This window comes from Schistocerca serialis, chromosome 7, assembly GCF_023864345.2.
Source record: "Schistocerca serialis cubense isolate TAMUIC-IGC-003099 chromosome 7, iqSchSeri2.2, whole genome shotgun sequence".
NCBI lineage: Eukaryota > Metazoa > Arthropoda > Insecta > Orthoptera > Acrididae > Schistocerca > Schistocerca serialis.
Window position 1 is genome coordinate 346086921 of NC_064644.1, and position 72089 is coordinate 346159009.

A 72089-nucleotide genomic window follows, 5' to 3' on the forward strand; every position below is an offset into this window, starting at 1 on the left:
ATCGCGTTCTTCAATGCACCAGCTCTCTGGTCATGCCTGGATACCATGTCATCTAGGCGAAAATTCACCGCACTACAAACACAGGCTGGTCAGGGACAGCATTATGCTACGGCGAATATTCACCTGAGCTGCCATGAGATATGCGCCAGCAATCGAAGACAGCATGACAACTGTGAACTACGTCAATATTATTGTGGACTTCCTGCATCCCTTCATACTTGATGTCTTCCCACACGGTGACGGCGTCTTCCAGTAGGACAACTGGCCGGGTCAGAAGACCAGTATCGTGTCAGATCGGTTTTGGGAAAATGATAATGACTTCACTTTGATGTCTTAGCCACCAAATTCATCTGATCTGAATCCAATGGAACGTATGTAGGACGCTGTAGGGCACCAGCTCTGCATCCACATAATACCGCTCCGTAATTTACAGAAATTGCGTGACCTTTGCGTGGATCTCTCCAGAAACATAGCAAGAACTTGTTGAATCCATGACACTCATAATCACTGCTATACTGCGTACCAAAAACAAAAGAAGCCTGAGGCATATCCGAATCCATGGTAGACCCAACTGAATATAAATCCCAATGAGAAATTTAAAAACAGGTAATTCCGTTCACACATATTCCCAAATGGAATACAGACCTGAAATTCATTTCATCACTAACCATCTGAATCACATTGCAAAACATACCAGTTTCTTCTGTTCTGGCATATTTCCAAATAGTACGTACAACATACTCTCATTTTCTCTTCCTGTGCAAGGATACACATGTACCGGAACATGTATTCAAATTGTACGAGACCCACTTGTCAATAAGTGTGAGCAGATGTACTGCTGGAGAACTCAAGCTGTTGCAGCGCGTTTTATGTTTGCGATCACATGACGATGTAATGCTGAATGAAGTGCGCAGTTAACGTCTGCAGCAGGTTCCTCTAAAATTACTGATAAATGGCATATCACTCAATCCAGCTCCCTCTTTAGGAATATGATAAGCTCACTTAGCCACGTTTCGGTAAATATATCTCAATAAAAGCAGTCTACAAGAAGCAGTTAATAAACTGTTAAGTAAAGAGTGTTCTGGCGTATCTGTATCCGCGTTCTTTATTTGGGTTTTCAACGGATTTACCAACTCTGTGCCGATTATTTATAACGCTTAGTTCGTTAATCTTACTAATCTTTCTAAATTGATGAATTCTTATGCCTAGATGTCTATTATTTATCGTTTATTTCCCTTCTAGCCAACCAACGATCCACTGACAATTTCAATTCCTCGTCATTTGCTCCTTTCTTTTCCTCCAAATTTTTTCATCTTGGCGGCATATCTCTTTCTTCTTTCTTCAGATCACTTCACACTTGTTCTCTTGCTCTTTCTGCCGTTAGAATCGTTTCAAATTCAACACCTTCCTTCCGAAAATATCTCTTTTGCTACTTCTTCAGGTTTTATGTTGCATATTTATAAGACGAATGGAAAAACTAGTAGAAGCCGACCTCGGGGAAGATCAGTTTGGATTCCGTAGAAATGTTGGAACACGTGAGGCAATACTGACCCTACGACTTATCTTAGAAGCTAGATTAAGGAAGGGCAAACCTACGTTTCTAGCATTTGTAGACTTAGAGAAAGCTCTTGACAATGTTGACTGGAATACACTCTTTCAAATTCTGAAGGTGGCAGGGGTAAAATACAGGGAGAGAAAGGCTATTTACAATTTGTACAGAAACCAGATGGCAGTTATAAGAGTCGAGGGGTATGAAAGGGAAGCAGTGGTTGGGAAGGGAATGAGACAGGGTTGTAGCCTCTCCCCGATGTTAATTAATCTGTATATTGAGCAAGCAGCAAAGGAAACAAAAGAAAAGTTCGGAGTAGGAATTAAAATCCATGGAGAAGAAATAAAAACTTTGAGGTTCGCCGATGACATTGTAATTCAGTCAGAGACAGCAAAGGACTTGGAAGAGCAGTTGAACGGAATGGACAGTGTCTTGAAAGGAGAATATAAGATGAACATCAACAAAAGCAAAACGAGGATAATGGAATGTAGTCGAATTAAGTCGGGTGATGCTGAGGGAATTAGATTAGGAAGTGAGACACTTAAAGTAATAAAGGAGTTTTGCTATTTGGGGAGCAAAATAACTGATGGTGGTCGAAGTAGAGAGGATATAAAATGTAGACTGGCAATGGCAAGGAAACCGTTTCTGAAGAAGAGAAATTTGTTAACATCGAGTATAGATTTAAGTGTCAGGAAGTCATTTCTGAAAGTATTTGTATGGAGTGTTGCCATGTATGGAAGTGAAACATGAACGATAAATAGTTTGGACAAGAAGAGAATAGAAGCTTACGAAATGTGGTGCTACAGAAGAATGCTGAAGATTAGATGGGTAGATCACATAACTAACGAGGAAGTATTGAATAGGATTTGGGAGAAGAGAAGTTTGTGGCACAACTTGACCAGAAGAAGGGTTCGGTTGGTAGGACATGTTCTGAGGCATCAAGGGATCACCAATTTAGTATTGGAGGGCAGCGTGGAGGGTAAAAATCGTAGAGGGAGACCAAGAGATGAATACACTAAGCAGATTCAGAACGATATAGGTTGCAGTAGGTACTGGGAGATGAATAAGCTTGCGCAGGATAGAGTAGCATGGAGAGCTGCATCAAACCAGTCTCAGGACTGAAAACCACAACAACAACAACATTTATAAGTTTTTAAACTTTTCCAGCTTGTTGTAAATTTCTTTCCACAGAGATACACTATCTGATCAAAAAGATTGAGAAAAACCTATGTAATGCGGAACTGATCAGTCGACGTCACGAGAAGCGGATCCACCAGTATAAAAGGAGGAGAAGAGTACCGCATTTACGTAAATCTAATGCGTCATCGAATGTAATGCGCACCCCAATTTTAATAATTAAATTAATAAAAAAAGGAATTTTGCCACATCGCTGGTAGGGTATTTTTGTATTGTTGAAATTTATTTTACAATGCTTACTTTATTACAAACAACAATGAATAAACTATAAAAAACAACAATTATTTATTTTTAAGTTACTCATTACAGTAATATGTGACATTTTCATTGTTAAAAAAGAACGCCTAACTTGATTACCTACATAACATACAAAGAAACATAGTGTAAATTATAGGCGCTACTCATCGCTATTCACTAACGTCATCATTACTGGAATCCTCAGAAGAGTCTAAATCAGCAATAGATTCATTTCCTCCTTCCCCGCCATCCTCGGTGGCGTTCCAGAGCACATCATCTTCACTGCCATCCAGAGTATTTGAAGTACAGCATTTCTTGAATGATTTTACGATCATTGGTGTTTCGATGCGTTTTCATGCAGCCGAAACCTGGTGTGCAATAATGTGGGGCGCAGCACTTTTAATTTTTCCTGTCGGAGTCAGTTCTCGATTTGGTTCCCAAAACCATTTTTCCTTAGTTCCTGAACGTAACCTTTGAAAGATTTATTTACACTAAGGCCTAGGGGTTGTAATATAGTAGTCATTCCTCTAGGAATAATAACAAGGTCACTGGTTAGGCTGTGGATCTTCTTTAATGCGTTGTCAGTGAGATGACCACGAAATGGATCAAGACAAATAATTGAAGATTGCTTGGAAAGCCCACCAGGACGGAGTTCCCACACGTTTCGGGGGCAGTCAAGCATCAAAGTTTCAGTCATCCATCCCTTCTTTTGATTCCGAACAATGACGTCACAGGGAAAAGTTTTTAATTTTATTGTTGTCTTGGGGCTTGTTTCTCGCTTGAAGATTAAAAAAGGGGGAAGTTTGTTCCCATCTGATGTGACTGCCAGCATTACTGTTACGCGCTGTTTTTCACACCGAGATGTTTCGATGGTAACTTCTTTTGTACCCTTCTCGTCAGTGGTGTAATTACCGGTGATATCAAACCAAACTAGAGTTTCACCAGCGTTGCCTATTTGGCTCATCGAAAAATTTTTCTCTTTCCGAAGTGTGATGACATACCGCTGAAATTCTTTAAGTTTCTCCACAAAATCCTGTGGAAGCTTTTGGCATATTGTTGTACGGCGTCGCAGAGATAAGCCCGCTCGTTTCATAAAGCCGTCAACCCATCCCCGGCTGGCCTTAAAGTCTTGCTTCGGTATATTAAGAGCTACAGCCACCTCTTTTGCTTTTTTTTTTTTTTTTTTTTTTTTTTTTGTGGTGTCACTGGTCACAGGTTGACCATTCTTCTTCCTTTCTCGGACGAATTCCAAAACATTTACTTCAGCGTCGGGATGTCTTCCTTTGCGAGGTCCAGTGAATTTCGTTCTAGTAGCGGTAGTTGCCAATAATCCCAATTTCTGTTTCCTCCATAAGCGAACGCTACTCTCAGCTACATTGAACTCTCTTCCTGCCCTTCTGTTACCATATTTTTCAGCACGAAGAATTACGCTATACTTGAAAGTAGCTTCATACGATATTCTTCTCTTCTTGCCTTCCATTTCGTAACTATCTAATGCAAAAACAATGCGAAGTACTATACCAGGCCAACAATGATGAAACGAGGTTGAGAAGTACAACAATGCGCAGTAATGTACGGGACAGTGCCTAAATTTCAACGTGCTAATAATTTCAACGAACTAATAAAAAAAACAAAAAAAGACACCTTCTGTTTGAACCGACGACTAAAGAAAACTTCCTCTCGTGGCAGTAATGGATTTTATTCTGACGCCTGGGAACAGAATTCAGAATTGGAAATGTATACACCCAGCTCTTTTAAATCGATAAACTCTTACCCGAATTACGTCTTGGTTCCTTTAATTCACAGTTACCGTACCTACATCTTTTTACTAGAGTTAATAAATGATTTGCTACTTCAGATCACACAGGGTAAGAAATACCGGTGAACGATTCAAGTTTGTACTCGAATGTAATGCGTCTTCGAATCTTATGCGCACCACAATTCTGAGTACCTCATACGGTAAAAAAAGGGCGCACTACATTCTCGTAAATACGTTATTTTGTTGCCAGCAGACAAGCAGTAATAACACACTGGGTCAGTCAGAAGAGCCGGCCGGTGTGACCGAGCGGTTCTAGGCGCTCCAGTCTGGAACCGCGCGACCGCTACGGTCGCAGGTTAGTATCCTGCCTCGGGCATGGATGTATGTGATATCCTTAGGTTAGTTAGGTTTAAGTAGTTCTAAGTCTAGGGGACTGATGACCTCAGATGTTAAGTCCCATAGTGCTCAGAGCCATTTGAACCATTTGAAGTCAGAAGAGCTCAGTGACATGGAACATGGACTAGTCGTTGGAGGTCACCTGAGTAACAAATCCACCAGGGACATTTCAACCGCTCTAAAGCTGCACAAGTCGACTGTTGGTGATGTGACTGTGAAGTGGAAAGTGGCCGTGCGGTTCTAGGCGCTCCAGTCCGGAACCGCGTGACTACTACGGTCGCAGGTTCGAATCCTGCCTCGGGCATGGATGTGTGTGATGTGCTTAGGTTAGTTAGGTTTAAGTAGTTCTAAGTTCTAGGGGACTGATGACCTCAGATGTTAAGTCCCATAGTGCTCAGAGCCATTTTTTTTTTTTTTTTTTTTTTTTTTTTTTTTTTTTTTTTTTTTTTGTGTGTGTGAAGTGGTAACGTGAAGGAACGACTACAACTAAACAAAGAGCATGCAGACCTCATGTACTGAAGTACAGGAAGCGTCGAGCATTGTGGAGGGTGGCTGTAAAAAATCGCAATAAATCAGAGGAAGGAATCAATTGTGATTTCCAACGTGCTCCCGGGAGTCTAGTTACCACAACTGACTGTGCGTAGGAAGGCACAATAGTCAAGCAGTTCCTTACAAGCCACACATTTCTGAAGTCAGTGCTAAGCGATACCAGAGGTGGTGAAAAGACGAAAGCCACTTGACAGTGAATTTCTGGAAACAATTGATTTAGAGTGACGAATTACGCTATATCCTGTGGACGTCCGATGGAAGGGTTTGGATCTGATCTGGCGAATGCCTGGAGTATGTTACCTGCTGTCATATATAGTGTGAAGAGTGAAATATGGAAGAGGTGGTGCTATGGTATTTGGGTGTTCTCGTAGTTGGGGTGCAGTCCCCTTATTCCGCCTAAGAAGACGCTAAATGCAGAAGGATACGAACACATTTTACAGCGTTGTGTAGTGCGTACATTGCAGGAACATTTCGGAAATGATGATCGTTTGTTTCAACATGACAATGCACCTCGTCTTAAAGTAGCACCTATGAAGCAATCCTTGGTGGACAGTACCATTCCTGAAATACACTGACCTGCCCAGAGTCCCGATCTGCACCCACTGGAACAATCCGCTGGATCACCTTTGGGTCTTTGGGATGAGTAAAACTTTCGACTTCTCTCCAGACTCCAGCGTCCAAAACGACTACTCTCTCTGCTTTCTTCTCTTGAGGAAGAATCATTTGCCATTCCTCTGCAGTCATTCAGACATCTCGTTGAAAGTCTTCCCAGCGAAGTTCAAGCCATCATAAATGCTAAGCCTGAATACACCCCACAAAATGTCCACTAATAGGTGTCTGGGTATTTTTGATCTCGTAGTTTACATTGTAAGAGGTCCATGACTAAGGAATTTATTGCTAGCGCACTCGAGCAGATGTAATTTCGATTGATTGCTCACGCGCTGTCTGCGATATGTAAGATATAAGAGAATATCAGACCAGAAAGCAGTGTTGGCTGCAGTAAGAGCAGTGTCAGTAGCAGTAGGAGTAAGTCGTAGCTAGCAGTCGTGTGTATGGAGTTGGCTGGGCCGGTCGGGGGGAGCGATGGCGGTGCCTGAGCGGTGTAATATAAGGTAAAAGCAGCCGCGCGCATATGTAGTTTGTTACAACCAAATTTGTACTATTGTTATATCAAGTCCCATGTAAATGTTTAAAAAATCTTTTTAATAATAATCCTTTTTATAAAAATTAACTTTTAGGTAATCATACATCTGAATTTAAAGAATTTACTAATTTTTGCAATCCATGGTCATCCCGATTATCGTAAAGAAAATTCAGTTGTTTCTTTTTATACATGACAAATCTAGCGGCCAGCAGTGCACTGGGCTGCGCCAGAAAAATTTCTTATAGGAGCAGATATATACGCGTTATCCGGCGACTTCATTGAGGTAAGAATTTTCAATTTATTCAGAATGTTCTTTCAGGGCCATGACGCAGCACTGCTGACGTCCAAATTTACCAGTTTAGATTCACAGTCCGCTAATTATTGACAGGTTATATATGAGTCACATTTTTTATTAGGAGGTTAGTCACATTGTATTATTGGTAGGTTACGGAATAACAAACTATTCCGAGGTTAGGAAATTAATTTAACTGTTGGGAGGTTACACTGAATGTGAATGCTATACATATTTTTTTTGTTGGGTTGTTACACTACGTCTGTTTTGCAAGACTTTCGTCATTCATCAGAGATAAATGTCCAAAAAAATATTAGGCTTCTTTTCCTTACTGCTTTTTTAATTTTTTTATATATTGTCATATTTCATCACTGCGTCATAATTTCAAAGATTCTCTGCTTTTCTCTCTAATATTTGTAGTTTGCCTAATTTATATTCTGGTTTCACTAGCATGCTATAATGCATTATTTTCGCGTTTCTTACCTTGGAATCTTATTCCTACCAATTACATTTCACAATTTCAGTCGGAGAATGGAAAGTCCATATAAGTATGTATACCTCATGTGGTAGCTCAGAAGAGTACGCCACTGCATCATGCAATGTGTCGTGACGTAGCATTCTAGAGAATCTCAACCTCTGAATTCAGAATGAGTCGGAACATCCTTTAAATCCCTCTAAACTCGAATGTTTATCATTATTATTATTTAATATTATTATTATTATTATTGCCACTGGCATGCTCATTTCGACATTTTACATTTCAACTTTTTGTATATTTCTGATTTTTCGTTAAATTAGTTGTCGAAATATAAAAGCAAGTCCAGTGATCGAGTTTCGTTGACAAACAGTTCCAAAGAAATAGAAAAATTTGAGGAACACTCATATCAATAACAGTACCTTTACGTCGATTTATAAAGAACTAAATAATATATGTCAGTTGCTTGCAGAGACGACCACTATTGAAACTCATAAAGCGGGAAATAAAAGAAAGAATGGATTCTTTTCGAACCTCAGTTCTCTCAGGCAACATTTGGTTTCAGTTTTGTAATGCGTACCCCGCCTCTCGTTTGATATCCACAGATCTGATGGCGATATGACACGGATCTTTTCCCCCGCACCTCTAGACTTTGTGATAAGTGCCTTGCGTAACTAATCGCAAAACAGTTACCATTTGTATGCCGATTAGACATACGTGTAAACAGTTTTGTTTACTTGTAGGCTAGTTTGCAATTCAGTGAACAATGCTGCAATTCTGGGCTTCTGTGTTCTATGTCCGTTGCTCTGCTGCAGTTAGGATCGAATCTGTTGTTAGATCAATTCGTGAAGTCACTCCCCCTCCCAAGGACATTTTATTCACGACTGGGCAAATCGCTGAGAGTTCACGTTTACAGCACGTTCGTTTTCCTAAAAAAAAGGAGGATCAAAGATCGCTAGGGGGCGCTCATGAAAATATCGTGGACTGTTATTATTCCAGTAGGGTATGTTTTATTCATTCACGTGCCGAGACAGATAAATTTGTGTCTCGTTACTAAAGAACACACACATCGTGTGGCACCTTTTCAAACAACTACCGCAGGCATTTTGTAAAATTGTGTTCGCTGAGTTATTGCATCAGATTCAATTTGCATGAGTGGAAATGGAGGTCATCGTGCAGAATGATCAGAGAGTCGGAGATCGAGGGCCGTTGAGATCGGTAAAATGACTGTCAGCCTTTTTTTGTGGTGATCTCACAGGTTGTAATAGTCCCCTTCTTCTTCTTTATTCATTTACGTTTCCCCAGAAGGTGTCCACCCACGAGTGTTGCCGACCAGGAACAGGACTTCGTGCCAGAAATTTTCAGAATGTACGCTGCGTGGCGACAATCGAAAGGCCGTCAGTAAAGTAGACCCACAGAACACCAAAATGGGCAAGTCCCATGTTACGATACGGAAGTAGAGAGCGATAATACCTCTCCTAGCGGCGTGGCAGCTAACTTCGAATACGGAAAAATATGGCACGAGAACAAGCATTTTCGCTTTGCGAAATACGAGTACTAGACGATAATTTTTTCATTTATACATTATGGATGAGCCTAATAACAGAGTGAAAACCTGGAAACGTTTTTGTTACCTTGCAAAGCAATATATTTAAGAAATCTGTACAAAAACCAAGATTAAATTCTCGGAAGTGGAGTTCACAGTACTGTAAAACCTTGTGAATGATATCGTGGTCGCCTTTTGACTGTAAAATCATTAATTTTTAAAATACAATACTGAAATTTCGACCGTGTGGCCGTAATCAAGTGGATATTAAGACCTTCTTGTGTGTATTGCACTCTTGGAATTGAGTTGTAAATATGTTGCTCGCATTCTGCTTAATTTTTGCTCCCATCCGTAATATTGGGCGGAAAAAATGATACCGTATTTGTTTTTGTTTCAAATAAAACAGAATCTGGTTTCGTCGCATGGTATTCTGTGGACTCATGTCTATATGTTACTGCTTACGAAGCCGTGTGAGAAATGCGCGATTTAAATATGTTGTAACTATACTGCATGTGTTCGCTATTTTTGTTCACAGGCGCTTTTGGTGCTCTCGCTTTTAATGGAGGTTGCCAAAATTTTCATGGACTTCCGCTAAAATGTGTTGTTTGTAGTACCTATTGATAACGTGTGAACACATTTGCGTAACTACTGTCTCATTGTTAGCATTTTCAAGGAAGAATGCTCTAGTCACTAAGACTACAAAGAATATTCCACTACATCTACATCCATGGTCTGTAAACCACTGCCGGCCGTTGTGGCCGAGCGGTTCTAGGCACTTCAGTCCGGGACCGCGACTCCTACAGTCGCAGGTTCGAATCCTGCCTCGGGCATGAATGTGTGTGATGTCCTTAGCTTAGTTAGGTTTAAGTAGTTCTAAGTTCTAGGGGACTGATGAACTCAGATATTAAGTCCCTTACTGCTCAGAGCCATTTGAACCATTTTTTGTAAACCACTGTGAAATGCGTGGCACTCAGTGGCAAGAAGCAATACCACGCAAATTCGAATTACATACTCATTCTGTGTCGAGACATAATAAAGTTGAATATCAATTGTGTCAAAAGCTACTAACAAGGAATTCTCCTTTAAAAGCGAGAAAGTATGAAAACCAAAGCAGACAAATGGTAGAATAAAAGCAACGTACTTACAATGCTTTAAATCGAGCAGTCCACACACAAATTCTTAAGCAGTAACAAATACACATAAATTCACAGAACACCATGAGACGAAACGATCTCCTGTTTTATATGAAAGAGAAACAGATATGGGATCCTTTACTCCAACCGATATTATGAATGCGAGCAGAACTCAATCAGAATACGAGCAACATATTCACAATACAATTCAAAGAGTGCAATATAGACGAAAATTCGTAGTCAGAAGGACAAAGTGATGAAACCAGCTTCTGTTAATTACGAAACGAAAACAAACATGGTAGACTAAAAGGCAGAAACGAGATGATGGACTGATAAACTCGCAGCGCTCCAGGTGGCCAAGAAGCGAACCAAGGTCGTCGTGTTCCCGTAAGTTCCTATATGAGCTTCACCCCGTGAGTAGACCTCTATGAAAAACGCGCGTTGCTCCTTCGACCAATGCACTATCGATAAGAGCCACATGGTACACAAATTCCCTGACCCACCCCTTCGAATGAGGCCATCTTCAACCTCTGTCTACCAGTCTTCCGTCCATAGGGTCCCATGAAGCTCAGAAAGTTTCGTTGTCATATCCTGTACGTATCACTGTACTCCTCTTTTGGTGACACTCGCAGGTGTAGCGCTCATTGCCTGTAATAAAAGCCTTTGCATAGGAGCCTAACAATCTGACGAAAGGATTCCGATGTCCTCGTCCCTAAATAATAAAAGGGTGCCATGAATTGCTATTTTATTAGAGACAGCTTCACTTCTTGAAGCATAATGTCCATGATGGTGGTCTCCAAAACTATCCAATCACACCCGCTGTGGCCTCAACCAGACCAAAGCACTGACTGCTCTCTAAGCGGAACGTACCTTTGCAGGATCGGCATACTACCAGCAGTTTCTTCAAACAATATAAATCTCACTGTAATTAGAGCTAGTAAATGGGTCAAATGGCTCTGAGCACTATGGGACCCAACTTCTGAGGTCATTAGTCCCCTAGAACTTAGAACTAGTTAAACCTAACTAACCTAAGAACATCACAAACATCCATGCCCGAGGCAGGATTCGAACCTGCGACCGTAGCGGTCTTGCGGTTCCAGACTGCAGCGCCTTTAACCGCACGCCACTTCGGCCGGCTAGAGCTAGTATTAAGACAGCAAACGGACTAAGAGCTTTATCCCTAAATCCTTGTATGTATCCGTTGCCTTGTAAGCTGTTATGTGTTAATAAACGAGCAATTAACGCCTTATAGTAATCGGATTGCTAGCAGCTTTTTTCACGAGCTCGGCCTGTATTCACGTTACTCTTCCACGCTACAGGGCCATCCGACGCATATATCTTAACTGGTCCTCCTGCGCTCGATATTATTTACGTAATAATATTGTGTGAATGTAGTAGGCAAAAAATATCACAATATTAGTGCTCATTGTTTATGCCCTGGACTGCATTCATGGCGAACAGGTCGATGCTCGGCGATGCCGAACTCGTGTATCTTCGCTGAGCTGCTTGCGTCGCACGACTCAAGCAGAATTTATGCAGAACGCGCGAAACAAGTCCGAAAATATTTCTGCCCGAAAATATTTCTGCGAACGTTTCAATAGACTACAGATTCTGTCATGGCAGCATAGATTCGTAACCCACAACAACAACTAATTACGAGTTAAACAAATGAACTGAACGATCTACAGTGTGTAGTTACTCTTTTCTATGTATTTAGTTACTGTTGCAAACGAAATAAAACAACTATGCTGACTGAAAGCTTGCATAATCTTGAGAGTGTACGGTGACAACTGTTGCAAACAAAACAAACATGTATGCTCACTAGATAACCGACCTTATCTTATTTACCCATTCCAAGAACTGCTATAAGTAAAATAAACATTTCTGCTTATTGTCGTGACACCACAATCTTTAGTTTTCTCTGCTGCTGTTTACAACGAGGTGTCTGGCGTTTCCTGATCATTTATGAACTTCACTTCTGGTGCTTTCAGATATATCTTCCAGCCCGCTTCTTGATCTATCGTCACTTACTTTTCCAGTTCTTGGTGAATATTATGACGTGTTTCACGCAGTGTGACCCTTAAAGGGAACAATACGTTGCACAGTATAGTGAACAAGCATCAGCTTTTTCACAGATATGTAGTCGTTATCAATACATTGTACAAATTGTCGCACCGACCTCAGACGGTCAATATTTTTGCATATCACTCGTTTCTGTGCAATAGATATTGAGTGTGGGAGGCGAGGGACCCTTTACACGTGAGCATGGTCATTCGTTTCCTCTCAGCAGCAACCCACCTCCGGTATCTTAACGAGAAGTCTTGAATGTACATCGGGACTTAATCATATCTGAAATAAAATTATATTATTCCAATCTGGAACAGCCCGCGGGAAAAAACAAACATCTATATCTTTCGTGTGAGTTCTGATTTCCCTTATTTTATTATGATGATAGTATCTCCCTACGTAGGTCGTCGCCAACAAAATATTTTCTAATTCGAACGAGAAAGTTGGTGATTCATATTTTGTGAGAAGATTTCGTCGCAACGAAAAATGCCTTTGTTTTAATGATGTCCGCCCCAAATCCTGTATCATGTCACTGACACTCTCTCCCCTAATTCTCTATGATACAAAACGTGCTGCTCTTCTCTGAACTTTCTCGATATACTCAGTTAATCCTGTCTAGTAAGGGTCCCACATAGGGCAGCAGTACTCCAAAAGAGTCCGCAGCTCGTGGTCTCGCGGTAGCGTTCTCGCTTCCCGAGCTCGCGGTCCCGGGTTCGATTCCCGACGGGGTCAGGGATTTTGCCTGCCTCGAGATGACTGGGTGTTGTTGTGTCGTCTTCATCATCATCATTCATCCCAATTACGGTCGGAGGACCTTTCCTAGTAAGGCGGCGCGGGTCTCCCGCGTCGCTCCCCTACGCTCTGTAAAGAAGTATGGGACTCATCGTGATCTCTCCAAAAGAGGACGGATAAGCGTAATGTAGGCAGTCTCTTTAGTACATCTGTTGCATCTTCTAAGTGTCCTGCTAATAAAATGCAGCCTTTGGTTCGCCTACACCACAACATTTTCTATGTGTTCTTTCCAATTTATGTTGTTCGTAACTATAATTCCTAGGTAATTAGTTGAATTTATAATCTTTAGATTTGACTGATTTATCATGTAACGGAAGTTTAACAGATTCCTTTCAGCTCTAATGCGGATGACCTCACATTTTTCATTATTTACGGTCAACTGCCAGTTTTCGCACCACACACATATCTTTTCTAAATCGTTTTGCAATTTGTTTGATTCTGTGACTTTACTAGACGATAAACGACAGCATCATCTGCAAACAATCTAAAACAGCTGCTCATATTGTCTCCTAAATCGTGTATATAGATAAGAAACAGCAGAGGACCTGTAGCACTATCTTTGGGAACGCCAGAAATCACTTGTGTTTTAATCGATTGCTCTCCGTCAATTGCTACGAACTGTGATCTCTCTGACAGATTCACCAATCCAGTCACATAACTGAGACGATATTCCATAAACACGCAATTTGACTACAAGTTGCTTGTGAGGAGCAGTGTCAAACGCCTTCTGCAAATCTAGAAATACGGAATCGATTTGAAATCTCTTTTCAGTAGCAGTCGTGTGAGTAAAGAGCTAGTCGTGTTTCACAAGAACGATGTTTTCTGCATCCGTGTTTACTCTGTGTCAATAGACCGTCATCTTCGAGGTAATTCATAAAGTTCGAATGCAATATATGTTCCAAAATTCTGCTGCATATCGACGTTAACGATATGGACCTGTAATTTAGCGGATTACTCGTACTGCCTTTCTTGAATATCGGTCTGCCTTTGCAACTATTCAGTCTTTGGGTACGGATCTTTCTTCGAGCGAGCTGTTGTACATGATTGTTAAGTATGAAGCTATTACATGAGCATGACCCGAAAGAAACCTAATCGTTACAGAGTCTGAACGGAAGACTTTCTTTTATTAAGTGTTTTAAGTTTCTTCACTACTCCGAGGATATCTACTTCCAAGTTTCTCATGTTGGCAGCTGCTCTTTATTCGAATTCTGGAATATTTACATCGTCTTCTTTCGTGAAGGAATTTTGGAAGGCTGTGTTTAGTAACTCTGCTTTGGCAGCACTGTCATCGATAGTATTTCCATTGTTACCGCGCAGATAAGGCATTGATTGTGTCTTGCCGCTAGCATACTTGACATGAACCAGAATCTTTTTAGGTTTTCTGTCAGGTTTTCGAGACAAAGTTTCGTTGCGGAAACTATTATAAGCATCTCGCATTGAAGTCCGCCCTAAATTTCGAGCTTCTATAAAAGATTGGCAGCCTTGGAGATATTGCGTTCATTTAAATTTGGCATGCTTTTTTCGTTGTTTTTGCAACAGTGTTCTGACCCATCTTGTGTATCAAGGGGTTCAGATCCATCGTTTGTTAATTTATTTGGCATTAATCTCTCAACTGCTGTCGATACTATACTACTGGCCATTAAAATTGCTACACCACGAAGATGACGTGCTACAGACACGAAATTTAACCGACAGGAAGAAGATACTGTGATATACAAATGATTAGCTTTTCAGAGCATTCACACAAGGTTGGCGCCGGTGGCGACACCTACAACGTGCTGACACGAGGAAAGTTTCCAACCGATTCCTCATACACAAACAACAGTTGACCGGCGTTGCCTGGTGAAACGTTGTTGTGATGCCTCGTGTAAGGAGGAGAAATGCTTACCATCACGTTTCCGACTTTAATAAAAGTCGGATTGTAGCCTACCGCGATTGCGGTTTATCGTATCACGACACTGCTGCTCGTGTTGGTCGAGATCCAATGACTGTTAGCAGAATATGGAATCGGTAGGTTCAGGAGGGTAATACGGAACTCCGTCCTGTATCCCAGCGGCCTCATATCACTAGCAGTCGAGATGACAGGCATCTTATCCGCATGGCTGTAACGGATCGTGCAGCCACGTCTCGATCCCCGAGTCAACAGATAGGGACGTTTGCAAGACAACAACCATCAGCACGAACAGTTCGACAACGTTTGCAGCAGCATGGACTATCAGCTCGGAGACCAAGGCTGCGGTTACCCTTGACGCTGCATCACAGACAGGAGCGCCTGCGATGGTGTACACAACGACAAACCTGGATGCACGAATGGCAAAACGTCATTTTTTCGGATGCATCCGGGTTCTGTTTACGGCATCATGATAGTCGCATCCGTGTTTGGCGACATCGCGGTGAACGCACATTGGAAGCGTGTATTCGTCATCGCCACACTGGCGTATCACCCGGCATGATGGTATGGGGTGCCATTGGTTACACGTCTCGGTCACCTCTTGTTCGCATTAACGGTACTTTGAACAGTGGACGTTACATTTCAGACGTGTTACGACCCGTGGCTCTAGCCTTCATTCGATCCCTGTGAAGCCCTACTTTGCAGTAGGATAATGCACGACCGCATGTTGCAGGACCTGTACGGCCTTTCTGGATACAGAAAATGTTCGACTGCTGCCCTGGCCAGCACATTCTCCAGATCTCTCACCAATTGAAAACGTCTGGTCAATGGTGGCCGAGCAACTGGCTCGTCACAATACGCTAGTCAATACTCTTGATGAACTGTGGTATCGTGTTGAATCCGCATGGGCTGCTGTACCTGTACATGCCATCCAAGCTCTGTTTGACTCAATGCCCAGTCGTATCAAGGCAGTTATTACGGCCAGAGGTATTTGTTCTGGGTACTGATTTCTCAGGATCTATGCATCCAAATTGCGTGAAAATATAATCACATGTCAGTTGTAGTATAATATATTTGTCCAATGAATACCCGTTTATCATCTGCATTTCTTCTTGGTGTAGCAATTTTAATGGTCAGCAGTGTATTTCTTTGAATTCAAGCTACGTCTGGTCTACACTTGCAAGTACATTGTTAATTTGGAAGGCGTGGCAATTGTTTCTCAGGAAGCCGTCACGTGATTTTTATGTTTTTTTTAATAGTTATATTTTTCGTTTATTTTTGGGGATATTTGGAGTTACGATGTTTACGCCCAGATGGCACACGCTGTTCATCAGAGTTCATTCAGCAAGACACTTGAAGCCAAAGACTATGGGCTTTTGTTCGAATCGGGTTTTGGCCAGTCATATCATGAGCAGAAATCACAAGTTGTTCGATATCTACACATACAGGCCACTGATAATCTACGCTGTCCAGCCACATTAATGTGACCAATCGTCAGAAGCCTGACTAACTACCTTTTGCAGCTGTCAGACGTGCAGGAAGGGTGTCAATCAGGTTCTGGAAGGTACCGACGGTGTGTTGGAGCCACGTCGGCTCCAGTGCCGCAACCAACTGCGCGAACAGCCCGATCGAGGTGGTCACACAGATTCTCGACTGCGTTTAAATCGGAGGAGTCTTGTGACTAGGGGCGAACGGTAAACTCATCGTGGTGGTCTTCGAATCACGCACGTTGGCTGCAAATTGCGTGACACGGTGCTTTGTCCTGTTGGTAGGTGCCGTAGCCCCGAGGAAAAACAAACTGCATGTAGTGGTGAAGATGGTCCCCAAGGGTAGATACATACTTGTGTTGATCAAAAGCGCCTTCCAGAATGACGAGGTCACCCACGGAATGCCACGAAAATATTCCCTAGACCATAATGCTCTCTCCTCCGTCATTGATCCTTCCGAAGATTGTTGCAGGATGTTTGCTTTCAGACTTTACACGACGTACACGCCAACGGCCATCTGCCCGATGGAGCATAAAACGCGATTAATCTGAAAAGGACACCAGTCGTTATTCACCGGACGTCCAGTTGTGGAACTGGCGTGCAAATTCTAGCCTTCGTTGCCGATGAGCAGCAGTCAGCATGGGTATATGAAACAGGCGCCTGCTGCGAAGGCCCATACGCAGCAACGTTCGCTGCATAATTGTTGAGGAGGCACTGTTGGTAGCCCCTTGGTTTATCTGGGCAGTCAGTTGCTCAACAGTTGGACACCTCTTACGCGTACACATTGTAAGAGGTCCATGATTAAGGAATTTGTTGCTAGCGCACTCGAGCAGATGTAATTTCGATGGATTGCTCATGCGCCGCCTGCGATATGTAAGGTATAAGAGAATCTCAGACCAGAGAGCAGTGTTGTCAGCAGTAGGAAATGTGTAGCAGTTGTAGTAAGTAGTTACGAGCAGTCGTGTGTATGAAGTTGGCTAGGCCGGTCGTGGGAGCGATGGCGGTGCCTGAGCGTTTTAGTATAAGGCAAAAGCAGCCTCGCGCATAGGTACTATTGTAATATCAAGTCCCACGTAAATGTTTTTAAAAAATCTCTTAATAATAATCCTTCCTATAAAAATTAACTTTTGACAATCATTCATCTCAATTTAAAAAAATTTATTAATTTCTCCAATCCATGGTCATCCCGATTATTGTAAAGAAAAAGCAGTTGTTTCTTTTTATACATGACAAATCTATCGGCCAGCATTGCACAGGGCTGGACCAGAAAAATTTCTTATAGGAGCAGATACATACGCGTTATCCGGCGACTTGATTGAGGTAAGAATTTCAATTTATTCAGAATGATCTTTCAGGGCCATGACGCAGCACTGCTGACGTACAAATTTACCAGTTTAAATTCACAGTCAATTATTGAAAGGTTATAAGTGACAGGTAAAATTTTATTGAGAGATTAGTCACATTGTATTATTGGCAGGTTACGGAATATTTTTTTTATTGGGAGGTTACGCTAAATGTCAATGTTATATTTATATTTTTTAATGTTCGGAGGTTACAACATCTCCTTAGCCTCGTTCATCCCAGTCATCTACAGGCCGTTGTACACCATAGCTGCCTCAGAGCCAGTTTTGGATAGCGCCATTTTGCCATGCACGGTATACTTCGACAGTGGTGGCATGCGAACAGTTTACAAACTTAGCCGTTTAGGAAATGCTTCCACCCTTGGCTAGAAAGCCAACAATTACGCCCTTTTGGAAGTCAGATAAATCACTCTATTTCCGCATTGCAAGAACTACTGCACTGTTGTCCACCTCTCCGCGACACGCTTTGTATACCCTCCTCTGCTAGTGCCGTTACTACAGTCTGTGAATGGTTATTATACGTTGACGTCCAACGTAGGCGACGTCACATTAATGGGACTGGCCCATATATAAATGGTTCAAATGGCTCTGAGCACTATGGGACTTAACATCTGAGGTCATCAGTCCCCTAGAACTTAGAACTACTTAAACCTAACTAACCTAAGGGCATCACACACATCCATGCCCGAGGCAGGATTCGAACCTGCGACCGCAGCGGTCGCATATATAAATCTTCACGAGTTTTCCCTTTGTTTCATCGAACTAAGTTAGAAAGACATCGAAAGCGTTGCTGAGTACATCTTAGGCCAACTCGAAAAGGATTTAATGCATATTCAACATTTTAAGTTTACAGTGTCAGGCCAACGCTGCAATGATGGATGGGCACTGGAATGGAGTTAGTCGATAATTCGATGACAAAAATAATATGACTTGCTTCATACACTGTCATAACCACTGTGAATTTAGTGGTGTCGTTCTTTGGAACGGTTTCTTTTCTCGCTCGGCGCTTTGCTGTGAGGAGCCGTTCCGATAATCCTCAAATGTGAGTGCGAGACCAGGGGAAGTGTGAAAAGAAAAGGCAGTGAGTTGCGTAGGGTTCGCGTTCAACAGAAAATGTCGGAAGATAACTATGAGACTGGGGAGACTAGATTTTACATAAAGACAATTATGCAGCTGTATTCTGAGCAATGATTTCCTGACTCTGTTCGGATTATGGCACGAAATTCTCTCTTACATACACAGAATTCCTTCCATGAACCTCAACGATTTTGCACTTGTTCTGGCAAGATCCGAAAAGAAACCGAGGAGTAAATTGTGTGAGTTCTTTCCACGTGAACCAATGATGAGGTATCTTTGAAACTTTCACATGATCGGTAGCGTAAATGATCATAGGATTTACTTAATATTTCCAAACGTTATGTGTACGGGAAAAAGTTTCCATAGTTCTCCAGATTCACACACTGTCTCAGACACTCATCAAACAACGTACCGGACCTGCCAATACATGGTATTAATTTGTTCTTTTGCTGTCTAATATCTCATCTTCGCATTAATGAGGCACAGAGAGCGGTTTTCCCACGCTGGGATTTTGACATTCATCACACGGGTGGATACTCAAGATAAAACTTTGAGCGATATATTGATTATCTCTAAGATATCAGAAAGCCAATAATTTCCGGCGTAGATGCAACGTCGAGAACTCGCTTCGATCTTGGGCAGATGGAAGAAAATTGCATCTGCACGTCACATGCTTAATACGGCCATTTAGAAAAAAAATTGTGGTAAGTTCTATGCGACAAAACTGCTGAGGTCATCGCTCCCTAAGCTTAGCCACTACTTACTCTAATTTAAGTTAACTTACTCTAAGGACAACACACACACACCAATGCCCGAGAGAGGACTCAAATCTCCGACGAGGGCAGCCGCTTGATCCGTGACAAGGCGCCCCAGACCACGCGACTACCCAGCGCAGCCGGCCATTTAGACGTAGTGAGTTCAGTGTAATGTCCCATACACGATGACGCCATTACAGACATTGTAGAAGCTTGGAAATGCAAGGAAAAGGAAGGAAAACACCTGTATCTTTTCGAATTACGCCTTCCAGTATTCAACTTACGTGATGTTTAAAAAGTTTAAGAGATTTAAATTTATAAAAATTGGAGGCATTACTTTTTATCACGCCCTAGTAATTAGAAACAAATGAAAAACTTAAGTTCCCCATGACGAGGTACCACAAGGTCACACCGGACGCTGCTGACCGCGCAGTTGTGCTCCCCACAAACCAGTCATCATCATCATCAGCATCATCATCACAAGCCCACACGGCTTAAAATAAACAACCCCAACATGGAAGCCATATTACCCCTTTAAATAACTGATAAACTGAACTGTAACTTTGTTCTTGAGAAAATGGACCGTTGTGAATCAATAAATAAGTAAGCCAAAAGTAAAAGAAATAAAAATAAAGTATGAGGTTTGAAAGACGATGAAATTCTAGGTAAAAACCAGGATTTTTCCAGAAGTGACTATCTTGGCAGTATCTTGTTTAACAGCTCCAGTGCAGTACTACAGTTTTTCAACTATTTAAGCAAGCAGTAAAATTTATGGGAAGCTGTTACCGCAAATGGCAGTCAATCCATCGTTGTCTTGAGCGAAACATGCAAGCATTCAGATTCTAGGATGCCTCTTCCAATATGCTTGGAGGTGTCGGAGGCTCATAGACACGCAGTCGTCGCTTCGCACTCCTTCTAAATGTCGGCGAGCTCAAAACCACATAGGCCCTTTTTCCCAACATGAAATTCTAATCACCGCCGCCAAGGGTCTTCGAGAGAAATGCTGGCAATCGTGTTGTGGAAACAGCTCAGGCGAATCTCGATCATTAGATTACGAATCATGAACAAAGCTGAAAGTATATGCTCCAGTCAACCCACCGAACAAAATGGATCCAAGGGACGAACAGATTATCTGGCAAGGGCTAGACGGTGTATTCTCAAAGTCTCCCACCCCCATCCATCCTTGGAAACAAGTCCCCGCCCCCCCCAAAAAAGCACACAAAAAATCATTATCTTTGGATACCTCAGTGCAGCTTGGCAAAGGAAGAAAATTCAAAAACATTATTGGAGACGATGCAGAGTATAGCAGAACCAATCACAATGAAGAAGGACTTGTTCATCCATGTTCTGGACCTAACAATCTTCAAACACATGCTGAGGAAACAAAAAATCTGGATATTCCCAAGTTTCAGTCCGAGATCAAACTGGCCATGTAGTTATTGCATGAAAGGCAACATGAGAGATTCAGATTCCGAAAATTCTGAAAAATGTTAATCTCGACTCTGATCACTAGCTCTCTAAGATCAAAGTCCAACTTATTCACAGAAAAACCAGGAGGTTCAGATGACAAAGTTTAGCAGTTTCAATACAGAAAAGCTCCAAATAAGGTGAGAGCTCGCTCAAAATTTCAGTCTCTAGACAGAGAGACACCTCTGGTGGACTCATGAATGAGAGACCAATGGTGGCTAAAGTGATAAAGATGGAAATCGAAGAAGAGCTGAGGGAGCCAGAAGAACTTCCTTAATGCGAGAAATCATACAGCAAAAGTCTTTCGTGGACTTTTGACAAAAATGAACTGAAACTACTCAGTTTTCTACAAAACCTTCAGCACAAACTCAGTAAATCTGACTCTCAGAGCTTATTCATCAGAAATCCTAAAGGAAGACCGGTTTACGTCGTCGAGGACAATAATAAGCTCTTAACGAAATACTTATTAGAGTTCCTTGTTATATGTGAAGTCAAAATATTCTTTAGAGGAAAACTCACAATTCAACCCATAGTCATCTCCATCAACAAAAGAGGAACTATGGGGATCATCAAGAAAAGGACGCTCGTGTGACGAATAGGTTATAAACCATAAATGTGCTCTTTCACACCTGAAACGCAGGAAAAAGAAGTTCGTTCTGACCATTTTCAATATGAAAATGATATAGGACTGTATCTATCGAATTAACATCCTTCTAATTTTGAATAAACGTGACTTAGAGAACAAGCAACAGCGATTATCCATCAGATCTTGACTGACTAGACCATCAACCTAACCTTTTCAAAGAGAATGCAAAGGCCACCTACCATTAACGTGAGCGTCACAGTGAGAGTCCATAAGCCACGAAGTCCAGCGCGGACAGTATTTAAATAAACGGAGTTTTCGTTCTCTGTTTAGTTTTTAAGGGCAAGGCAGATAAAATGATCTGCGAGTGACGCAAAGAACTGCGAAACGCAGGTGTCAAGCGTGGTGTCAAAATGGGCTACAGGAGCTTTGCTTTCGCAGACGATCGGCCGATCTTTTCCAATTTTCCACGCGCACTGGCAAAACGAATTAAAAACGCAAGTAGCCAAGGCGAGCCGCCAATCTCCGTTGAGATAACGGAGTTTGTAATTAACATCATGCCAGCCAGATGTAATTAGGAGAACAAAAAAGGTGAAGCACCTAGAAGAGCGGATAGAACCGAATGTCACTGAGAACGAAACTTTCTGGCCTTTGATTAACGAGATGAAAGTGATGTGACAGCTGACGAGAGCTGTTTACAATGAGCTATTCGTATCTTTTAATACCAAACTCGGAAACAATCATGCAGCCAATCGACCAGAGGTACTGTACGCAGCAGAATGCCTCACCACGAACAGTGAAAACCTGAACGAGAAGTTAGAAACCGAGGAAAGAAATACGTTGGGGCAGATCTTAGGTCCAGTAAGGGAAAATTGCGAGTCTAGAGGACGGCACAACAACGAACTGTGCTTGCACGTGGAGAAACTGGCAGACACCATGCGGGAAACCAGGGCTGTTGTCTACGGTCACATAACATAAAAGAACTCGAATAGATTGCCCAGCTGGAGTTAACCTATTTTCTGAACAAAAAAAAAAATCCAAGTGGCCGTGGCTCAGAGGGGTTGAGTGGGATCTTTTAGACGTTTGGTGTAGCAGTGCTGTTGAATTCAGACTGTTTGTTACATTGTTCATAAGTTCCTCATTAGTTCTTGATGAACTATATGGTAATTGTTGACGAAGATGTTCCATTTCTTCACGCAGTGATAACTGATAGGTGATTCTAAATATAAGCAAGAGTCACGAATGAATATCAATAGTTTCAAAGGTCCAACCTCATTTGGTTACACATAAGCGATAAAACGGAGGAACCAGCTGCATCAAATACCTTGCACTGAGTGCCGAAAAGCAAATAAGATAAACAAAATACGATAAGATTTATTGGGCAAGACTCATGACACTCTTCCATTAAGAGAAATTTGAAACAGCCTACTTTCTCCACGCAGGAGGTCAAGTACTAAACCTTCATTCAGATCGTGCTTCAGTAGTCTTGAAGTGATTCCGATGCTTATCACGTCGGGGTTACGTAAGAGTCAGACATCGCCAGATCGACACAAAACCGTAAGGAGTTGAATGCTACACTCAATTGGATTAGACGGAGGACTTGCTAGCACGTAGTACGTCGTTTCTTAACGAGAAGAAATCGTCATGTCTAAAAGTAACCTGTAGTAAACCCAAATGTCATAGTGTAGTTACCGTTAATCATACCATGTCAGAAGCTCTGTGAAGCCGTTCGCAAGTGGTGCTGTTGTATATACACTCATGCTGATAAATTAAAGATAATGCTGATACATGGTGAAACAACGCTCTGGTGAGCGGTTTGCGGGTTTAAATCACCTCGGGGTATGGCCATGCGGTGCATTTGACCTGCGGTCGACGTACGGTGGCGCTGGCAGCAGTCCACATACACAGACGTGTGTTGGTGCATGTCAGAGTACGGTGCAGCGAGTAAGTGTGCAGACTTTTTCAGACGTGCTAAAGGTGGCTCAAGGAACACATATTGATGACGTTATGAGGGGTAGAATACTAGGGAGACTGGGGGCTGGTCAAACACAGCAGGTCGTAGCACGGGCCCACCGTGTGCCACAAAGTGTGATCTCAAGATTATGGCAACGATTCCAGCAGACCGGAAACGTGTCCAGGCGCTACAGTACGGAACGTCCACAGTGTACAACACCACAAGAAGATCGATGTCTCACAATCAGTGCCCGCACACGGCCGCGATGTACTGCAGGTTGCCTTGCTCGGGACCTTACCGCAGCCACTGGAACAGTTGTCTCCAGACACACAGTCCACAGACGACTGAACAGACTTGGTTTATTCACCCGGAGACCTGCAAGGTGTATTCCACTGATCCCTGGTCACAGAAGAGCCCGTAAAGCGAGGTGTCTAGAACACGTACATGGTCATTGGAACAGTGCTCCCAGGTTATTCACGGACGAGTCCAGGTATAGTCCGAACAGTGATTCTCCCCGGGTTTTCATCTGGCGTGAACCAGGAACGAGATACCAACTCCTTAATGTCCTTGAAAGGGACCTGTATGGAGGTCGTGGTTTGATGGAGTGGGGTGGGATTACGATTTGTGGACGTACGCCCCTGCATGTCTTTGACAGAGGAACTGTAACAGCTCAGGCGTATCGGGACGTCATTTTGCACCAGTATGTCCGCCTTCTCAGGGGTGCTGTGGGTCCCACCTTCCTCCTGATGGATGATAACGCACATCCCCACCGAGCTTCCATCGTGGAGGAGTACCTTGAAACAGAAGATATCAGGCGAATGGAGTGGCCTGTCTGTTCTCCGGAGCTAAACCCTATCGACCACGTCTGGGATGCTCTCAATCGACGTATCGCTGCACGTCTTCAAATCCCTAGGACACTTCAGGATCTCCGACAGGCACTGGTGCAAGAATGGGAGGCTATACTTTAGCAGCTGCTCGACCACCTGACCCAGAGTATGCCAACCCGTTGCGCGGCCTGTGTACGTGTGCATGGTGATCATACCCCATATTGATGTGGGGGTACATGCGCAGGAAACAGTGGCGTTTTGTAGCACATGTGTTTCGGGACGGTTTTCTCAACTTATCACCAATACCGTGGAGTTATAGATGTGTGTCGTGAGTGTTCCCTATGCGCGTATGCTATTAGCGGCAGTTTTGTGTAGTGCCACGTTGTGTGGCACCACATTCTGCAATTATCCTTAATTTATGAGTATGAGTGTAGAACAATCTCATCTCAAGCATATTTGTAGCAAAATGCAGTGATACCTGTAGAAGATAGGCGAATGATGTATCTCACCCTAAGCGTAAACAAACGAAACGTACTGCGTACATATTAGTGGAACCACCCGTAGTTATTGCACGATCGGGGATCAATGACTGGAAACAGTTACCACCATTAGATAGGTGTTGGAGTGAGGATCTATTTCAAGTGGAGCCCCTATGCGAAACTAGTGGTAAGGAAGGAACATGCCACACTGCTAGATTGTGATTCACTGGAAGAACCCTAAAGTAATGTGATTCACTTACACAGGAGGTAGCTAAAAAACTGCTGTGCGACTAAATCTTTTGCTCGTCAATCTGTGACACTTGCATACAGACGGAGAAGAGCCGAAGAAGAACAGCGTGTTTCGTCAGGGGTCACAAAACATTACATCATGGCATTTCAATTTAAACACGTGCCCACTCTGCTCCTTGTGAATGAAACTATATTAGACGTCTTTCGTAGCTAGTCAACAGGAAAGTAAAGGTCTGATAGGATTTTCAGTTCAGTTCACAAATTTTCGTCATTTAGTTTCAAGTTCTTATTTCCTAACTGGTATTGTCGAAACTTCGATATTTCACATCGCTTTATGGCTAGCCAGCAAAGGCGATCGTTGTGATAAAAGTCTTAGTCAGGCAGGAAAGCTCTGCTTAGGTAACAATCGTTAAAAGTTCGAAACCAGGTCCAGAAAAAAATAGTGCATCAAGTCATATAGAGTTCAGACACGTGCACAAGTAACTGTTCATGCATTACGAGTACAGTAGAATTACTGCTCATATGCGGTTAATGTTGAGGTTCTCATATCGCGCTCGCCGTTGTGGATCGCGTTTTTATGAACTGGTTAGTGCAACAATCAGTTTATGCAAAACCACTCGCCAGAGGAGCATTCCCTAGCAGGTGGTGGTAAAACGTTTTAGAGAGCAAAAATACTTCAGAATGTCATAAACCTTCAGGATCTCAAAACATCTCGTTCATAAAAATATTTTATTTTGACTAAGGGTGACTGACCAACATATACAATAGAGTTAGTTGACTGATATTGTAATGAGTGTGGTAATGCCTTAGAAATGTCACTTATTGTAATAAAGGTGGGTCTGCAAGCAATAAGGACTGTCTCATCTCTAATAACGTGTCTCCTACTATTTGCAATACCTTGGTGTTGAACTGGTTGCCGGAAAGAACAGTGTTCTCTAGTGGTCCTTAGTGGTGTTCCATTTGCATAGTCAAATGACTGTATCCCAAGATTAGAGGATCTGCAATGCAGCTACGTTATTCGGGCTGCGCGCAAATCAGGCGGAACATAATTCAGGTATGTCAGATACTTTTGAGCGTAATTGTACATCTTCACAGCAGTAGGATTTTTTAATGTTATAAGCAGCGCTGTGGTAAACAAACAATCTGAACTTAATTATTAACTTAAAGTTTCTCAAGAAGCGTTTAAGATATTACGGTACACAAAATATGATTTATTTTTTGTTGTGGTCTTCAGTGCGAAGATTGGTCTGATGCAGCTCTCCACGGTAGTCATCTCTGCAAACTTATTCAGTCAGGAGCCCATTACATCAATAAGAGGTGCAGCATAGCAACTTAAGAATGTCACAACGGTGTCGTCAAAGGACAATGAAAGAAAAGCTTAACCTTTTCCCTCACAAAGCGTAATGGTGCGGAACTCCGAAGGTCAGGGATTTAGAGCGGTGATATGCTTTTGTAATGAGATGATGAGGCTTTTTATTGTTGAACAAGGGATACGGATGAGATCTGGTTTACTGATGAAGCACGTTTCCATCTCCATGGATACGCCAACAGACGGAATTGACGCCAGAAGTTCAAGCTGCTGCTCCAACTCATCACTAAGAAGTCACTATTTGCTGTTCAATCAGCGCAAAATGCGTTATTTAGCCTATTTTTATTTATGGACCTGTCACAGTGGACAAATAGAGACAGGTACTGGAACATAAATTTGTACTGGCTGCACGACGTGGCCGAATGCACCGAAAATACCTACGAATGTCTTCGAGTCTTTCAGATGATGTTCAGAGATCAGATCATTCCCTTGGATATCTTAGCATTCACTGGACATAGTGTACAATGGCCCCCTTACAGTGGGGCAATCTTGAGGACAGAGTAAACTAAGATGCATCTGCAACACTCCAGGATGTTGTTACTGCAATTTCCAGAGAGGTTTATGGAGTCTAACGTCATCATGGAATTCAGCTCAAGGCTCTATACACTCAATGCTGCAGAAGAAAGCACTTTGAAAACCTTCTGTATTAAATTTCAGGTTGTCTTCTATAGCATAAATATAAAAACAAGAATCAATCACCCGGGTCATGTTGTAGTAGACAAAAACTTTAAAGAAAAATTAAGACTGTGGTGTTAATGCGTGAGGTGTCCTACATAGTCACCTTCCCCCCCTTTTTCCTAGCCCCCTCCCCCCGCCCTTCCCCCCCCCCCCCCCCACCCCACCAGCTTGAGTACAACACACAGAATGTTCATACAACCACGTGAAGCTGTCAGGATAGTCCTACTTTGTGACGTTGTTCAGCTCGTGCGTCACAGTGGCTTGAATGACGGTTATACCGTCTAGGCGTTGACCCTCCAACCGAATTTCTGCTGCTTGTCTTTTTGGTTAGGTTGGTACTGAGAACTCCAAGTGCCGTCACAGTGATGATTTTTCCCAGAAGAGTAATGGCCGCGTTTTGCATTTCAATCAAGTAGTGGCAGGCATCTACACCTCATTGTCTTGTTGCTGGAAAATGTCTTGTCTGATTTCGAGATGTTGCTCCGTTACAATTTGTGACACAACAACGCTGGCACACTACGGTCGTATGTCCAATACTTAAACCTGCTTCCACTACTTAACTCTGCTTGCTCACAACTGACTGGTCGTCTGAGATTTACGGTAGTTAGTTCAAGCTGCCATCGTAATTACTTCGCTGCCGTCACTTAAAGGTCAGAAATGAACTCAGTCTCGGAATTTTTTGGACGGACAGTGTACATTAAATGCTAACAAATTTAAGTTTTTCAGGAAAGCTTTTCTTACTGTCGTCAGTCTGCATTTAACATCGTCTTTACTTCTGCCATCTTCACTTCTCTTTCTGCTTCCAGCCATCACTAGCCAACCGTTGTTGCCGAGCAGTTCTAGGCGCTTCAGTCCGGAACCGCGCTGCTGCTATGGTCGCAGGTTCGAATCCTGCCTCGGGCATGGGTGTGTGTGCTGTCCTTAGGTTAGTTCGGTTTAAGTAGTTCTAAGTCTAGGGGACTGATGACCTCAGATGTTAAGTCCCATAGTGCTCAGAGCCATTTGAACCATCACCATTACTACAGGCAATCACGGCCTGTACAGTCTGTACAGTGACGAAATGTAGTCGAAGAACCACTTTTCAAGACACTATCTACTCCATTCGACTGATCTTCCAATTCCTCAATCGTTTCTGACTGAATTTCGACAATTTTACTTAAGACTCTGGGTCACAAACCTTACGCAACGACCAGTTTCAGGTTAATATACGATCTGTCTTCAGAGATACCCTGGTTACGGAGAAACTGTCAGTCTCTACTGAGTTGTAGCCGCTGTTTATATGTTGAGGTAAAAAAAGTCACGGGATACCTCCTTATATCGTGTCGGACCCCTTTTTGTCCGATGTAGTGCAGCAGATCGACGTGGCGTGGACTCAACAAGTCGTTGGCAGTCCCCTGAAGAAATCTTTAGCTAATCTGCATATATAGCCAACCATAGTTACGAATGTGTTGGCGGTGCAGCATTTTGTGCACGAACTGACCTCTGAATTATGCCCCATAAACGTTCGATGTATGAAACCTCCCCTTTGAACAATTATACATGACTGTGCTTAAACTGACACACAATATTTTGTTAGCGCAACGCAATCTGACTTTCAAAATTCCCTACAAAAGAATGGCCCTGACTAACATTAAACTATACCTTTCACAAATCACTTACCTCACAAAAATCTTCGCTGCTCAAGCTACTGCAATACAGCGAGCGCCACTACTGCCAGCTAAATAAAAGATTCAAACTACTGAAGGCACTAACTACTGATAGGGATAGTTAGCAAATGAAAGATATTAATAGAGAACAAACAATGTATTTACCTTGATATCATCATATATAAATATAGCAGTTCATGACAAATTTCAAAACTCCGCCATCTCTCTCCCCACATCCACCACTGCTGGCGGCTCAACCTCCAACTGCGCAACGCTGCGCGCTGTTCACACAGCTGCCGCTGCCTAACACTACAATGGCGAGTATTACAACAATGCAAAGCAGCCACAGACTGCACACAGCACAGCCAGTGATTTTCATACAGAGGTGGCGTTACCAATAAAAAAACCTAAACAGCCTACTTACAGATGTAATTGTTGTAGGTCGATCTGGTGGCCAAATCATTAGCTCCAATTGTCCAGAGTGTTCTCAAAATCAATCGCGAACCATTGTGGCCCGGTGACATGGGGCATTTTTATCGATAAAAGCTTCATCGATGTTTGGGGACATGAATGGCTGCAGATGGTCTCCAAGCAGCCGAAGAGACAAGAAGACGCAGTCCAGTCCGTGTAAACACAGCCCACACCATTATGGAGCCACCACCAGCTTGCACAGTGCCTTGTTGACAAAATGAGTCCGCCGGCTGGAGTGGCCGAGAAGGTTCTAGGCGCCACAGTCTGGAACCGCGCGACTGCTACAGTCGCAGGTTCGAATCCTGCCTCGGGCATGGATGTGTGTGATGTCCTTAGGTTGGTTAGGTTTAAGTAGTTCTATGTTCTAGGGGACTGATGACCTCAGCAGTTAAGTCCCATAGTGCTCAGAGCCATTTTGAACAAACTGAGTCCGTGACTCCTAGGAGTGTGTGCCACACTCGAACCCTACTATCAGCTCTTACTAACTGATCGGCCAGTCTTAACGGATACGTTCGTCGTACGCCCCACATTGATCTCTGCGGTTATTTCACGCAGTGTTGCTTGTCTGTTAGCACTGACTACTCTACGCAAGCGCCGCTGCTCTCGGTCGTTAAGTGAAGGCCATCGGCAACTGCGTTGTCTGTGTTGAGAGGAAATGCCTGAAATCTGGTATTCTCTGTACACTCTTGACACTGTAGATCTCGGAATATTGTATTCCCTAACGATATCTGAAATGGGATGTCCCATACGTCAAGTGTCAGCTACCATTCCGCGTTCGAAGTCTCTTTATTCTCGTCGTGCGGCCACAATCACGTCCGAAAACTTTCCGCAAATGACAGCTCCGCCAACGCATTGCTCTTTTATACATTGTGTACGCTATGCTGCAGCCACCTGTATGTATACAACAATCGCTGTCCTATGACTTTTGTCATCTCAGCGTAAATCTGAAATTGGTTTTACTGTTAAAAGCAGCCATTTGAATAGTTTTTGTAGTCGCCGACTTTTTGATGAAATTTTCATTGATATGCAGCGACAGTGTTTATCCTTCGACAAAAAAAAAAAAAAGAGTCTAACGTCTGTAAGAAAGCTGGCATTATACATTTTTAACAAAAAAGGAGAAAACACTTAAGTGATTTTGTGTTAGTATATGCGGCTTCTTTCTGCAGTCAGTAGATCCCTAGCCACTCGCAGTTTTTTAATGTGCGTCTTACAGATTAGCGCGATAGACAGCAATCACTTTGGAGTGTCGTGTGGCGCAGCTTGCAAACAGCGCACGTCGCTGGTGGGAGATTATGGCGCGTGCCAAGGTCGCCTGGGGCTTGTGTCGAGACGTGAGGGGTGGGGCGGGAGGCGGCACTAAGTGAAAGAAGTGCCGCGCAGATAGTTGAGCTGCCCACAACTGTCGCCAGTTCACGGCCACTCCGCGGGCACGCTGGAGCACCAAAGGCGGGGTCGCGCAGTTGGCATGAACTACAGCACCGAACAGGTGGCGCCACGAATGAGTCACAGTGAGCCATTGGAAGTTCCGTGCGGCTTTTCGCGGATGATGCTGTAGTATACAGAGAAGTTGCAGTATTAGAAAATTGCGGCGAAATGCAGGAAGATCTGCAGCGAATAGGCACTTGGTGCAGGGCGTGGCAACTGACCCTTGACATAGACAAATGTAACGTATTGCGAATACATAGAAAGAAGGATCCTTTATTGCATGATTACATGATAGCGGAACACTCGTTCGACCTGTACTTGAGTATTGCTCATCAGTGTGGGATCCGTACCAGGTCGGGTTGACGGAGGAGATGGAGAAGTTCCAAAGAAGAGCGGCGCGTTTCGTCACAGGGTTATTTGATAAGCGTGTTAGCGTTACGGAGATGTTAAGCAAACTCAAGTGGCAGACTCTGTAAGAGAGGCGCTCTGCCTCGCGGTGTAGCTTGCTGTCCAAGTTTCGAGAGGGTGCGTTTCTTGATGAGGTATCGATTATATTTCTTCCTCCCAACTTATACCTCCCGAGAAGATCACGAGTGTAAGATTAGAGAGATTCGAGCGCTCACGGAGGCTTTCCGGCAGTCGTTCTTCCCGCGAACCATACGCGACTGGAACGGGAAACGGAGGTAATGACAGTGGCACATAAAGTGCCCTCCGCCACACGCCGTTGGGTGGCTTGCGGAATGTAAATGTAGGTGTAGATGTAGATGCAGAAAGCAGCCTGTTCAGTTCCCAACGAAGGAACTGAGTTCATCCCAATATGGATGTCAAATGAAAAAGGAAAGGGTTTGACGTTCCATCGACAATCAAGTCACGGAGACTATCTTTAACATGGGCCACGGAGGAAAACGGCCCTGGCCTTTTCAGAGGATGTTTGATACGATTTTGAGAAATCATGGAATAGCTAAATCTGTGTGGCCGGAGGGGAAATGCAGCATTAAAAGAGAGGTGCGGAGGATAGGGAAAGATGATGGGAACGATTCTTCCCACATGCAAAGCTGACATTCCGACTGATCGACGCTACAGTGTCTAACACATCGAAAATGAAAACATTGTTTCCAAAGCATGAAGACTATTAGGTAGGTGCGTATGTTTATAGCGGTTTTGTTTGCATGTATGTATTCCGGTTGCTATGGGTTTACTTATAGAGTGTTTTTTTTTGTAATTGACTGTTGCTGTTTGAGTTCACATATTGTCATTTTGTCGTTTGGAGATAGTGAGTAGAGCTGTGAATGCTAGAAAGTAGAGTCTCAAGTGGGGAAATAGAAACATTTCCGACATATTCTTCTGTTTGAGTTCAATAAAGGGGTGACAGCAGCGGAGGCATACAGAAACATTTGCACCATCTGTGGGGATAATGTAATTCGACAGAGCATGGCAAGAAAATTATTTTCTCCTTTTAAGGAATACTATTTTGACATAAGTGACTCTCCATGTTCAGGAAGACCTTCGGGGTTTGGTGAAGATCATTTAATAGCGTGAATCTACAATTATCCGCGTCAGTGTACTCCAGAATTGGCAAATGTGATAAACTGTGATCATTCCACCATCGTGCGACGTTTACATGCAATGGGGCAGGTTAAAAAAAATAGGGTGTATAAGCGCCCATGCTCTAAGCCAAAATCACAAAAATCAGTGACAATATGTGTACATCTGCTTGCTCATCATGAATTGTATCGTGAACAACACCAATCATTCCTTTCCTGTATCGTTACTGGTGACGAGAAATTGTGTCTTTATGCTAACATAAGGAAAAGATAGGAATGGTTGAGCCCAAATAAAGCAGCAGCTCCTCGTACAAAGATCCACAACAGATAATGTTATGCATCTGTTGGAACAGCGACGATGTAGTGTTCTAGGAATTGCTTCCCCGAGGTGTAACCATCACTACTGACATTTGTTGCCAACAACTGAGACGTCTTGCAGCTGCAGTCCAAGGACAACGACCAGGAAGGGTGCGTGAAGTGATGCCACTCCACGATACCGCTAGCCCGCAATCTACTTGACTGACAAAAATATTATACAGGAGTAGGGTTGGGTATGACCGTGCCCACCTTATTCATCTGATTTTGCACCCTCAGATTTTCACCATTTCCGCTCGCAATCGAACAACTTTCAAGGAACTTCCTTTCCACATGAAAATGCCCTCCGAACATGGCTTGACGAATCCTTCGCTTCAAAACCACGTGATTTCTACAGCCGTGGAATCGAAAAGTTACCCTAGCGTTGGCAGGCTGTTGTAAATAGTGAAGAAGGATATATTACTGAAAATTAAAGTCTGTTATGTGTATCTGTAGTGTTTATTAAATTTAGGGGAAAATACTACGAACTCATGTACCAATGTAATGATTAGAAGTTATTGGAAATGATAATTTCCCCAACATTATCACAAAAAAACTTCAAAAGTGTGTGAAATCTTATGGGACTTAACTGCTAAGGTCATCAGTCCCTAAGCTTACACACTACTTAACCTAAATTATCCTAAGGACAAACACACACACCCATGCCTGAGAGAGGACTCGAACCTCCGCCGGGACAAGCCGCACAGTCCACGACTGCAGCGCCTTTGACCGCTCGGCTAATCCCGCGCGCCACACTACCACAGGAAAATTTTTGTTTGTTCAAATGTGTGTGAATTTCTATGGGACCAAACTACTGAGGTCATCGGCCCCTAGACGTACACACTACTTAAACTAACTTACGCTAAAGACAGCACACACGCTCATGGCCGAGAAGGACTCGAACCTCCGGCGGGAGTGGCCGCCCGATTCGTGACATGGCGCCGCCAATCGCGCGGCCGCTCCGCGCGGCAATTTTTGTTTCTTACACAACCGAGGCGGAAAACGATATACGAGCTGATCTCGATAAACACAATTACACTGCTAACAATAGGTCAGCAGTCCAATAGGACATCACTATTAGTAAATCTACGGCTCAACAAATTTGTTTCCTGGCATCAACGGAACACGTGCATTGCCAACATAATTTGTGACAAGTGCTTAACTGGAAAAGTTTACAAAATGATCACAGTCGTTCTCTGTGAGGTCACAAAATTCTTACGATTCCAATCACTAGTAACTGTGGACAGTCGTAATGACGCTCATGTGGAGCAGGAAATTGATTCTCCAAAGCAGACGAAGTACTGATACAAAGTTGCAATCAAGCATAAAATAAATTAATCAAATTGTCATTACTTTTAACTACAATGATTGAACTTCATGTGTCTCATTGTAAAGTGCCAGGTCTATTAGCGCTAAGGATTTGATGGAACAATTTGGTCCTACTACTAAACAGTGCCGATAACAACCACGAAATATGAAAGAAAAGAAATGAGTAAAGAACACAGACATCGTATATGTGATTCCTAAAAAGAGTACACGCTAAAATATCACCTTTAATTTTAATTCAAATGTGGATGGGAAACCAGATAAATAATTAACTGTTGTTACTTGCTTTACCACTCCTACACTTGAAGGAAATAACCAACTGAAGTAGGTAATTGTGAAGTTAACTAATAAGTGAGGTCCTAGAAATGAAATTATTTCGTGACAGGGAAGGCTCTCATTAAAGTTCAGCTGCCAAAAAATCATTCGTTATTATCTGTTCAGAGAAAATACAGATTTCCTTCATTGTCTTGAATCTCTTGTTTAGACTCCTTTCTGTATGTCGAAAATCAATAGTCCCTGCCGAGAATTGTAGGACAGTAATTAATGGTGCTCGGCAATCTCGTTGTGTACGAGCAGCTGCAGATTTCCGCTGGTCGCCTGTATATTTCTGGTAATATTTAGGACTTTATATAGAAGCTTCAGAAACTGATCCAGTGCGATTCAGTTATCATTTGGTTCGACGATGCATAGCCGGACAGCAAGTAACTTTAATCATCGGTAAAAACACCTCCCAATGGGACCGTGATGCAGCTTCGTAAGCAAACTTCATGAGCCAAATGTCCGAGGGTCCTACAGAAGTCTTGCACGTACGTTCACTCTTGGAAACGTACCATGTATGAAACGAAATTTGTTTAAATATCTTTTCAACACTTCATTACAGGCTTTAGGAAAATTACAATCTCTTCTCCACAGGCGCCGATTCCATGGGGCATGGGGAGGCCCAAGCCCCCTCAAAAATTCGTCTGGAGGGGGGGGGGGGGGGGGGCAGAGCCCCCCCCCTAATAATAAGAAAATCACAAAATAATGCAGGAATTTTTTATTTTCCTTGTTTGACTATAGTTACCTTTTAAAATATAATCAGTAATGGATCAAAACAAATAATTATTACAGTAGTAAACAGGTTAACTGAAAACGAGTGGTGTGAATCATGATAGTGTTACAGTGCTATGGGCACATCCCGGTGTGCGAACCTTCGGATATAGTCTGACGCCGGCGGGTCAGCGCTGCGGCCGCGGCGACATCAAAAGGACTGGAGCAGAAGCGCCTGGAACCCTCCACCTCAAGTCACCTTGACGCTTCGAGACATTGCGACGCTGCGGCTATATAGAGCCCACCCTGCTGTCGCAGTCATTCAGTGTGGATAGTTTCGTTCAGTACATGCTGCCGACGTGTTTAGTGTTCGTGTCTAGTGAACTATTTTATATGACGATACTTTATTAATTTTCTTTAGTTTCTTAGTGTATCGTAAATTAAGTTTGCAATGGATAAATTTGTTACCAAAAATTCTCCCTTGAAGTTGATGATACTGCAAATCAGTCTCCAACAATTAATGTGTCCTCAGTTGCTTCGTCGTCTTCAGGCGAGAACCGTTCACAGCCGAAACCTGGACAGTCTGGTAAGGAAACATTATTTCAGAAGTCTTGGTGATCAAATATACATGGCTAGAATATGAAGCATCTACCGAAAATGTTTTTTGTAAGACCTGCAAAGAGGCAGATATTAAAAATCTATTACAATTTTCTCAAAAAAGAAGATGTATTTACGTCCGTAGGGTTTTCTAACTGGAAAAAGGCTATGAAAAAATTCCGTCTTCATGAAAATACGTTAACGCCTAAAGAAGGTGTTCTGAAACTAAATTCTATCACTAACCGAAGTGTGGCCTCATAATTGAATGAACAGTTAAGATAGTGATATGAAGAAAGGCCGGTTAGCTAGTGAGACAATTTTTACTACTGTGCAATTTCTATGCCGACAAGGACTAGCAATTAGTGGCCACGAAGATGTAAACTCAAATTTTTTTCAATTTTTGTAACTCCGAAAGAATAACATACCTATCTTAAAGATTGGTTAGGGCGTTCAGGGTATAAGTAGACGTCCCACGATATTCTAAATGAGATCATTGATCTGCTAGGAAAGTATGTGTTGAGAAAGGTATTGACTTCAGTCAAGAAGACTGAACATTTTTCTATTATGGTTGACGAAACAAGTGATTCTTCGATTCACGAACAAGTGCCATTTTGTATTCGTACTGTCGATGATTCCTGAATCATCAACAAAGATTTTATTGTCTTATACGAGACCCTCAACACTAAATCAGAAACGCTGTTTAATATTTTAAAAGATCTTTTTGCTCGTCTTGATGTGTCAATGGATAACGTAAGAGGACAGTGCTATGACGGTGCATCGAATATGAGAGCTAAGTTCAAAGGACTAAAAAAGTTAGTTTTGGATAGACAACCAAAAACATGTTATGTCCACTGCACTGCTCACAGTTTAGACTTGGCAGTTCTAGACAGTCTCCGCCATCTTACGTCTATGGGGGATATTATGGCTTTAGCCAAGGACTTAATAGACGCCGTAAGATAATCCAACAAAAGGATGGGACTTTTCAGAAACATACGCTTTGAAAGCGCCAACGACCAAGCTGGTCTACTACCCCTTTGCCCGACTCGATGGACTATGCGAGCTTCTAGCGTCTTGAGAATATTGAAAAACTCTGAACAACTTCTGAAGTTTATTGAAACATTTTCTGCAGAGGACAAAACAGAGGGAGGTTACAAATGTGCAGGCTACCTCGAGTCAACGTTACAGTTCAAGACATTTCTTTTTACGTCTTTATTGCCCTGCAATGAACCCAGTAGAAGATGTCAATGAAAAAATTCAATGCTCTCATCTAAGTGTTGCTGATCTTGAAAAAATATATGAGGGTTTGATGTGTATATTGAACGGAAGGCGTGATAGTTTTGAATACTTTTGGAAATTGTGTTTAAAAGAAAAATTTTCACAAGTTGATAATCCATCGCTTCCGCAGAATCGAAGTATACCAAAGAAGTATGAAAACAACGAAGCCAGCTCACAGCACACTCTCAGAACCACAAAGCAATACTACAAAACTATTTACATTGAAGTTTGTGAAAGGGTGCAATCTTGCATTACTGAGCGGTTTGCTTCAACTGGATTCACATAGGTCATTGCAGTTGAACAAGAGTGCTTGCTTTTAGTAAACAGAGGTGAAACAAATTTGGAAAAATCAACTGAGTTTTTCAAAAATGACCTAGACATTGGGAGACTGCGCTTACACTTGAATTTGTTAGCCGATATCGCTAATAAAAAACAACTGGTCTTAAAAAACATGCGTGATATAAGAAAGTACATTACACAAGAGTCTGCAGTTGGAGAAACGGTATGTGAAGTAGTGAAGTGCATTGAGTTTCTCCAAGTAGTTCCTGTCACGACAACAGCGGAACGGTCATTTAGCGCCCTTAGACGTCTGGAGTCGTATCTCCGATCAACAATGGGACAGAAGCGATTTAACATTTTGACTGTTCGTCATGCCCACCGACATGTTTTGGATGAATTGGATATCAGAGCAGTGATCAACGACTTCATATTCAGTAATCCAGTCAGACGGTCGACCTTTGCACCTTTCTAAAGACACTGTAGACCTAATACTGGCATTTAGAGTAATACAAAAAAATCTTTATAAAATAGAGAAATACATACATAATGATAAATTTTCAGTTTCAAAATATTAGTAATAGTTTAGTACTGTTTACTATAGTACTGTATTAGCTATTAATTAAAAACCCGTTGTTTACATACTTTTTGATTAGGCATACTGTATTAACTTTATTAACTGCATTAAAGCATTAACTTTGAGATATTGTTTTTACTTAATGAATCCTGAGCCTTATTCAAAGTAAGCTTAAATTTGCTATTTCACTTATTAATCAAAGTGCTATTACTGTGCGACAGCAAAATTTTATGTTTTATTCTTTTAATGATAGTTTAGGACTTATTTAAATATAATTTCAATCTTTTTAGAGGTATATATTCATTGCTCTGTAATAGCCTATAAGCATGGTTGTTACTGTAAATTAAATTAGCTTTTTACGAAAATACCGTGCGTGTTTATGTTTTGTTTCTTTTTTTCAAAGCCAAAAAATGTTAAGGCTTGTCGAGTTTCCCGGAGTGTCCAGTTTTCGAAATTCTAATGATGATCATATGACTCTATAATGCTTAAAAAACTTTAAAACTCACTATTTTTCATCCAAAATTTTGAAAATTTCTCGGGGCAAGACCCCCAGTATGTCCCCCCCCCCCCCCGCCAATATTTTTTATAGGTCGGGACCCGTGCTCTTCTCTTCAGTACTTCTAACACATTCGTCGCAATAGCAAAGTAAAATAAAATTGCCTTTAACGGTAGACAACAATGAGTTACAATTCTGTTCAAGATTTGTACACGTCTACTCTCCATCAGTTACTGTAACAGAGTATGTGATCTATCTCTGCTTTTTGCTTTAGATTCTGTTCCCGAAGGTGCAAACTACAGTCCAAAGAGTAAATACATCTCCCTTGCAGGGGTATGTGGTACATAGGCTTTTTTTGCAATTTATCGCTAAATCGATTGTGCATTCATAGTACCCATCAGCTAATCAAGTTTTCTAACAAAAATTAAATGGATCTTGATATACTTGTGCAGTGTTGGGAGAAAGAACGTTGAGAGAGTGAGGTGTCAATTGAGCCGCTTATCGTACCCCAAAGAAGCTAGTCCTATCTCTGGTGCCCACTAGGGAAGGGAAGCTTTTCATAATATCTGCAAAAATAAGAAAAAACAATGTCGTTCAGAGCAAATGCAGTAATGAAGCAAAACTACTAGGGGTGGCCCAATCAAGCATGAAAGTATCGGTGCCACACCACATGTGGATATATTAATGGAGGGGCTAATCTAAACTAAAAAATGGTTCAAATGGCTCTGAGCACTATGGGACTCAACTGCTGAGGTCATTAGTCCCCTAGAACTTAGAACTAGTTAAACCTAACTAACCTAAGGACATCACAAACATCCATGCCCGAGGCAGGATTCGAACCTGCGACCGTAGCGGTCTTGCGGTTCCAGACTGCAGCGCCTTTAGCCGCACGGCCACTTCGGCCGGCTAATCTAAACTACAAAAGAAATTGCCAGTGTTTATAACAATTGGTTTATCACCATAAGACAATGCGCATATGAATTAGCCACTCAGATAAGTATTAAAATTTAATAAGTGGACAAATGATTGTAATTATTAAATCTAGCCTTGGCATAATTCTGTGGGCATATGAAAGCATAACGTGACTCTATATCGTGGATACAGCCAATGACTGTTGAAAAGAACCTGGAAAAATACGTCCAAACAAAGTAGAATCGACAAAGTGCACGGTGGAAGCAACTAGGTGGCAACAAACGTTAAAACTGTGCAGTTAAACCATAATAAACTTAACTAGCCTCACGTTCCCTGCTCATGCTTACCACTCCCATATGGTGTGAATGTGGTAGATGGTGACAGTAAGGGTTGGAAATTCTGAGTCACGCTTCCCCTCTGTACTTAGTTACAATATAGAGACATACTGTGCAATATCCTAGCAGCAAGTATGCACTTACCAATCTCACAGCAGTGATTATTTACTCAGCAGTAAGTGTCATCTGGTTCCAACCAATTATAAATTTGTAAATAAGTCTCTACTACTCTTGTGGTCTGGCATAAGTGGCCGGAGGGAGGGGGGCAGAAAATATCTCCCCTCCCACTCCGTGGAAAGTTTCTAATCCCATTAATCCCATCCACATGAAAGTCTTACATGCACAGAAAAGCACACATTCTATAGAAGTAATTATTGTGGGACAGTCAGACTCTCTGGTACTAGGATTTTAAACGAACATACTTTTGTGATGTTACTGCAGAGAAACGGCCGGTCTCACAATTCCTCTGTTCTGGTGGTTACATCCAGCTTCACATGTTATCTTTCCCAAAGGAATTCTTCTAGCATCTCATGCAATGGTGTTTTATATCAGATAGGTCTTCAAAGTGTCCTGATGTGTTGAGAAGCATAGCACATTCTATGTCTTCACCTGCTTGGGCAGACGGCTTTCAGCTCCCAATGTGTATGACGCTCTTTGGTCCTTTGAAGTAAACTTCCATGTTATGTAAACCAGCTACAAAGAGCTCTTCAATAGCAGGTCCTCCCTCAATGTAATAAAAGGAAAGGAGCAGAAGAAGTAATAAGCTGAGCAATCTTTGTCAGTATTGAAATTGCTTGCAGTTATGATGCTGTGTTGAAGGAGTGACTGAACTGACAATTGGAATGTGCATATTACAATACAAAATATATTGCGTGAAGTTTGGTCATAAACTTGCACATAACAACATCAGAGAAGAGCTGAGAGTAAAAAGCATAAATGAAGTTTCGGCTTCCTATTATAGGTTAGGTGAGGTTAGTGTTTTTTTAACGTCCCGTCGACAACGAGGTCATTAGAGACAGAGCACAAGTTCGGGTTAGGGAAGGATGGGGAAGGAAATCGGCCGTGCCCTTTCAAAGGAACCATCCCGGCATTTGCCTGAAACGATGTAGGGAAATCACGGAAAACCTAAATCAGGATGGCTGGAGACGGGATTGAACCGTCGTCCTCCCGAATGCGAGTCCAGTGTGCTATCCACTGCGCCACCTCGCTCGGTTTCCTATTATAGGTAACGACGATGTAGGCTAATAAAAGGTTAGGATGCACACTAAGCTCCACAAAATAAATTATTATTACAGATTTAACACTGAATCGAGGAAGTAACGAAGAATGGATGCGAAATTGGGTTAGATAGAGCAGCAATCAGTCGTAGAATTAAGTTGCTTTAATATGAAATACTTCCTATAACGTACTTTACGTAGCCATATCAGTTTTATTATTAATTTTAGCCCATGAGGCGTAAACTGTCACTGTTACATGCTATACTAATTTTCAATATCTAGCACATTACAGGCATGAGAAAAAGTAAGAATTGTAATTTTACATAGTTTTACTCATAATAATTTCATATTACTACTTAGTTACTATACAACATAAATATTACAAAAAATGTCGTCATAACTAAACTTCGGGCGCAACTCATAGAGGGCGCCATACGCAAAACCGATGTGTACTGTGAAACCAACATATAATTTTACGACAGTAATGGTTGAACTGTGTAAGCAATCACTTGAGCACGAACAACTGCTATAATTCCGGCTTGGTATGTAATGTTAACATTAAAAGATAACCATGTGATGGACTTATAACTTTTGTAAAGCACATTGTAATATATACTCTTGTATTTGTTTTAGCATTGATAATGACCTGACACAGGTCGAAATCTGATCTGCGTTGTGACAATAGATGTCATATTAAAGCAACTTAATTCTACGACTGATTGCTGCTCTATCTAACCCAATATATCCACAGTCGTTGCGTGCACCCACCCCATGGAGGGCAACCTGATGTATGCTAAATTCTAAAGGAGGAAAATAGCGAGAGAGAGTGAGAAAAGGCGAGAGAATATTCCGTATCCAGTAACTGAAACTTCCATTTACTAGTGACAACACGTTTCGTAGACATTGTTCAATCATGTGACAATCCTGGACGTCAGTTCTTTACCATACAGGGCGAAGTGGCTCCGCAATTTTCCGTGGTTTCCCTAAATCGCCTGAGTCAAACGCCAGGAGGATTTCTTTGAAAGGGTCACGGCTGATTTCACTCCCCATCCTTCCCCAAACTGAGCTCGGGTTTTAATAACATCATCATCGACGAGATGTTAAACCTTAGTTCCTTTCTTTCGTCCGTATATCTCCAATGGAGACAATACCGTTATAATTTCTAAAATAAATACATTTCGCAGGTAGAAAGGCAATAACATAAACAGGCAGCTCTTTGATGTTTGCTGCATAACTATCTATAATTACACGTACGGCGAATGCAACAAAAACTATAGATATTTACGCAGCAGATCTTTCAAAACCAACCCATCTGTGTTGTAAATTCAACGTTATTCTATTTTTTCACCGAAACATATGTCTTTAAACTGCATTGCATTGCACACCTACGAAAAATTAACTGCTATGCATTCGTGTTCATTTACTGTTGCAGTTCTGGCTTCTATTTGCTTGCCATTGAAAATGTGCATTATGCTTGATTTACATGAAGTTCACTGATAGTTAAATCCCCATCGGACCGAATCTTTACTTCATTTCTTTGGGTGATTTAATCGATGACCATGAATTTACTGTCCTTCATCACCCTATGTTTTTAGCTTCATTTTCCCCTCCTCTAGAATTATGACATCACTTTTCCATAGTTTTCATATCGAAAATTTTTCACAATAATCAGAACTTACATGGTGATTAATAGCAATAATCTTTTCTTTCAACAGAAAACGAATCTCCGTTGCGTCGAATAGACGATAGAGGAAATAGCAGTGTCGTCAGTTCTATAGAAAAACTAGGAAGTATCTGTTCCTGGCGATACTTTGCTGAGTTGGTTGGCTTGTGTATCCATACATATACTCCGCGAACCACAGTGAAGTGCGTGGCAGAGGCTACGTTCCACGAGTTATTAGGGCTTTTTCTCGTGCCATTAACCTATGGAGCGCAGGAGTAATGCGTTTTTAAATGGCTCAGTGCGTGCTGAAATTACTCTAATCTTGTCCTCATGATCTCTATAGGAGCGATATATAGGGGGTATAGTATATTCGTAGATTCATAATTTAAAACCGGTTCCTGAAACTTTGTTACTAGACTTGCTCGGGATAGTTTCTATCTTCAAGAGTCTGCCAGTTCAGTTTCTTCAGCACCTCTGTGATACTCTCCCATGGATCAAACAATTCTGTGAACAATCGTGCTACCCTTCTCTGTATACGTTCCATATCCCCTGCTAGTTCTGCCGGCCGGAGTGGCAGAGCGATTCTAGGCGCTACAGTCTGCAACCGCGCGACCGCTACAGTCGCAGGTTCGAATCCTGCCTCGGGCATGGATGTGTGTGATGTCCTTTCCCCTAGGATACACTCGAAGTTATTTCTACATCTGACGATGACTCTCCATCCAAGATAACATACTGCGTCATCCCCACCGAAAAGTCTTCGATCCAGTCACAAATTGATACTCCATTTTGACAAGAAGGTTACTCGTGGTACTGAATCAAATGCTTTTCAATAATCGGGGAATACTGCATCTATGTGACTGCCTTATTCATGGCTTTCAGCACGCCATGTGAGAAAAGTGCGAGTTGAGTTTCACATGACATATGTTTTCGAAATCCTTGCTGGCTGGCACGGAGGAAGTCGTACCATTCGAGATACCTCATTACGTTTGAGCTCAGAATATGTTCTAAGATTTTACAACAAATGGGTGTCGAGGATGTTGCATGGCAGTTTTGTGGATCACTTCTGCTACCCTTCTGGTAGACACATGTGATCTGTGCTTTCTTCTAGCTACTAGGTATGCTTTTTTGTTCGAGGGACTTACGATAGATTATAGTTAACAGAGCGGCTAACTCAGCCGCAAATTGGGTGTAGAATCTGATAGGGATTCCATCGGATCCTGCGACTTTGTGCATAATCTGTGCGTTTTTTCTGGAACGTCCTTGCGTACCTTACGCATGAAACATGACGTTAACGGTAGTAATATACCAACTGTGAGTGCCATTGGTTGCAACATGTGGAATATCTGTCTCTTCATGATCTTTGCGTACGCTAGGAAATAAACAGCCAACGACCTACACTGATTATACACCTCTCTGTACACAATCACATATTTGTTCAAATGGTTCAAATGGCTCTGAGCACTATGGGACTTAACTTCTGAGGTCATCAGTCCCCTATAACTTAGAACTACTTAAACCTAACTAACCTAAGGACATCACACACATCCATGCCCGAAGCAGGATTCGAACCTGCGACCGCAGTGGGTCGCGCGGTTCCAGACTGTAGCGCCTAGAACCACTCGGCCACCTCGGCCGGCCAAATATTTGTGACAAGGAAGAATATGAACGTTAATGCTCCTCGTTTCACTCACAGCAATTGAAGCTTTCCTCTTAGGTTCCTGGCTAACCACATACTCGGAAATCGCTAAATACTCAGAAACAAACAGCGAAATATTTGCGACATGAAAGAATATGAAATTTATTACTGCTCGTTTCACCCGCAGCAGCTAAAGATGTCATCTTAGGTTCCTGCCTAACCACGCATACGGAAATCGCCACATATTCGGAAATAAATAGCCAAATATTTATTTCATGTTCGTTTCGTAATCAGACATAAATGCAAATAACATCTAATATTGCAGAACATACTTGTATTACATTGAAAGCAAGTCTCAGAATGTTTGCAGAACATTCTTCTATTACATTGTTGAGATAATCTCAGGAGAAGATGACAAAAATTATTAGCATTTTTTAATTTTTTTTTATCGAGCAGGACAGGAACCTACATTCTACAACTCCGCAATTTACGATCTTACTCACTGCGCCACTCCCATCTACACGTCTTTTGTAGCAAGGTCTCGGTTATCGTAAGCTCTCTCGAAGACTTGTATCATCGTTGCGTCATTAACTGGTATTTAATGATAAGAAGAGGTGTTTGTTTTCAATGTGCCGCTGCTCTGAAAAGGCATACCGCACGTTATAATACAAAACAGCTAAGTACACCAACATCAGTGGTGTCTTCTGCATCGAGATAGTACATCAGTACGCACTGGCCCTAAACGGAAGTGATATAATTCTGCCGTTAACGTATACTCAGTTATGAATAGGGCATTGTCGAGCGCTGTCGATAACGCTCAGTGAACTGGCAGATGTCTGACGATGGACGCCATCTGTCCCTGGAAGGCCTACTTACAAAGTTTCGAGAAACGTAATAAGTTAGACATGGAGGAGCAACCTACAATCGCCTACGTTTCGCTCTCTTAGGGACCACAAAGGCAAGATTAGCCTAATTAAGCACGTTCAGAGGCGTCTGAGTAGCAAATCTTTAAGAGCTTCATATGCGAATGCAACGGGAAGAAACGCTTAATGTCTGATGCAGTGGGAAGTACCTCTGCCGTGCACTTAGCGCAGTGGATTTCAGAACACATAAAAGCCAAATGTTGTGTAAAGGTTGGCTTGTGTGCTAAAGTCACGATTAATGTCTGCGGGAAACAGTATTTTCTAAGGAAATAAATGTGCGAGCGGAAAAAGACCATTTAAATCACGGTTCTAACACGCGAACAGTTGAGTGTTGAAAGACTTCTTGAGAATGGAACTAGAAATTGAACTATCATTTTGTAAATTACTAACTGTGACATGGCTTATTCCAGAGTAAAAGAGTAGCTATGAGAAAAGTTAAAATATGAAAGTTCGCATCAATGATTATTATTGACTTGAATTGTACAAACTGCCTTCGTTTGGGTAATCATGTCCCTCACTAAACAATGATCTGAAATGCTGGCGTTACTAGGCAGTCGCTAGCTCGCAGAGCATGATACGACATCCGATTAATTAAGCTATGAGTTGTAGTTAGTTCCATGCCAATTTTGCGATGGTGTAATCATCACACCGGATTGTTGATTTAGAGGCTATTCCGTCGTTATTGTTTGCCTCGTATCATTTCTTAACAGTAACTTTCACAGACAACATTCCTGCAACTACTTAACGTAATTATTTCGGTGTTTTCGGAAAATTCCGCTCTCGATTCTGGTAATCGGCGTATGGGATTCCCACAGCTGACGTGCTTGAGAATGTGTGATGCTGTCGCGGCACTGCTTTTCATAAAGCGTTTACAATTTCTACTCCCGCTGGAAATCGAAGCCGAGACATCAGGTAGTGCTAGTAACAGTGTCACTGAGCATCCCCGGAAATAGTGACATGTAAACGAATGCAGTAAGCAAGTGAAAATTACGCTGTCACATTGTGTTTTATGTTTACACACTGAGGGACAAAAAATCATGCGATAGCGATATGCACTTATACAGATGGCAGCAGTATCGCGTTCACGAGGTAAAAAATAGCAGTACATGGGCAGAGCTGTCAGTTGTACTCAGGTGATTCCCGTGAAAACGTTTCGGAAGTGGTTGTGGCCGCACGACGGGAATTACCAAACTTTGAGCGCGAAACGTTAGTTGTAGCTAGACTCAAGGGGCATTCTGTTTCGGAAATCGTGAAGGACTTCAATCTTCTGGGATCCACAGTGTCAAGAGTGTACCGAGAAACCAACTTTCAGGCATTACCTCTCTCCATGGACAAAGCAGAGGCCGACGGTCTTCACTTAACGACCGAAAGCAGCGGCGTTTGCGTAGAGTTGTCAGTGCTAACAAACAAGCAGTACTGCATGAAATAACCTCAGAAATCAATGTCGGATGTTCGACGAACTCATCCGTTGGAACAGTGCGGCGAAAGTTAGCGTTAATGGGCTATGGCAGCAGACGACTGACGCGAGTGCTTTTGCTAACAGCACATCGCCTGTAGCGCCTCTCCTGGGCTTGTGACCATATCGTTTGGACCCTAGACGACTGGAAACCGTGGCCTGGTCCGATGATACCCAGTTTCGTTTGATAAAAGATGATGGTATGGTTCGAGTGTGGCGCAGACTCCACGAAGCCATGGATCCAAGTTGTCAACAACGCACTATGCAAGCTGGTAAGCTGGTGGTGGCTCCATAATGCTGCTGTGTCTGTTTACACGGAATGGACTGGGTCCTCTGGTCCGGCTGAACCGATCATTGACTAGAAATGGTAATGTCCGACAACTTGGAGACCATTCGCAGACATTCATGGACTTCAAATTCCCAAATAACGACGGAATTTTTATGGATGATTGATTATGTGCCATGTCAGCGGGCCACGGTAATTCGCGAATGGTTTGTAGAAAATTGTGCCCAATTCGAGCAATGGTTTGTCCATCCAGACCGCCCGACATCAGTCATTTATGGAACGTAATCGAGAGTTCAGTTCGTGCCCAAAATCCTGCACCGCAACATTTTCGCAATTATGGACAGCTGTAGGGGCAGCATGGCTCAATATTTCTGCAGGGGACTTCCAACGACTTGTTGAGTCCATGCCATGTCGAGTTGCTGCAGTACTCCGGGTTAAAGGAGGTCCGATACGATATTACGAGGTATCCCAGGAAGATGGGATGGCAGACATCTTGAATTGTCATAATGTAAAGAAACGCCAATCAAACTAACTGATTGCAACTTATTACTAGATTTACAAATTTGCATTCGCAGTTTTGCAACAGATGGCAGTAGCGGTAAGTAGTGGTGCAGATGGTAAGTTGTAAGTATCATACAACAAGCTTAGGCATTTCTAAACGTAACACCATCAAAATATTAATCGATTTGTCATTGCATGACAAGTTGTTCTCGACTGAGTATGTCAATTTACAAGCTAGGTTTTTGGTGTAACGTGAAGCTCATAAAATTCAAGGTAAGACCTGTGGTAAGGTACCTTTTAGTGAATGAAGATACAGAGAATGGTTTCAACGCTTCAACAACGGCGATTTTGAGCTCACAGACCAGCATGGCGGTGGAAGAAAGAAGGTTTACGAAATCACTGAAACCGACGGAAACAACTACAGGAATTCGTTATCGCAAGCAATCGACACGTTTGAACCGAGAACTGAAAGACGAATAGCCGCAATTGAGCAGCCAGTCAAAACATACTTGGAAACGTTGAATGGGAAGTCCTACCACACCCGCCGTATTCTGCAGACGTTTCTCCCTCTAACTATTTAATATTTTAAAGCAAATGAAGCATTGTACCTCACTGTCACGTCACTTCGCAAAAATATTTTTAGACTATGGCTGGCGCCATTCTACAATACCAAGGATACCCGGCGAGAGATCGAGAAACTACCGCATAGACCACGTAGGTTTGCACACTGCACACACATGCGTACCTTCAAGCCACGACACATGGTAACAGGGACATTACTGCCTCAGCAGTTCAGCACCAATTCTTATGCCATTTGTTTGTTGCTCGGTTCTGTGAGCATTGTTATTACGATAGCACTGATCACATTTCCCATTTTCATATTTCAAACCGATGTAAATTTTACAAACTGAAATTACTGTTTTTTTTATAGGGTTTATTTAAAAACGAAAAAATTAGCACTCCTGCTATGGCTAACTGATATTACAATTTTAATACTAGGCTATTAGTAAAAATTTTAAAGTACCTGGTATAACCGAGACCACACAAATACCGAAAAATACAGGTTATTCAGAACTAAAATACTGGCATCGGTTCTAATCGGTCGGTTTTCCCCATACCCCATTTACGAAACTGAGATGGGTGTGTTGCATACCCAATGGCGCCTTGTATCATCACACTGCGTGCTAGTCCCATTTGTCAATCAGTGCAAAGTACTTTCTTCTGGGAGCCTCCACACGCCCATTGTGACCCTGTACGTAAAAACAGAAACCCTCGGAAGAGACCACGTGGTGCCACTGCCTGTTCACTGTTGTCGTTCGCACATCACTATTAGCACCCCTCTTCCTGTTGTCGCGTCAAAGAAAGCGAGAACAATTGTCACTGTTCTGACAACCCGTGCTGATCCAAACTTTGTCACGCTGTCCATGTGGATACCTGTTTCCTACCTCAAGGTATTTGTCGTGGATGTACAATTCTGGATGGCCAAGCGGAGAATATGTCTGTCCTCTCTGGACGCCAGACGCGTGAGAATATTGTATTGCGATGAGAGTGGTTCTCCTGAATCCATCGATTCAGTATTCGCACAACACATGTGGGTTTACGAGAAACCCACGAGCAATATTGTCATGGGATTATAGGCAGTGTCGGCAGGCCACGATCGTGCCGTTGTCGAATTCTAACAGCTCCTGGTAACGTTTTTCCCTCTTCTTACAAACAACAAACACGCAAATGTAATTTCTGAATGAGAATCTGCTGCGTAGTCTTTACTTATATACAGTATGCAGGTGGCGTTACCCCTACCTGTTTTATGGAACTGCGCTGGAACGTTAATCATTATAATATGCAAGAATGAAGTATACAGGATGGTTATAATTAAACTTTCACTACGTGAGACAGTGCAGATTGAAACTATTTACCGTATGAGTACTCAACTTCATGGGACTGATATGTAGACTGTGTGCTGAACGATTTGGGTTGTTAATACAAGTAGTGTCATCACACGCCCTTAAGCAGCGGTATTGGTACGGAGACGTACGGTTGAAACACGAGCATCAATGTGAGTTTCTGAATTACAGTCGCAGACAGCCAACATGGATCTGGACAAGGGAGCAAGGCTTTACTCGTAAAGCTGTGTCATCGAAACAGCAGCAATAGTACTGCTGTTGTTTTCGAATACTGAAACATGAAATGAATGCCGAGAAGTCCTTTTTCTGCACCACGGTTGAAGAATATGATTCGGAAGTTTGAATTAAATGGCTATTTGGGAATTGCTCCTGGGAGAGACCGACGGTCAATTGCACCACAAATTGCTGAAGAAGTTGCTGTTGACATAGCCGAGAATGGTAATGTGCGATGTTGAAGCAGTGCACCATATTGCTAACAGAAGGGGTCCGGGTTCGACTGCCGGCCAGGTCGAAGATTTTTTTCCATTCGGTGACTGTGTATTGTCTTCTTCCATATCTTCGTATCGTCATAACTGACATGAAAATCGCCTGCATAATGTCACATGACAAGTCTTAGCCTATGTAATTTCGTACCAGGGTACGGCTTGACCGTTAAAAAGTGGTTAAAATGGCTCTAAGCACTATGGGACTTAACATCTTGAGATCATCAGTTCCCTAGGCTTAGAACTACGTAAACCTAACTAATCTAAGGACAGCACACACATCCATGCCCGAGGCAGGATTCGAAACTGCGACCGTAGCAGCCACGTGGTTCCGGACTGAAGCGCCTAGAACCGCTCGGCCACAGCGGCCGGCGCTTATTGCCAAGACACATTGCCGTATCGTCTTCCTACTGTTTAGATGGCTGTATAGGCACGTACTGAAAGCCAAGAACATTTAAAATTTTCATGGTGACCTCTCAAGTAGCGAAAATTTAATTAAAACTATCCTGCACTTCATGTCAGGTTGACCTTTATTGCATGTTTAAGTTCAAATATTTAAATGTGTGTGAAATCTTGTGGGACGTAACTGCTAAGGTCATCAGTCCCTAAGCTTACACACTACTTAACCTAAATTATCCTAAGGACAATCACACACACCCATGCCCGAGGGAGGACTCGAACCTCCGCCGGGACCAGCCGCACAGTCCATGATTGCAGCGCCTTAGACCGCTCGGCTAATACCGCGCGGCACATGTTTAAGTGTCCAGCAACTTATGTTTACAATCTGGACTCTTTCTTACGAGACATGGTAATCCAGAAGCTTAACTGACAATTTCATTATGTATCGCTCAGAACCTAAGAAGAAAAAAATGGAAATCTGGCGTTACAGAGGTAAGGAGAAAATTAAATAGAGATTTAAATTAGACTACCAAAAAGTTTTCGAAAGATTGAAGGAAAATAAAACTGGGTCGGACGCATTCTAGAGAAAATCTGTGCTTAAAAACGGATCATTGGAGGAAAAATAGAAGGGAAAAGAAGAAAGGCAGAAGAAGGGGTGGGTGGCATGCTGAGTGATTAGTTGAAAGGGAATCGTTCCTAGAACTAAAGGAAATAGCAACGATTAGAACATTGCGGAGGGCAAAGTTCAGCTGCTACTCGTCTTTCACACTGACGGAGAAAAAATCCCCATACCAAAAAATAATTAATGTATAATGAAATTTTGGGAATACATTTCTCTAGGGAATGTATTTAAGTGATAAACGTTGAAAGTTCACAGGGTCATGTAAGCACGAGAAAAGACATTGCTAGTGTGTACTCGTCAAAATACAATGTGTCGTGCAAGTGCCGGATGTCAGATTGTGGGATGGTCGGTCAATACGGGGACTGTTAATGTTGGTTGTAAACGACGCTGGAGTTGTCCAATGATGTGGAATACATGATGGGTTGAAGACAGATCTGGTGGTCGAGCAGGCCATGCCAACATGTCGACACTCTGTAAAGCATATTGCATTACAACAGCCCTGGAATACTTTTCATGAGCCGGCCGCTGTGACCGAGCGGTTCTAGGCGATTCAGTCCGGTACCGCGCGACCGGTACGATCGCAGGTTATAATCCTGTCTCGGGCATGGATGTGCGTGATGTCCTTAGGTTAGTTAGGTTTAAGTAGTTCTAAGTCTAGGGGACTGATGACCTCAGTTGTTAAGTTCCATAGTGCTTACAGACATTTCATTTTTTGCTGTTCATGAATGGCAGCAGAACAGGTCGAATCACCAGACTGACGTTCAAATATGCAGTCGTGGTGCGTAGGATGACAGCGAAAGTGCCCCTGCTGTCATACGAAATCGCATCCCAGACTGCAGCTCCAGGTGTAGGTCCAGTGTGTCTAGCACGCAGACAAGTTGTTGAAAAATGTTCGAATGTGTGTGAAATCTTATGGGACTTAACTGCTAAGGTCATCAGTCCCTAAGCTTACAAACCACTTAACCTAAATTATCCCAAGGACAAACAAACACACACACACACACACACACATGCCCGAGGGAGGACTCGAACCTCCGTCAGGACCAGCCGCTCAGTCCCATGACTGCAGCGCCCAAGACCGCTCGGCTAATCCCGCGCGGCCAGACAGGATGATTGCAGGCGCTGTTGTCATATCTTCTAAGAAACACCCGGCCATCACTGGCACCGACACTGCGCCAGTTTTCAGCAGAAAACTGCCCTCCAATGAACTCTCGCTTGACACCACTCTCGCTTGACACCACAGAAATCGCAAACGGTTTGGGGTCAGTAGAATGCACGCTACAGGACTTCTGGTTCGGAGCAGTTCTTGAAATGACTGATTTGTAACAGTTCCTTGTGTTACTGTGGTGTCAACTATTGCTGCAGACGCAGTACGATGCGCCAGAGCCATATGCAGAAAGTGACTGTCATTTCTCTCGGTGGTGCCATGCGGCCCTCCGGAGCCCAGTCTTCTTGCGACCGTACCTTCCCTTGATTACAGATGCCAACAATCATCTACGGTGGCAACATTCCTGCCAAGTCTTTCTGCAAAATTTCAGAAGAACGTCCAGCTTCTCGCAGCCCCATTACATCACCTCGTACAAAATCAGAGAGGTGTTCACAACGGCATCTTTGTCGCCTTAAAGGCATTCTTAACTAATATCACCTCACTACGTCCAGTCTCAAAGGTAGCTAACGTTCACGATCGCTACAGCACGTATTTAAAGCAAACCGATTTTGTATCCTCATAGTGGCACTACTAGCTCCACTATTATGCAACTTGCGCGAAATCTGAATATACCTCATCTTTTTTAGATGTAGAAACACGCCTATCAACTTTCGTTTATCTTGCACAACTCTTACTTCGTGTTGGGATTTTTTTCCGTCGGTGTATGTTGTTAAAATGGTGGCTGCCGCCTGTCGCTGTTGTTGTGGTCTTCAGTCCAAAGACACATTTGATGCAGCTCTCCATACTACTCTGTCCTGTGCAAGCCTCTTCATCTCCGAGTAACTACTGCAACCTACATCCTTTCGAACTTGCTAGTGTCTTCATCTCTTGGGCTCCCTCCACGATTTTTACCCTCCACGTTTCACTCCAGTACTAAATTGTTGATCCCTTCATGCCTCAGAATGCGACCTACCAAGCGATCCCTTCTTCTAGTCAAGTTGTGCCACAAATTCCTCTTCTCCCCAATTCTGTTCAGTACCTCCTCATTAATAACGTGACCTACCCATCTAATCCTCAGCAGACTTCTGTAGCACCACATTTCAAAAGCTTCTATTCTCTTCTTGTCTAAACCGTATATCGTCTATGTTTCACTTCCATACATGGTAACACTCCATACAAATACTTTCAGAAAATACTTCCTGACACTTAAATCTATGCTCGATGTTCACAAATTTCTCATATTCAGAAACGCTTTCCGCTCTCTATGTAGTGCTTCAAGAATTTCGGGGCAAGCTCTAGAAACACTTGGCTCTCCACCCTCTTGAACACCCGATATTTTAATGTCGAGGGTGAAAGAGCCTTTTTACTGCGCCACACATGTCTCTGTGTGCAGGAAGGACAGCAGTCACGAGGAAAATTCAAATGGCTCTGAGCACTATGGGACTCAACTGCTGTGGTCATCAGTCCCCTAGAACTTAGAACTACTTAAACCTAACTAACCTAAGGACATCACACACACCCATGCCCGAGGCAGGATTCGAACCTGCGACCGTAGCAGCAGCGCGGCTCCGGACTGGAGCGCCTAGAACCGCACGGCCACCTCGGCCGGCTGTCACGAGGAGCCACGAGCTGCGTCAGACGAGCGGCCCCGACAAGTGGTTACCAGCAGCGCCTTGGAAGTTATAACAAAAAGTCAAAGAGTGTTTGGATAATGTTCCGGGGTTTGTGGTCTCATGAGGATTGTTACAGAGATAGATGATGCGTGTATTATAGAGCGACTCTTACTTTATGTCTTGGCTCTGCATGAGGCAGAACATATCTAACTGTATAAGTGTTTAATAGATTCTGACATTTATCTTGGAACAAGTTGACTTGCTGGAGTTTGTACAGAATAATTGTTTCTCTGGGACGAGAGTTGAAAATATATTGTTGTTGAACTGACAAGATCCTACGAATACATAATATTTAAAGAATAAAGAGCTGGTTAATAATATTCCCTTTAACCTGATACAGTCTTCGGAGATGAATTAAACTGTGAGAGCAAAGTAGCTGATAACACAAAGAAGAGGATCGGCTGCACGCATAAAGTGTAAGTCAACTGGAAGAGACGTGTGAGTCATGCAACCCAACACCGCACTGTCTCTTGTCGTCCAAGAAAGCGTTAGACTTCTTCGACCATCATGAGTTATTTTGCTGCCCAAATAGCAAAACTCTTCTACAACTTTAAGTGTCTCATTTCATAACCTAATTCCCTCAGCGTCACCTGATTTAATTCGCCTATATTTCGTTATACTCGTTTTGCTTGCGTTGATGTTCATGTTATACCCTCCTTTCAATACACTGTCCATTCCGTTCAACTGTTCTTCCAAGTCCTTCGCTGTCTCTGACAGAATTACAATGTCATCGGCAAACCTCAAGGATTTTATTTATTCTCCTTGTATTTTAAGTCCTACTCCAAATTTTTCTTTCGTTTCCTTTACTGCTGGCTCAATATACAGAATAACATCGGGGATGGGCTACAGCCCTGTCTCACTCCCTTCTCAGCTACTACTTCCCTCTCGTGCCCCTCGACTCTTATAACTGTCATCTGGTGTCTGTAAAACTTGTAAATAGCCTTTTGCTCCATGTATTTTATCCCTGCCACCTTCTAAATTTGAAAGAAAGTGCTCCAGTCAAAATTGTCAAAAGCTTTCTCTTAACTCTACAAATGCTATAAACGTAGGTTTACCTTTCCTTAACCTATCTTCTAAGATAAGTTGTAGGGTCAGTATTGCCTCGCGTGTTCCTGCATTTCTACGGAATCCAAACTGATCTTCCCCGAGGTGGGCTTCTACCAGTTTTTCCTTTCGTCTGTACAGAATTCGTGTTAGTAGTTTTCAACCGTAACTTATTAAACTGATAATTCGATTATTTTCACTCCTGTCAGCGCATGCTTTCTTTGGAATTGGAATTATTATATTCCTTTTGAAGTCTGAGGGTATTTAGCCTGTCTCATACATTTTTCTCCCCAGATGGAAGAGTTTTGTCATGGCTGGCTCTCAGAACTATTTCTAACAGAATGCTGTCTATTCCCCGGGCACTGTTTCGACTCAGGTCTTTCAGCGCTCTGTCAAATTCTTAACGCAGTGTCATATCTCCCATCTCATCTTCATCTATGTCCTCCTCCATTTCCATAATATTTCCCTCAAGTACATCACCCTTGTATAGACCACCTATGTATTCCTTCCACCTTTTTACTTTCCCTTCTTTGCTTAGGTCGGGTTTTCCATCCGAGCTCTTGATATTCATACAGGTGGTTCTCTTCTCTCCAAAGGTATCTTTAAAATTCCTGTAGGCGGCATCTATCTTACACCTAGTGATATATGCTTCTACATCCTTACGTTTGTCCTCTAGCCATTCTTTCTTAGTCATTCTCCACTTCCTGTTCCTGTCGATCTCATTTTTGAGACGTTTGCATTTCTTTTCGCCTGCTTCATTTACTGCATTTTCTCCTTTCATCAATTAAATTCAATATCTCTTGTGTTACCCAAGGGTTTCTACTAGCCCTCGTCTTTTTACCTACTTGATCCTCTGCTGCCTTCACTATTTCGTCTCTCAAAGCTACCCATTCTTCTTCTACTGTATTCCTTGTCCCTGTTCTTGTTAATCGCTCGCTAGTGCTCCTTTTGAAACTCTCTACACCGTCAGGTACTTTCAGTTTATCCAGGTCCCGTCTCCTTAAATTCCTACCTTTTTGCGGTTTCTTCAGTTTTAATCTACAATTGATAACCAATAAATTGCGATGAGGGGCCACATCTGCCCCTGGAAATGTCTTACAGTTTAAAACCTGATTCCTAAATCTCTGTCTTATCATTATAGAATCAATCTGAAACCTCCCGGTCTCTCCAGGTCTCTTCCACGTGTACAGCTTTCTTTCGTGATTCTTAAACCAAATGTTAGCGATGATTAAGTTATGCTCTGTGCGAAATTCTACCAGGTGGCTTCCTCTTCCATTCCTTACCTCCAACCCATATTCACCTACTACTTTTCCTTCTCTGCCTTTTCCTACCATCGAATTCCAGTCCCACAATACTATTAAATTTTCGTCTCCCTTAACTAACTGAATAATTTCTTTTATGACTTATTTATCGTTGTTGCACGATTATTCGTCATTTTCAGGTAACTAAACAAAAATTTTCTTACGAACAAGCGATAATGAAGGCTGTGGATCTATCTCACATAAATGTCTTCTGTATTATAGTGATGACAATCCAGATTTCGTATGTACGTCTACAGTAAGTGCCTAACTCTTATCATAACCTATGATTTGCGTGGCAAAATATTTTCAGTATCAGGTGAGAAATTGATTAGTCGAGTATATCTCAAGATAACAGAACTGAGATAAAACTAACAGTACGGTGCATTAGTTTAAACTCAAAGGCGTATGGCTTTGGGCCGCTTATTTACTCAAAAGGCGATTCGTTTGACGTAGTATTTTGTAAATCAACTATTTTTTCATCTCCGTGGTTTCAGAGAGGTATCCTCTCGCAGCTGTCTCGAATATATGTTAAGGACGCTAAGTTTTACCCCTTAAGGCAGAATTGTTGTATTTGGTAGGGAAATTTAAATAATATAGTTTGCTTTCTGTACACTGAATCTTTATTATTTAAGCTATCAACCAGCTTCCCTACAAATGCAAATATCTTGTCTCAAAATAAATTTTCAACCTTTTAAAAATCTGCACCTTCGGTACGATTAAGACTTCTGGTCTTCTAATGTGTATCACCTATAGCCTAAGTCGTACTTAGGATAAGAAGTCATCGACGACATAATAAATCCAAGGAATAATGTGATAAAACGTCACAATAACAAATTACAGACTAAAAACTTCCATAGTTACAAGCAATGAAATTACACATAGGAAACAAAATACATATCCTTAACAAATTAAATTGCTGAAAATGGCATATCGAAAATCAGTTGGTCTGAACACAGATATCACAGCAAGAGTTCTTAATTTTAATTTCCACGCCAGCGCAGAGGTCATGTACCCAGCCTTTACTATTCATACACTGAATCATGTCAGTTACTCGATATTCCTTGCATAGTTGACATAACCAATTCACTCTGTCCTTTATGTCTTTTTTTCTTGTTGAATTTTTCATCTGTCTGTCTCTTGTATATAGATTTGTGCACAGGTTTCTTCTTTTCATTAGTCTTTTCTTTGGCTTCTATTTCCTTTCTGTAAGGACTTGATGTTAATTCCACTGTTGATTTAGATCTTTTCGTATTTTTCTTGATAATTGTTGTTATATATGGGATTGGAAACAAAAGGCTCAAGGCAGACTTTATCCGTTGACTGCTAATTTCGGCAAACCGTTACAATATTGTTTTCGGGTCCACTTTCTTGAGACATTGTAGAAGGTCCAGACTGATCAGTGAGAGTTCTTTTGTAACGTTAGGTGGTCTTCCAGATTTTCGCGCTGTTACTTCAGTTCCATCAGCCGATTTTTGGTCTGATTGATCAACAATATGTACAGCAGTAACTATAGAGTCCCCTTATTTGACGACATTTCTAACACATTTCCAAAAGCCTGTTGCGTTAAAACCGTTTAGAGCTGTGTCCTTGCAAACGGTTTAGAACAGTGGAATAAGCTGATTCATTCACGTTATATATTTTGTCAGCAGTAAACTTATGTTCATCTAGTATTTCCTCATATTCATCAAAAAACTCATTAACACTATCTTCATTAAAGCCTTTCGTTCGTGCCATTGATATTGCTTTGGAAACTCTCAAGGACAAAGCAGCGTGATATTTCATAAACCTGTAATATTATTTTTACGGATTATCTTTCCCTCTTTATTGAAGCGAAGCGGTAGATGATATTTCTCAGCAAGTTGGTAGGAAAGTTTCCTTAATTCAGTAACAGTTACTCTGAAGAAACTAGACTCGGTCATCAAAATTTTGATGTTTTATTTAAACCCTTCAAATAACGACGCAGTGTAGGCATTTGTATACTGTATCTTCCACATGCTTCATAAAACAGTTTCACCATTCCGATGTTTCAGTAAAGTTTCGTCCATATCCTCCTGCTTCCACTTACTGTACGCTCTCTTCGTCATATTGATCAGCTGAAACACACAAGTTTTATTTGGTATGAAATTTCCATTAGCGCGTAAGTCGTACCGGCACTATTAGCGATTTCTCCATAGGTACGAGCTAGGAAGTGAGACCTCTACCATTTCAAATCAGAATTACAGGCATAACATCCAACTGTTCTACCTTTTGATTATGCTATAGAAAAACACCATCAACAACGATTCCACACTGAATTTTTCAAAGCGTAGTTCCTTTCGGTCAAGAAGATGTTTCGTCGACGCAGTCAGACATCTCAAGCATTGTTTCAGGATCGTAGGCAAAACACCAAGTCTCGTGACCAGAAATAATCTTTTCTATAAGTTTCCATCGGTGTCGCTTATGGGGAGCCACTGTAGACAAAACTCACTTCGATCGTTCATTTGTTCTCCTGTCGGAGGCTGCAGTGCAAACCTTACGCTTGCGCCAATATTCATGCACGATCCGAAAAACAACCACGGTTATATCAGATTTGCATCTGAGACTCTATCCTCTGGAATGTGCTCGTCTCAAGTGCTACGTTGGTAGTCGAGCACACACCACATTACACGGCCCTGGTGCAGAAACGCTTTCTCGGCCTGAGCTCCGGATTAGTCCGTAGCTGTGCCCGGCAGGGGAGGCCGCCTAAGTTGGCTGTTCCCTACTGACATCCGGGCTTTGACCGTTCTTGTTGCCATCTCTCCACTACACAGCATGGCACCGCAGTCTCAGTGCACCGCACGCAAGAAAAATTCTTCGTATAATCAGGCAAGTGTGATTGTATGCAGTGCCATTAAATTTCTTAGACAAGGAAGATGAGAAAACAAAAATCTCGTTAAAAGGTGTTTTTGAGGATGTTGCAGGAACTGCTAGCTATTCCAGTAGCACATAAAGGAGAATAAAGAAAGTAAAGAAGGAACCACATCGAATACGTTGCCAACCGAGCGCACGCGAGGCTCAAACAGCTCTACCCAATGCTCAACAGGGAAAGCACACTGAATAGGAGGGTGTATAGGTCCATATACATGACACTGATTAGACCTCTGATGACGTACGCAGCTCCCGTCTGGGGATATGCAGCTCCTACACGACTGCGCCGCCTGCAGATCATACGGAACAAGATGCTACGAATCATTAGCAACGCTCCACGCTACGCACGCACCGTGGATCTTCACCATGAATACCGCCTTGATACCCTCAAGGAAGTATTCAAAAAAACACGCCACACGACTGTACAGGAACTCGAGACACTCGAACAATCCTTTAATCCTCACTCTGGGAAACTACGATCACAACCACAGGTGGAAACACAAGCGGCCAAAGACACTGCTAGCTAGGGCATAGCCACCTATGGTAAACTAACATACGCAAACACGCGACAAACGTCGGTAAGCCCCTGCATATCAGCAATACTGACTGGTAATTAATTACCAGCTGCTATTAGAGCCGACCAACAGGCCACAGCAGGGACACCGACGAGCTCGCCCACAGACGCACAAACAATCCGCCAACATTTCCTCACAGTGTGCTTCCGGTATATGACCTATCGGACACAAGATCGATAATAAACCTAACTGTTGCAGGTTGCTGACGCTGAACGAGGACTCAGTACCAGCACCCAGCGCCAGCCGCCGAGCAGAACAACCGCACAACGTCAAGGTATCGACATCCATGATACCCACTACTAACAAAGCCTACCCTTACACGACCTATCGCAGGCAGCAAGACAACCGCTACTGTTCTTACCGCCCGACTTAACTACCGCAGAGGTTTTTTTCCCTTGGCTCTTGCCTTGGCACTTTTTTTCCTCTGCCCTTCAAACCGCCACCCTTCGTTCGATTTCGACCCAATCTATCTCCAGATGAGCGCGTATTAATGGTTAACCCTAACCAGACGTACGCAAACATCGCAGTACCCACATCCTGCGACACCTCACTTTAGTGAATACTAACCCTTATGCAGAGATGGCAGTAGACCTATTGTGTTGGCCATCATGCCGGTGTGGGCGTGGAGGGGCACCACCTCTAAAAAAAAAAAAAAAAAAAAAAAAAAAAAAAAAAAAAAAAAAAAAAAAAAAAATAAAGAAGGAGGAGGAGAATATAGCTACAACTACTTCCAAAGGCTTTTCTACTTCAGGAAAGGTACAAATGGGAAGGAAACGTTTGCATTAACGGAAAAAAATCCCAACACCAAGAAATAAATAATGTAGAGTAATGGAATTTTAGGAATACATCTCTATTCATAACATATTTAAGTGATTAATGTTGCAAGGTCACAGGTTAATGTGTGTACAAGGAAAGCCATCGTAAATGTGTAATGCTAGTACATTAATAACCAGTGTAACCGCTAGACTGTTGGACGCAAGCATGCAAATGTCGATGCATTATGTTGTACAGGTGCCGGATGTTTGCACAGGTGCCGGATGTCAGTTTGTGGGATGGAGTTCCAAGACTGATGCACTCGGTTGGTCAATAGGGGATGATTAACGCTGGTTGTGGACGACGCTGCAGTTGGTGTCCAACGATGTTCCATATGTGCTCGATCGGAGGCAAGTCTGGCGATTGAGCGGGCCTAGACAACGTGTCGACACTCTGTACAGCGTGTTGGGTTACAACAGCGGTATGTGAGAGAGCGTTATCCTGTTGGAAAACATCCCTTGGAATGCTGTTCATGAATCTTAGCACAACAGGTCGAATCACCAGAGTCACGTACAAATTTGCAGCCAGTGTGCGTGGGATAACCACGAGAGTGCTCCTGGTCTCATATGAAACTCCACCCCAGACCACAGCTCCAGGTGCGTCTAGGCTGCATACACCTGGCCTCCTTCGAACCAACAAATACCCATCACTGGCACCTAGGCAGATCCAGCTTTACATCAGAGAACATAAGAGACTTCCACTCCGCCTTCCAATATGCTCTCTGTTGACACCACTGAAGTCGCAAACACTATTGATTTGCGGTTAGTGAAATGTGAGCTACAGGGTGTCTGTCTCGGAGCTGTCCTTGAAGTAAACGATTTGTAATAGGTCACTGTGTCACTGCACTGTGTGTCATCCCCAGTAGAAAAATTACAAAAACTTGAAAGTGGTACTTAAAAAAAAACATTTAATATTGGATTACACGTGAACATTAACCGCTCAGGCCACATGTAATTTTCTCTCATGTGTATTATTATTATTATTACCACATAAAATTTGTGTATCATTTTCGAGTGCAAAGACTAAATAAAATGCACTCTGACAATAATGGACCACGTAAATGGAAAAGGAAGCATCTTTTGTCATCTTTTATCCGTTATCACTCTCACTCTCTTGTCTGCGATGCGAGTAGTGGGACATCTTGGCGAGTGCTGTTGAATGTAAGCATTATTGTACTTGTAATCAGATAATATATTACTTTCATGCTATTATTCACTTTTAATTGTAAGAGGTGAGCCCTATCTCCTGTCCGCTTCCTTTGAACATCAGTAATTCAAGTTATTTTCAGCGCAAGAATTGCAGCCACAGCCGCCATTACGTGGCAATTTTAATTTATGAAAGTAGCGGAAGCGTATTATTCTCCCGCTTTCCTTCCACAGCCGCTGCAACGGGAGACATGGCTTTAAGATTTTTATTTGTAGTTTAACAGCCGAGATCCAGAGCCACGACTCAGACTAGAATGCATTACGAAAGAAAATGGTAAGAAATTATTCTCTCGCGCGTTTGTGCGCAAATGCAAGTAATAATCAGAGATCCCACGTTTGAGCAGAAACGTTTATCCGAGGCAAGAACCTAAAAAAGTTTATTTCATTTTTCAACTTACATGTAACGTGTTACAAGATCAGTGTGTCTTACAATTATTAACGTGATTAATGATTTTGCTAAGGATTAGCTTTCATTGAACAAACCGTCTTACAAAAAGCAATTTAATTCAAATCAAAGAAAAAATCAAAATTAAACTAATAACCAAATTAAGAATTAATTCTGAGAAAAGCCCACCAGGTAATAACGACATTCATATGAAAAGAACGAGAAAAATATTTATGTTATCATAAATCACGCGAGAAGTGCCAACTGCTGCTCGAACTTCTGGTGCACAGGCATGCGCCGAACACGACGTTCTTCCCTCTCGGTAGCGCCACGTGGCTGTCCGGAGCGCGGTCTTCTTGCAGCCGTGCCTTCCCGTGACTATGTTAGCCAGCAGTTACGTACAATGGCTACATCTCTGTCAAGTCTTTCTGCAATATCGCCGAACGAACATCTCATTTCTCGTAGCCCTATTAGTCGACCTTGTTAAAACTCAGTGAGCTGTTGATAATGCCGTCTTCGTCGTCTCAAAGGCATTCTTGACTAATATCAACTGCCTACGTCAAATACCAAAGATAACTAACGCTCACGACCGTTACAGCATGTATTTAAAGCAAATTTGATTTGCATCGTCATAGTGGCGCTACTTGCGCTACTCTTATGCGACTGGCTCGAAATTTGAATAGACGTCATATTTTAGATGTAGGAACAAGCCTACCAACTTCCATTTATCTCGTGTAACTCCTTCTTGGTATTGGGATCTTTTTTCCGTCAATGTATGTTCAGGTAATACTGATGAACAGGTTCTCATTGCACTTCCACATAATTTCCAAATAGCGCATGTTGTTTTAACATTGACCGTATCGTAGTAAGTCATCTATGCTACATTTCTCATCCCTTTTTTGTTTTATGAGATTTTCTGCCGGGAGCTCGGGGGTTCCTTTGGTTTGTCCTTTGTTTATGCGACACTTTGATTCTTGGTTTCTTGGTACACTAGTAAGAAACAGTTGACTATGAACGTCTATGTTTGTCTACATCTACATCTACATCTACATTGATACTCCGCAAGCCACCCAACGGTGTGTGGCGGAGGGCACTTTACGTGCCACTGTCATTACCTCCCTTTCCTGTTCCAGTCGCGTATGGTTCGCGGGAAGAACGACTGTCTGAAAGCCTCCGTGCGCGCTCTAATCTCTCTAATTTTACATTCGTGATCTCCTCGGGAGGTATAAGTAGGGGGAAGCAATATATTCGATACCTCATCCAGAAACGCACCCTCTCGAAACCTGGCGAGCAAGTTACACCGCGATGCAGAGCGCCTCTCTTGCAGAGTCTGCCACTTGAGTTTATTAAACATCTCCGTAACGCTATCACGGTTACCAAATAACCCGGTAACGAAACGCGCCGCTCTTCTTTGGATCTTCTCTATCTCTTCCGTCAACCTGACCTGGTACGGATCCCACACTGATGAGCTATACTCAAGTATAGGTCGAACGAGTGTTTTGTAAGCCACCTCCTTTGTTGATGGACTACATTTTCTAAGCACTCTCCCAATGAATCTCAACCTGGTACCCGCCTTACCAACAATTAATTTTATATGATCGTTCCACTTCAAATCATTCCACACGCATACTCCCAGATATTTTACAGACGTAACTGCTACCAGTGTTTGTTCCGCTATCATATAATCATACAATAAAGGATCCTTCTTTCTATGTATTCGCAATACATTACATTTGTCTATGTTAAGGGTCAGTTGCCACTCCCTGCACCAAGTGCCTATCCGCTGCAGATCTTCCTGCATTTCGCTACAATTTTCTAATGCTGCAACTTCTCTGTATACTACAGCATCATCCGCGAAAAGCCGCATGGAACTTCCGACACTATCTACTAAGTCATTTATATATATTGTGAAAAGCAATGGTCCCATAACACTCCCCTGTGGCACGCCAGAGGTTACTTTAACGTCTGTAGACGTCTCTCCATTGATAACAACATGCTGTGTTCTGTTTGCTAAAAACTCTTCAATCCAGCCACACAGCTGGTCTGATATTCCGTAGGCTCTTACTTTGTTTATCAGGCGACAGTGCGGAACTGTATCGAACGCCTTCCGGAAGTCAAGAAAAATAGCATCTACCTGGGAGCCTGTATCTAATATTTTCTGGGTCTCATGAACAAATAAGGCGAGTTGGGTCTCACACGATCGCTGTTTCCGGAATCCATGTTGATTCCTACATAGTAGATTCTGGGTTTCCAGAAATGACATGATACGCGAGCAAAAAACATGTTCTAAAATTCTACAAGAGATCGACGTAAGAGATATAGGTCTATAGTTTTGCGCATCTGCTCGACGACCCTTCTTGAGGACTGGGACTATCTGTGCTCTTTTCCAATCATTAGGAACCCTCCGTTCCTCTAGAGACTTGCGGTACACGGCTGTTAGAAGGGGGGCAAGTTCTTTCGCGTACTCTGTGTATTATTGGTGCCACTGGCCATCTGTTATTATGATTGTTTGCACACTCGCTAGCTGTAGCTTAAATGTTACGCGAGATATGAGTCTGCCTATATGTGTCTGCTTTCAAACTGCATCTCTTCTACCACATGGTGGCTGTTCCCATAGGAGCCCCCACCACTGTTTCCCTCTCTTCTACCGCGTCATTTGTACAGACAGGGGTCAAGTTATTTTGTGTGGACAGGGAAACATCCAGTTACAAGGACATCAACATGATTGGCTTTTATTGTATCGTCAGTGTACAGATCATTACAGATGGAGTACTAGGCCAGCTAGCCAAGGATGGAAAAAGGAATGTGTTTGATTCTCTTGAAGGACTGTACTTGCACTCATGTGCATGAATTTGTGCAGACTGCGCAAAATCCTAATCAGGTACGGCCGTGCAGATATTAATGCTTTTTTTCTCCTTTTAAATTTACCTGTCTTACAACTAAATATACATTTAATAATCAAGTTTGCAGACGTGGAATTCGTTCGATACGGGTCGGATATCACATTAAAGATACGGTAGTACCTTCGTTTTTACTCATTGCGTACTCTAGTTAATTCAGCTGACATCCTTATATTGTTGCAAAAGTTTTACAAGACTTACACATAATTTACTAATTTAGTAGTTAAACAATCAAAAATGGTTCAAATGGCTCTGAGCACTATGGGACTCAACTGCTGAGGTCATTAGTCCCCTAGAACTTAGAACTAGTTAAACCTAACTAACCTAAGGACATCACAAACAGCCATACCCGAGGCAGGATTCGAACCTGCGACCGTAGCGGTCTTGCGGTTCCAGACTGCAGCGCCTGTAACCGCTCGGCCACTTCGGCCGGCGTTAAACAATCTTTCATTTAAGTGAGCATTTAAATCGTAGTCCTCTTCGACCTACCGTGGCTGAAACTGGCATCTTTCGTCTACAGTATTAACGAGCACAATTTTCTCTGAAAATGTCCACTAACAAGTTTAGAAGGTTGCAAATTCCCTTGATCAAGTAGTCCTTCATTACATTGCTGTGTAATTACTGATCTGGTTTAGCACTGCCAGTGACTTTTTCGCTTCAGTTTGTTTTTCTGTTTTTCTTATGTGGTCGGTGGAGGTTTCATAGAAGTGAAAGCTCACAAGTAGGATGCGCAAGATCAGGGTCCTCTTAAAACGAATTTCCCTCTATAAAACTGTTGTACTCTGGGCAAGCCCTCGTCTGCAGGTATAGCGAGGCTGACCTTGGCATTCCCCCAGGTCGTGCCGCACGAGAGTTGCGGAACACATATTTCTCTCTTAAAGAAAACATGGAATTCCTCACAGAAGCCCATCTAGACAGATAATAAGTCTTTAGGTAGGTGTGGCTTCTCTCAAGGCGTGCGAAAGTTCCCCACAATGCCTCGGAATAACGCCTAGATAAAACTTTCAAAATATCGGCTTCTCATTGGGTCATTCTGTTCTTTTCGGAAGAGCCCAGGTTTTCGCACCGTGGCTACATGCAGAGGTTTTCATCGTCAATTTCAGAATCATATCATGGAGTGGGAGAAGTCTCCTGGCTCTAGCTGCCCGCTTCTCAGCGGTTGGCTGGGTATAATGAAACAGAAAAGTGTAGGAGATTATTTAACGTTGGTAAGTATTTTTTATTCGTCCGAACTCGGAGTCTCTGCGTTTATTAGCGGGGAATTACCGTTCTGGCAGCAAGACCGCCGACTTTGACACAGCTCTTGGAAACCACACTTCTTGCCAGATTGTGGTAAGCACTTCCTTTCAAGCGTCCGCAAAGTACACTTCTTTTTTGTACATTATGAAGTAAAAACTCAGGTCAGGACAGGAGAGATGACTAATAAGACGAGCCTTGCTATCACTGGAAGGATATTTGTCCTTAAGCACTAAGTACAAAAGGAAAGCTGAAATCACATCTTCCAGCCGCTGCGTCTGCCAGCCTGTTTATTCACGCACTGTCCGATTGGTAAGATGGATAATCGTCGCGGCCTCCGAAGCAGTTTAGAAACGAATCTGCAGTGATATTAGAACTACCTGCTTCGCGGCTTGTTTGGAACATAATACATCACTGATTCTGCGTATCAGGGATCAGGCAGTTTGTTGATAGGTTTGTGGGGTGTGTGGCATTAGATGCCTATGCACAGGTCTTGTAATAGCGGGTCGGTGATTGGGCGCCACACAGCGACACAGGCAGGTTCCGTAGAATTTACGTTAGACGAAGTGGGTCGCCAAGACATCAATGTGAGTTCACTGTAATGCCCTTCAAACCACTGTAGCACGGTTCTGGCCCCGAGACCCGTCGTCGGCATCGGGGAAGACATCAAGCATGAAGGTTGCAGATGGCTCGCAGCTGTCAGACAGGCTTTCGACTGCTACCACAGGTACCATACAAGGGCAGGAGAATGTCCCCCATAGTATAATACTGCTCCCACCAGCTTGCGTCCGTGGCGCGCTGCACGTTTAGAGCCGCCGTTCACCTTGATGACGGCGTTTGTGGAGACGAAGTGTCCACTGCATTCGCAATTGACGATGTCGTTGACTCAACATGTGAACATGTGGGAGTGATATGCTGTGGAGCTCCATGTTCAACAATGTACGATGAACGGTGTGCTCCGAAACACTTGTACGTGCACCAGAATTGCGCTCTTTCAGCAGAGATGCCACAGATCGACATCTACTATACTTTACAGAACAGACAATCCTCCGGACCCCACGTTGTTTGAAGTGTTGTGGACGTCCAACCATTTGTCACCTAGCGGTAATTAAACTGTCCTACCTCTTTTCGTAGACGCTCACGACTGTAGTGCGTGAATATTCGACCAGTTTCGCCGTTTGCGGGATACTCGTTCACAGACTCTGCTTAATAATAATCTGCCCATTTTCAAAGTCGTTTAGCTCAATGGATTTCTTCATCTGCATCCCATATCTTTTCTAGGGTGATCCACTGTCCCGCAATGCCACAAGGCGGCGTCCACCATCGTGGTGGTCGTAATGTTTTGGATGGTCAGTGTAACTCTTTTCCTTCAGAAGCCGAATACGTATCCCGCGTGTTGCTTTCAGTGCGCTTTTTTGGCAATATTATGGCGTTGGCTCCGATCTATCTGTGTACTTCATACATCTAATCAACAACATACACTGTCGCTGGCCGCTTCTGCGAGTTAGTAACGTGACTGCGTTTTATCCTCCTCGCCCACCTGTGTCAATGTTACACCGTGAGTTGTGTTTCCTTGTTCGATTATTAATGGTTCGTTTTAAGATGCCAGTGGGTAACTTTCATGTTGTAAGTCAGTAAATCTATTTGTATTGGAGTCCATTTGTTTCCATTCATAGCTAGAAGATCCCTCCTCCCATTACTATATCTACGGGGGTCGTTCAATAAGTAATACAACACATTTTTTCTTAAAGTAGGTTGGTTTTGTTCATGATTCTAATAAATCATATTATTACCCAATATTTTGGCTAAAAAAAAAGCCCTATTTTTCAACATGATTTCTGTTCAGTGAGCCGTGCGGGGTAGCCGCGCGGTTTAAGGGCGTCTTGTCACGGTCCGCGCGGTTACCCCCGTCGGAGGTTCGAGTCCGTCCTCGGGCATGGGTGTGTGTGTGTGTCGTCCTTGGCGTAGGTTACTTTAGGTTATATTAAGTAGTGTGTAAGCTTAGGGGCCGACGACCTCAGCAGTTTGGTCCCATAAGACCTTACCACAAATTTCCAATTTCTTTTCAGTGAGAAGGCCTTACGCCTCCTTATGGAGAGGGCCTGTATGGCTGCATGATACCACTCTACTCGTCGACGTCTGAGCCAACGTCTTGCTGCATCAGTAACCTCGGCATCGTACACATACTGCTTCCCACGGAGTGCATCCTTCATCGGGCCGAACATGTTGAAGTCGGAAGGTGTGAGATTCGGGCTGTAGAATGGATGAGGAAGAACAATTTGGATGTCGGAGAAACGTAGGAACACGCAAAGCAATACTGATCCTACGACTTGTCTTATAAGGTTGGTTAAAGAAAGACAAACTTAAGCTTATAGCATTTTTAGACTTAGGCAAAGCTTTTGATAATGTTGACTGGAATAGTATCTTTGAAATTCTGGAGGTAGCACAGGTAAAATGCAGGAAGCGAAAGGCTATTTACAATTTGTATATAAATCAGACGGCAGTTATAAGTGTCGAGGGACATGAAAGCAAAATATTGGTTGAGAAAGGAGCGAGACAGAATTGTAGCCTTTACCCTGAGCGAGCATGAAAGGAAACCAAAGAAAAACATGGAACAAGAGTTAAAGTTCAGGGAGAAGAAATAGAAACCTTGATGTTTGGTCATGACATTGTAATTGTGTCAGCGCCAGCAAAAACTTGGAAGGCCAGTTGAAAGGAATGGACAGTGTCTTGATAGGAGCATACAAAATGAACATCAACAGAAGCATGACAAGGATAATGGAATTTATTCGACTTAAATCAGATGATAGTGAGGGCATTAGATTACGAAGCAAAAGACTTAAATTTGACCTGCATAATAGCTGGTGATGGCTGAAGCAGAGAGAATATAAAATGTAGAACGGCAATGGGAAGAAAAGCGTTTCTGAAGAAGAGAAATTTATTAACATCGAATATAGACTTCAGTGTTAGGAAGTCTTTTCTGAATGTATTTGTCGGTAGTTTAGCCATGTATGGAAATGAAACGTGGACAATAAGCAGTTTAAACAAGAAGGGAGTAGAAGCTATTGAAATGAGGTGCTACAGAAGAATTCTGAAGTTTAGATGGGTAGATCATTGTGACGTCTCCTCTCCTCTTTTGTTGTCGCTGTTGATGTTGAGCAGCTACTGCTACAGCTCGGTCGGTGGAATGGAGACGCGACGCGCAGTGATGGTTGTCCCCGTCGGATAACGTGGAACAGCACCTGAAAATCTCTAAAGAAAATTGTTCCACGCGTAATGTATGAAAGTCCGTCAGCGAGTCCACAGTCTTCTCAGCGATGCGAACTGTATAATTTTAATTGTCTGTTATGGTTTTATGATGATTTGCTATGCCCGGTTAGTTAGTTATTACAGTATTGAGTGAATCATTCATCACCGGCGTCGTTTCACACCACTGAAGCGAGGTAAAATTCATTTGCGGTTCAGTATCAGAAGTTGTTGGTACGTTGCTAGGCAGAACTGTTCACTACGGCACGACGCAAATCCAGAGATAATCTATAATGCTATCTTGCTTTCGTGCGTCGTAATATTATTTCAGCAAAACATTCCTTTCCATGCTGAATGTTCATCAAGTCACTCTTTCAATAAAAATGTTCACAGTTAATTCATTTTGATCATCAACTATCATACAGTTCAATTAATGATGGAGCCAACACGTGAGATTTCCATTACCGACGAACAATTTTTATTGTTCCTTCTTCGCAGTTAGTTTATAATCATCACACCACACGTACAGCGACTGATCAGATCAATTACAATTCTTTTCAGTTCGGTGATCCTGACAAATACGACAACTTTTACAATCGGCGTATTTGTATTATCTTCGTGTGGTCCTATTAATGTTTCCTACTCAAGGGTAATCAGGTATTGCAGTCTTCGATACTATGTTCATTCTTCGTTGTAACTGTTCACTTTGATGAAGTTTGAGTCGAAAAATAATATCTCCAATAATTAAAGTTCATTAACTCGTCGTACACTATCAGAATATCATTTCAGTTCAAGATCTCAAGTCAGAATAACTGAGAACAAAGTCCGCGCATCTCTATCACGTAATAGTACTTTTTTTTTAATAAAAACAATCTTGTAGCGTTCCGTTTGTAGTACTATAACAAAAGGTGCTCTCTCACGTCTTGATAGCAATAAATATTATCTCTGACCGACATTTTACTTCTGACTTAACTTTGTCGTACAGATTTGCAGTTATTACTGATATGTTTGATAGCTAATTAAAAATAACCTTTCTTTCTTTCTAGCTTTATATCATGAAATACTCAGTAATTATTGAAATTGATGTTCATCAAAACTTTAAGGTGTTATATTATTGTCAAAATTGTCGTACTGTCAGGATAACACTGTTCCCTACTTTAAATTATCATGAAATTCTTACTTGGGTTTTCGGGTTTCTTGGGGTATTATATCATGTAACTAATGAAGTACAGAATAGAAATGGCCTAAAAGAAGGGATCAGTTGATCTGAGACGTCAAGTGATTACTAATTTAGTGTTGGACGGCAGTGTGGGGGATAAAACTTGTAGAGGGAGACCAAAAGGTGAATAAAGTAAGCAGATGCAGAAAGATGTAGGTTCCAGTAGTTATTCGGAGATGAGGAGGATAGAATAGAATGGAGGACTGCATCAAACAAGTCTTTTGACTGAAGACCACAAGACACTTCCCGTTGAGTGACAGTATCCTTATTTTCAATTAATTTGGAGTGATCATTTGGGATAGTTCTTCATTCGGTTGGGCAACAGAATTTGGTTTTTGAGCATCCCATGTGTAAACTCCTGCCACATAGACACCCCACACGTGGGATGGTTTAGTCATATGACAATGAAGAGAGAGGGGGTTGACGGGAGCTGTTGATGCAGCTGAAACATTCGCACTTGTTTGATTCAGTAGTTTCAGACGAAAATGCCATTGAATTTTTCGATTCTGAAATACCTTTCGCTAGTTTGGTAGACTTAAAAAGTTCTATCAGTGAAGGAGAAGAACAGATTCAGAAGCTAGGTGCATGATTCGTTAGGAGTTTGCTTAGTAAATGCATGTTATCTTGATGCAGGTATTGTAAACAATCACACATTTAATATGCAACAGGCTTAAGTATACTGTTGTTAGTTATTCGGCCAAACTTTAATAACTATCACTCTTAAGTTTCTTCTTTAAATTTAAGGAAAGGTAACGTATTCAAATAATACTTGAGCTTATCCGCAAAAACGAGATTCAGTCAATCAGAATTTGGATTCAACAGGGGTCGCTCCACTGGAGATGCCATCTTCCATTCCACAGGCCAAATATTAAAATATCTAAATGCAAAACTTCATCTACCAGGATGTTTTTGGTCATCTGTCTCAGCATTCAATTGCGCAAATCACAACATTCTTTTGATGAAACTTTCATGTGAGAATGAATAAGTGGTTCATTTGATATTTAAATAGTGGGGAACAAGGAATATGTTATCTCAAATTCCAGTGCAATCAACGCAAATGTTATGCTTTCATGGTTTCTGCAACTTTCCCAAGCAAATGTTGGGGATGTTTCTTTTAAGAGGATGCAGAAAGTTACCTACTCCTCGCTTGTTCTATGTGAAATAATTAACTGCAAAAGTTAAATGTGAATTGTAACATGCTTACCGTACAATGATCAGCCAGAACATTATGACCACCTACCTAATAGCCGGTATTTGATATTAGTAGACTTCTCTTGGCCAGAAATGCCTTTTTTGCCATAGCGAGTCTGCTTTTGATGTCCTCCTTGCTCCGTCCGTCATTGGTTATTTTACTGCCTAGGTAGCAGAATTCCTTAGCTTCATTGACTTCGTGACCATCAATCCTCATGTTAAGTTTCTCGCTGTTCTTAATTTGAGGAAGAAATTTCTGAGGATGTACGTCTGGAGTACAGCATTGTACGGTAGTGAAACATGGACTGTGGGAAAACCGGAACAGAAGAGAATCGAAGCATTTGAGATGTGGTGCTATAGACGAATGTTGAAAATTAGGTGGACTGATAAGGTAAGGAATGAGGAGGTTCTACGCAGAATCGGAGAGGAAAGGAATATGTGGAAAACACTGATAAGGAGAAGGGACAGGATGATAGGACATCTGCTAAGACATGAGGGAGTGACTTCCATGGTACTAGAGGGAGCTGTAGAGGGCAAAAACTGTAGAGGAAGACAGAGATTGGAATACGTCAAGCAAATAATTGAGGACGTAGGTTGCAAGTG